This window comes from Mytilus trossulus, unplaced genomic scaffold (genome assembly GCF_036588685.1).
Source record: "Mytilus trossulus isolate FHL-02 unplaced genomic scaffold, PNRI_Mtr1.1.1.hap1 h1tg000233l__unscaffolded, whole genome shotgun sequence".
Taxonomy (NCBI): domain Eukaryota; kingdom Metazoa; phylum Mollusca; class Bivalvia; order Mytilida; family Mytilidae; genus Mytilus; species Mytilus trossulus.
In genome coordinates, this window is record NW_026963314.1 from 612861 (window position 1) to 684949 (window position 72089).

Genomic DNA, 72089 nt, shown 5'->3' on the forward strand with positions numbered 1-72089 from the left:
TGGGTCAGTACAGGGACCTTAACATCAATTCACAATCACAATAGGTCATTAAACGGACCTGACCGCCAATACACTGTCAGGATTAGTCACTACACAGACCTTAACATCAATACACGGTCTCGATAGGTCAGTATACGGACCTTAACATCCATACACAGTTTCAATATGAGTCAGAACAGGGACCTTAATTTCAATAGACCTACTCGATGTGTCGGTTTACGGACCTTAACATCAATAAAAAGATTCAATGGGTCACCAAATGCAATGAGTCAATTTACATGGGTCAGTACACGAACCTTACCATCAAATCCAGTCTCAATGGGTCAGTAAACGGACTTTACCATAGATACACTTTCACGATGGGTCAGTACTAAGACCTTTACATCAATACACCGTATTGATGGTTCAGTAAAAGGACTTTAACATCAAAAGTCAGTCTCGATGGGTCAGTACAATGATGTAAACATCAATACAAATACTCGATAGGTCTGTACACGAACCCTAACATCAATACACAGACTCGATGGGTCTGTGCACGGACTTTAACATCAACACAAAGACTCGATGGGTCAATACACGTACCTTAACATTAATAAGCAGACACGATGGGTCAGTACACGGACTTTAACATCAATACACGGACCTAAACATCGATACATAGACTCGATAATTCAGTGCAGGAACCTAAACATCAATACACAGTATCGATAGGTACATGTACCTTTACAGCAATACACAGACTCGATGGTTCAGTACACGGACCCTAACGTCAATACAAAGACTTAATGAGTCTGTACACGGACCTTTACATTAATACACGTACCCGACGGGACAGTATACGAACCTTAACATCAAAAGACAGTCTCAATGAGTCAGTACGTGGACCTTAGCATCAATACACATACTTGATGGGACTGTACACGGACCTTAACATCAATGCACAGACTCGATTGGTCAGTGCATGGACCTTAACCTCAATACACAAACTATATGCGTCAATGCAGGGACATAATCATAAATACGCAGTCTCTACTTGATCATGTTGATAGCTTGTTGTTAATCAAAGACGTAAAAACGAAAACGAGTCTTTCTAAAGTTTCTGTTTGCATCTTGATTATTCAAGTAAAAAAGTGAATTTCCTGGGTCATTATTTTGCTTAGTATAATAACACAAATGCACGAACTTACACTCAAACCAATACATGCTAAATCTGACGGTATTAATTAACCCATTTCAAACATCAAAAACTCAGTAGCAATTACAAACTGCTCAAAGTCTGCATTGACCAGCTTTTATTCTCGACCAATAAAATCGAGCACACATTTTACTCAACTTGTCTCGACATTGTCTCGACAGTACTTAACTGTACTCCACTGTACTCGACTAGGTCTCGACTTTACTTAATTAGTCTGATTCAGTACTTGACGATCCTGGATTAGTCTGAAATGATCTCGACCAGGCTCGACCAGGCTCGACCTGTCTTGATTAGTCTGGACCTTCACATTTACTCTTGACTAATGTTACTCATCCTATCTAACTGAATTAAATCAAGATCTTACAAAATTCCATTTTATTTGGTAGTTTGTTTCATAGCTGTAAAATCCAAGAATTTGGTTAATGGCGTTCATTATCACTGAACTAGTATATATTTGTTTAGGGGCCAGCTGAACGACGCCTCCGGGTGCGGGAATTTTTCGCTACATTAAAGACCTGTTGGTGACCTTCTGCTGTTGTTATTTTATTTGGTCGGGTTGTTGTCTCTTTGACACATTCCCCATTTCCATTCTCAATTTTAAAACAATATCATTAATTCAGATAGGCATCTTTAATTCTTTTTATAACTTTTTCAAATCAACTAGCATTTTCATCAAACTATGCATCTAACTCAGTAATATCATGTGCTTACTGAATTCATATTGATCAGTAGTTTTGTGTATTGATGTTTAATGCAAGAATCAAATGTATATACTAGGTAAAAAATGCTAATATTTGCCGTTCGGGCTATTTTCAGGTAGTACACGTTAATTGTTTTTATAACTTTTTCAAAGCAACTTGGATGTTGAATTAACTTTACAGCTACCTTATTAATATATTGATCTTACTGAATCACAGTTTATTATGTAGTTTGGTGTATTGCTGTCAAATTTCAGAATTAAACTAATCTAGATAAAAAAAAAAGCTAGAATTTGCAGTTCGGACAAAATTTAGATAGTTTGAGTTTGACAACAATTCACAAGAATCACTATACTTCATAATCCATGTTAATCAAATCCATGTTGATTTGAAAACGTTATAAAAAGAATTTAAGTGTTCTATCTGAATATAGTTCGATTTCAAATTCTAGCTTTTTTACCTAGATTACTGTAATCCTTAAATTTGACAGCAAAACACTAAACTACATAACGACTTGTGATTCAGTAATATCAATATATTACCAAAGTAACTGTATATATGGATGAAAATCAACGTTGATTTGAAAAAGTTATAAAAAAAATTCAAGTATTCTTTCGAAATTTTATCCTATCTTCAAATCCTAGCTTTTTTGACATATATTAATTTAAATCCTTAATTTGACAGCAAAATATTAAACTACATAAAAAACCTGGGATTCGATAAGCGCATTGTATTTCTATACTGCATAGTTTGATGGAAATCCAAGTTGATTTAAAAGTGTTAACAATAATTAAAGATCTGAATTTAATCATTTTGTTTTAAGTACAGTTGAGTGCTGTCGAGACTTGGCGAGTAAAATGTGTGCTCGACTTTACTGGTCGATCACAAAAACAGACCAATTTAGACTCTGATCAGTTTGTTGTGTGATCTTCAAGTGAAGCGTTAATTTATCGTTAATATACATGCATTAACATATAATACTGAAAAGAGTAATTGAAAAATTAAATCACTTAAAAAAATATGTTATCTACAATATTAACATGATGAACCTATGTGGCAAAAGAATAAAGTGGTTAACAAACTATAAGACCTATCATAAACTAGTATATGACTCATAGTTCATTCATAGTTAATTTATTCTAATCTAGATACAAATATAATACTGAGGTTCCAAAAACATATATTTATCGACTACTCATATGTTCTTTTGTAATTTTTCTTTCAATTTTCCATTTACCCTTGGGAATAGAAAACGTCTATGTCACAATGGTAACGTCCGATAACATTATATTCTTTTTTGGTAGACACTCGTAATTAACGAAACATGCTAAGTGTATGCCATCGTGACATTACTACTGCCATCACACATTTGTCATGATAATACCAATAGCAACGACAAATAGGCTCTATATTAAGGCAGGTAATAAGCAAAAAGATTCATTTAACAAAGAACATTTGATAGAACCGTTTTATTTCTCAATTCAGTGTTAATTAAGATTATAAGATTATTGTAAATCTTTTGTTCATTCAAAACTGATTACTGATAAATAAAAATCGTGGTTACCCTTCTATCGATAAGTTTCATGCCAAAAAATGACTTACATGTCCCCGTCTTTCCACCAACAATACGGTAAGGTCCACGTTTAATGGTCGCACATTTTCTTTAAATTTTGAAACTGATATAACTTGAAAAACAAACAGTATTATTTATTTACTCACATGAAACAAACCGGGGTGTGGTATTCAGTACGTAGGAGAAACTGGACGATATTTATCTAAACGCACTCAAGAACATCTGTATCGTTTTAAAACACCAACTAAATTCAAAAGTATCATTTACCAACACCTTAAGAAGCACAACCATCCGTTTAAATATTTAGCAGTTCAACCTTTAGAAGTAGTAAATAAGCAGCCTGGTGAATCGCATTCAAAGTTTGTACGATTACAGAAAATAATTGAAATAAATTGGATTAAAAAATTACAGACAGTTTACCCTCTAGGTCTAAATGATAATATCATGGGAATTGGTAATATATCTGGAACCAATTCCGTTAACATTTTGGATATAGTTTCTAAAACTGTTCGTAAAAACCGTTCTCACGGTCGTAGAACAAATCGCAATCAAAGAAAATTTCGGGCTAATCATACCAATATTTCGGACCTAATTTCTATTTCAAAAAACAACGGCAGACATTATCTGTTAACAAAACTCTGTTCGTTACCGATAAATAAGTTAAATAAAATTTTGGAGGATTGCAACACAATTTCATATAGCAGTCCTAAGTATGAAATTGTTCAAATTATTATGGCATATTGTTATTCTAAATTATTTCCCAAAATTGATCGCCCTGAAGATCATAAAAAACATTTTATTAAAATTAAGTATGTCAATAAAGGCTTTGATTTTGTAAATATTGCCGGTATATTTAACGACCATTCTGTTAAAGAACAAATTCCTGGTTGTTTTGACAATACTGAGCTACCTCTTATTTGTTATATTTACAAGAAATCTACCCGGAAATTTGTGTTTAATTATAGTCAATTGTGTAAAGATGTTAATATCAGTGAAAATACACCTACTTCATGTAATTGCAGTAATTCCGCATATATTTATGGACCCATTTCCCATGTTATAACAGGAGATCTTAACATCGTTCAAGACCGAGAGTTAAAACCATTCCTCAGTAAAGGACCTAAATATCGTCCCCCGTCAATTATTAATTGGAATGAGTGTCGTAATATCATCCACGACTCACTCCATACTTACTGTATGAAATGGATAAAACGGGAAAAAGCTGACAACAAATCTTTGGACTCTTTTTTTAATTCAGTAATGAAGATAGTTGATATACGTATTCAACATTTTAAAGAACATTTTACTATTAACAATAACCACAATAAACCTATTTCTCGTATCAAACATAAACTAAAAGAACTAGCCAAGGAATATGTTTTTGTCCCGGCCGATAAAGCTGCTAATAATATTATTATTGTTTGACGTAAATTTAACATTGAGGTTCTGAAAAAGGAAATCACCAATTCACCAACATTCCAACTGACTCCATTTTCAGAAAACGAAATCTGTAACAAACCTAAACTTTTAGCCACCGCTTTACAAGCAGAGCCAAATACAATGGAAGTCCCAACTATGTATTGGCTTCCAAAGCTAAACAAAACCCCTTACAAATATAGATTTATTTCGTCTTCAAGCCATTGTTCAACTACTAAATTGTCTATTCTTCTTACCAGCACACTTGGTACAATTAAAAACCTTATAATAAATTGTTCAAATAAGGCCTTCGATAATAGTGGAATAAATTACTTTTGGAGTGTCAAGAACTCGTTGGAAGTACTTGATAAATTGCATGCTCATATTGGTGATTTTGAATCTGTTCAAAGTTTTGATTTTTCTACCCTGTATACCACATTGCCTCACATTCTCATTAAGAAAAAAATTCACACACCTAATTAAATGAGCATTCAAAAAATCAGAATGTGAATATATATGTTCAAACTCTTTTAGGTCATTTTTTAGTAGCAATAAACAAAAAAAAACTATGTTAATTGGACATGCTTTGATACTATATATGCCCTTGAATTTTTACTAGATAACATTTGTGTTCGCTTTGGGGATTCCGTATATCGTCAGATTATCGGATTTACAATGGGAACTAACTGTGCACCACTTATTGCGGACCTCTTTTTGTATTGTTATGAGTTACAATTTATGACAAAAATAAGCAAAGACCCATCAAAACAACATTTGATAAACAAATTTAATAATACTTTTAGATATTTGGATGATATTTTGGCTCTCAATAATGACGACTTCAGTATGTATATTAATGAAATTTATCCTGCTGAACTTACTTTAAATAAAGCTAATACTAATAATGACCACTGCCCTTTCCTCGATCTTGATATCTATATCACTAACGGAAAGCTGAATACTAAAATTATGATAAAAGGGATGATTTTTCATTTCCTATCGTTAATTATCCGTTTTTAGATGGTGACGTTCCCTTGTCACCATGTTACGGTGTTTATATATCTCAACTTGTACGATTCGCTCGTGTTTGTAACAATGTTTTAGATTTTAACGAGAGAAATTTAGGTATTACTGAAAAATTATTACACCAGGGTTTTCGATATCACAAACTAGTCAAAACTTTTACTAAATTTTATCATCGGTATAAAGACATCATTCGTAAATATAGCTCAACATGCAGACTTTTTATACGTTCAGGTATTTCACATCCAATTTTTTATGGAAATATTCTTTATAAAGCACAAAGGTGTCAGTATTCACCTCAGAAACTTACAAAACCTTTAAATAGACTGATTAAGAAGGGATATAATTACGATACTGTTGTCAAGTCATTAAAGATTGCATATTTTGGCGTTAATATTGAGTCACTGATAAGGTCTTTGCGTCGGAACTAAAGACATTTATTCTAAAAACAGTTGTTGGCATGACACGGGTTATATTCTTCTCATATATGTTATGATGGTATGATACTAAACCCCTAACGGGAAGGATTGTGCCTGAGGTTCATATGATGAAATCATAATCTTTCAGTCAGTTTTATTGAAGTCTGGAGCTGGCATGTCAGTTAACTGCTAGTAGTATGTTGTAATTTATGTATTATTGTCATTTTGTTTATTTTCTTTGGTTACATCTTCTGACATCAGACTCGGACTTCTCTTGAACTGAATTTTAATGTGCGTATTGTTATGTGTTTATTTTTCTACATTGGTTAGAGGTATAGGGGGAGGGTTGAGATCTCACAAACATGTTTAACCCCGCCGCATTTTTGCGCCTGTCCCAAAACAGGAGCCTCTGGCCTTTGTTAGTCTTGTATTATTTTTATATTAGTTTCTTGTGTACAATTTGGAAATTAGTATGGCGTTCATTATCACTGAACTAGTATATATGTGTTTAGGGGCCAGCTGAAGGACGCCTCCGGGTGCGGGAATTTCTCGCTACATTGAAGACCTGTTGGTGACCTTCTGCTGTTGTTTTTTATTTTGGTCGGGTTGTTGTCTCTTTGACACATTCCCCATTTCCATTCTCAATTTTATATTGATTTTAAAACAAACATTGTTCGTTATGATTCTCAACGCATATGGTCATTTAAAGTTATGTCGTAAAAAGATTAAATCAGCCTTTTTCTGTATAATGTGTATGCAATGCACATCATTACATGTTAGGTATTGTATAGTTTTTACACGCATTTTTCTCTTTCACAATTTGTATAACTTGACAACAATTAGTTATTTATCAATGCACTTTCTGTCCTGGTGAATAGTAATTTTCTGACGTTAGACACGCGAATCAATGCATGTGTTCGTAGATAGATGTTTTTGTGTTCTGTTTAATTGTTCCTTTTAAAATCGTTACACGATGATGACTGCTGTACCCATAGTTTTACTATGTTTGTCTCTTTAGTTCACGCATCATTGTAAATATAACGGAATTTAATGAGACTGTCATCAAAGTGAGAGGGTTAGCGCTACAAAACCAGGTTTAATCCACCATTTTCTACATTTGAAAATGCCTCTACCAAGTCGGGAATATGACAGTTCTTGTCCATTCGTTTTTGATGTGTTTTGTTATTTGATTTTGCCATGTGATTATGGACTTTCCGATTAAAATTTTCCTCTAAGTTCAGTATTTTTGTGATTTTACCTTTTTTTCAGAAGGATTCAACGACCATACTTACACAAATAGTATATAAATGTAGCTGTAAATCAAAATCTAACAGCCATGTCTTACCGATTGTTTGGCAGATTTCCTGCCTATGATGAACGACCTTACTACAATTTTGACACGCTTTAGAATGTTAGAATGGAGAAATATGCAGTGACGGCTGATATAGAGAAAGCATTGTTGCACATAGAATTAGACGTAAATGACAGAGATGTTCCAAGATTATTTAAGTAACAGAACCCCAACAATCTGAACAGTCCATTGAAAAATGCCTACATTAGAAAATGCCTGTACCAAGTCAGGAATATGACAGTTGTTATTTATTCGTTTGATGTGTTTGGACTTTTGATTTTGCCTTTTGATTTTGGATTTTCCTTTTTGAATTTTCCTCGGAGTTCAGTGCTTTTGTGTTTTTACTTTTTGATAGCTTACAGATTTAAAGTAGTACTTTTTGCTGCAAACTGTTCAACTTTTATTTTTAGTGCTACATTGATGAAACATTTAAAATCCATCTAAAACACCCACAAAACTGCAGAGAATACAATTGATAATGTAATGAGGAATGTGTCAAAGAGACAACAACCCGACCAAAGACCAGATAACTGCCGAAACTTTTATGTAGATAACATCCTTACAAGCTTTCCTGATGAAACAACGCACCTTAAGTTTTATTAAGAATCTAGCACACTATTACACAATGTCAGTTTTAACTTAAGATCATGGAATTATAACAATTAAAGTCTACGAAATATTACAATACAGGAAACGTCAGGAGACGAGGATCAGACAGTTAAAATATCAGGAATGCGCAGGAACATATAATCTTATATTATTATGTATTATCAACTTACTTTGACAAAAACTGATGACAAATAAAGGCAACAGTAGTATACCGCTGTTCAAACTCATAAATACATTGACAAAAAACAAAATCGGGGGTAACAAACTAAAACTGAGGGAAACGCATTAAATATAAGAGGAGAACAACGACACAACACTATAATGTAACACACACAGAAATGGACCAAACATCATACAAAATCCCACGAGAATAACAAATATAACATCAAAACCAAATACATGAATTTGGGATAGACAAGTACCGTGACACGTCTTATCGCAATGTGAATTTACACTAAAAAATAAGAGAAAACCAACGACGCAACGTTAAAATGTAACACACACAGAAACGAACTATAATATAACAATGGCCATATTTCTGACTTGGTACAGGACATTTTTAAAGGGAAAAATGGTGAGTTGAACCTGGTTTTGTGGCATGCGAAACCTCCCTCTTTTATAGCCATGTGAAATATAACATTAACATGACAACTCAACACCACAGGACTACAATATAAATAAATTGGAGAACACAATTGACAAAGAAACACGAACAACAGCCAACAAAAGGCAACAAGTTGAAAATGACAAACCATTAACATAGCGAGAAGTGTTTTCGCCAGTCGTCAAGAATCTTTTGATCCGCTAGGGATAATATCAACATTTTTTACATTATATTAAACACTACTTAAGTGTGGTGCTTCCAAAATGAACAATAAACAAACTTGGTATTTAAATCATAAACATATCTATCAATGTCCTAATCTTACAAACTTAAATAAAGTATCATATTTATACTGGTTACAAACATCAAATAAAAAACGTCTGATCCAATACCATTGTGATAGTTTAAATGTGTATTGTAAATATTTTCCACCGGGATGTTCGCAAATGAAATAATCTATAGTATTTTTCTAATGTTCGGCATAACAATAAGCAATTCTTTCATCATAATAATTCTGAAATAATAAAATTTGTTTTAGTCTTGTTCGTTTTTTTTAAAGTTTTCATCTTTAAGTATCCAAACTTCCTCTAACTTCTGAATATAACAAGAATGCAGATATGAAGACAGAAGTTCAGAACCCGTATGACAAGGAGTTGAGACAAATTTATCGACAATATAATATTTTGTAGAATACACCTACATCAGTATTAAAAAAACATTGTTATGTGAAAGAGTATACGATAACAACAAGATAGATTGTCGAGTCCGTTTAATTTAAAATATGTTAAGGTGGTATGGGAGTCTAAAATAAAAATGATAGAATTTGTTCATACTTTGCCAAAATGTAGTATCGATTGATACATGTTAAAAAATATTATAAAAATGATAGGTCACCGTGCATTTTTTCAAGCTACGGGTCGTGACAAACTGACACATTTTGTATGGATTATACAGGAAAAAACACCATTTTGTGAATAGAAACTAAACGAAATGATAGAATTGTAAAATAAATTAAGAAAATATAGCTTTCACACAATGCTTTGATAATATCAAAATAAAAGATAGGGTCACCGTGCGTTTTTTTCCGGCTAAAATACAAAGTGGGAAAATTCCATGAATAATCCAACAGAAAATGCACTGTTTTAGAGTTACCTCCCCTTAAAATGACAATTTCGAAATATTTAAAAACAAAAATCTACACTTGTACATAGATTTATATTTATAAGTTATATTCTTATAAATTGGATCTTTTAAATGTAAAAACACATGAAATATCTGCATTCTTGCATCAAATTGTGCTAATTTGATAGAAAATATGGACCTTAGATTCTCTGTTTTTTACAATCCAAGATGGCGAAAGACACCCATACCACCTTAAATGCGAATATTGTAAATCTAATTGAAGAAAACGAACCGATTAATGAACTCTTCCATTTGGTGTTTATCACCTCGATTGGATAACTGAATCAAGTATTTAAGCTATATTATTACTTTCCGTCCTCATCGTAAGTGTTAAAGGCCATGCAAGCAATGTATGTCATCCGAGAAAACATATGATGATCTATTATAAAAAAAAACCTTTTAAAATTTTAACCTTGAGAAAACAAAAGACAGCATGTGAAACCAAAATATTGTATTCCAATCATCAGAATTAAACGTTGAATGAATGTACAAAACAGTTGTCTTTTCCTAATGTGTACTCTTTTATAGAGGGCAACATCCGTAAAAGAACGAAATAATAATTTACACTGAACTATAGATGTGTAACAAACAAAATATTACTTGTGTTATTGTTGTAACGTCATCTGCTGCTTTAATAATGAAAATAAATTTATAAAAAAGCTAGATATTGTAGTTAAAATCCTATTTGCAGTGGCCTAGTAAAAACACTTATATAGAACTACTGAGCCATTTACATAGAAATGTAAGTTATTAAAGGTTTGAATATCCCAAAGTGTTTATTTACAACCACATTGTTATTATTTGTTATTTATATACGGATTTTTAAATCTGTTGAATTTCAACAATTAAACAAATATATTTCTGACTATATGATATTTAAATACTTTAATTTGTTCAATTATTCAACTGATAAGTCTGAATTCTTGGGGGAATCGTGAATAAAGTAAACAAAATCAAATATATGATAATCAGTACAAAAGGAAAAAAAAAGTGTAAAGTAAGAAAGAATGTAATAAGCATGCCATACCAAACATGTGTGAATAGGGTGATGGTTCCAAAAGGGGTATGGGTGTACACGGTACTTTTTAAATAGAGCTTTGAAAAAGGAACCTACACAGCTGTATCACTTAATCGAAATAATATCTAACTTAATTTCAATGTGTTCATTTAATGATTGCTTGAAGACAAATTGCAAGCCTGATATCTACAACAAGTGTTTTGTTTAAGATAGTCTACCTAGTTTTGCTTGTTTCGGCTCGTTTTTCATTAATTTGATAATAAGAACAATCGAATATGTCAACACTGTATGCACTTAATTTGGTTCAATGTGCCTCAATAATCTTAAAAGACTGATTGATCATATTTGTATTGAGATCAAAGGTCAATAGAAAAGGTTTAAGGCTTAACTATGTAGTATTCCATCATTTTTTTTTAATTATACAGTCTACACATCCTAATAAATAGGGTACGTTTTAATGCTCTGCATATCAAGAACCATATGTTGGTCCCGATTTTAAAATGATAAAATTAAGTCTATGTTTTCATTTTGTAGCATACTTGTCTCATTTAGGTCTGCAAAAGAATATAAATGACTTTATAGTTATGTTTTTTTTCATACTTTTTTCTGAAAGAAAATTCGTTTCTAATGACGTCACAGAGAACATTCGGTAAGGGTGGGGTACAAGGTGAGGCTCTTCCCGAATTTTACAGCCGTTTATTATCTATATTTACATATCACTTAACATTCTTTCAGTAACTATTTCAATAGTAAGACAGTGTGTCAAGAAACTAAAAATGAAATTAAGAAGATCATGTCAGACTAGAAGCGGAAAGTATTTGAAATAAAACGGGGAAAAGAGACAACAACACTACTGAAGAGCCGAAAAAAATACACATAGCCACCAATTGGACTTCAAAACAGCGAGAAAGCGGGCTTCAGCTGACCCTTTAACAAAACTGTATGGGCAGACAAATTCTAAAGCATATTCACGTATAAAAAATACCGGGTAATGTAAAATAAACTAACACACAGCAGTATGTACAGTGAAACTCAATAAAAAAAGGTGTCCGATTCTGGTGTTAAAAAAGGTAACAGAATAAATAAGCAAAATATCAATGATCAACATAAATTAACAAAAGACTACTAGCAGTTACAGATATACTAGCTCCAGACCTCAATTAAACTAGTTAACGGTTCTGTCATAAGAAAATTAAGCACAATCCCTCTCATTCTGGATTACGAAACATACCAGCATAAAATTGACGAGAAGAATTTTACCCAAGTCAATAAAGGGTAGTTAAACATATTATACGTTCACATTTTAAAACAATGTGAATGTTTTAGATAGTAGACATTCACTTACAAAAAAAATATAAACTGAATATAATCGTTGCAAAACAGAAACTAATCGTTTATTACCTTAAAGACACACTGACAAAATATGTTTAATTTATAAAAAAAATCCACACTTACTGTGTAAAGGCGTCGTTCACTTCGATTTGATCAATGAATATAATATCCCCCTCAACTGTAAAACTACCGTATTCTATCTATTCGCCATTTTAAAATTTGAAGGCCAAAACACTTCACCTGTGGCAATTCAGATCACATGATCGTTAAACATGTTAGAGAGAATATTTGTAAGGTCAGCAACTAAAATAAAACCCATATCAATTACCAATTGTAAACCTTAATTGTCTCGATTTGTTGAAGTGTGTTATAAAGTATACATCATAGATTTTTTTAACCGTAAACTACAACGAACATAACATATACAAGATCATTTAAAATGAATTTTGTCTTTTTAAATTAAAATTGACAAACATCTATCCATATAGCCCAGGTGGTCGTGTGGTCTAGCGGGACGGCTGCAGTGCAGGCAATTTGGTATCACGATATCACAGTAGCATGGGTTCGAATCCCGGCGAGGGAAGAACCAAACATTTGCGAAAGCAAATTTACAGATCTAACATTGTTGGGTTGATGTTTAGACGAGTTGTATATATATATATATATATAAAATGACTGAATAAATAGTCAACGATCAATCTTACAGGGCGATGGATCATGTAATATGATTCTGTACACTACAAAATATAATATATAACAAGTCAAAAAGGGTACAACATCACCATAAAATAACTATAAAATATACAAATATTAGATATTTCGGATAACAGATATCCTTCTTCAATAATAGCACGATGTCAAATGAATCATGTCAATTCAAATTGAGACTCTATCAAAATCTTGATTTATACAATTTAAGCGAACGCTGGAACAATTTTAAAATTTCCAAACACACCGCAAAGACTACAGAAATATGCCAAAAATAAAAATAGTTATTTACGATGTGAAATGGCACAACTTAGGATTTCCAAAGGATGTTACAGTTGAGATGTAACAACTGCATTGAGGGCAGTCCTCAAACAAAACAATCAAAAATGTCCTTACCGATCCAGGATGGTATAAATTAGACAACGGTAGGGCAATTACAACGGAAACTACATATTAAAGCCTTCCAAACGAATAGCAGTCTAATAGTGATTGAAAAGAAAAAAAAAAAAAAAAAAAAAAAAAATTTGTATATTGAGCTTAAATAATTGAACGTGTGAACGTACTTATACATCATCCCGAATCAATGAAAACCTGTAATTTAAACGGTAATTTGAAAAATAATTTCGAACTGTAAAGCCAGTACAAAATCCGGCGTTGTTTGAAACAGGTGGTCACAGGAAAATGAGGGACTCGTTCTATGTTTTTTCATTTATGCCCTCTGGGGAGACTGTCCGTAACTTTCTTATCCAAAATCTTTCCCGAGCGACTCTGTCGACCTTCGACCAACACTCGTTGTGGTCTATGATCGTGATGGTAAGGTTTTTGAGATCAGCTTGTGTGTGTCCAGGTGATCTCAAATGACGACTTACGGGTAGGTCGGGCTTGCAAGTGTAGTCACTTCGATGACCATTCATGCGTTTGTTAAATGGCTGCTCTGTCTCGCCAACATACTGCATGCCACATCGACACTGAAGGAGGTATACAACATTCTGGGTTTTGCAAGTTACATTGCAATATATAGTGTACACAGACCCAGTCGAGTGGCAAGTGAATGTTTGAGTATTCAGTATTTGTTGACAAGTCAGGCAACGTCTGTTACCACATGACTTGCACCATCCTGCTTTTGAACAGCTTTTATTTGAGGAAACGTCAGCTCTAACAAATAAGTCTTTCAGACTTGCTGGTCTCCGAAAAGCTAAGACAGGAGGATTGGGAAAGATCTTGGATAATTTAGGGTGTTTGGCAATAGTTTGCCAATTGGCACGGATCAAACGTGAAAGGTTATTAAAGGCTGGGTTGTATGTAAGAACAAACGGGACTATTTTGCTGCGCCTCTTCTGTTTGTACTGTAAGAGGTCATTGCGGCTGTTATTGTTAGCGCGCGCAAACCCCTTATCTATGTCCAATTTCTTATAACCTCGTTTTGTCAAAAATCCGCGAAGTTCCTGTAACCGTTTCGTGACAGCCTCCTCAGAGGAGCAAATCCGCTTGACTCTGAGAGCTTGACTGTACGGGATACTTTTTGTACAGTGTTTTGGGTGACAGCTTTGGGGAGAAAGGTATTGATGTTTATCTGTGGGTTTACAGTAGAGGTCTGTTGATATGACACCGTCCTTTATAGATGTGGTTGTGTCTAAGAAAGATATCTTAGAGTCGGAAATTTCATACGTAAATTTAATTGAATGGTGGGCGTTGTTTGCATGTCTGATGAAATCATCCAGTTTTTGTTGAGATTCAATCCATTTCATGTCAACATCATCAATGAAACGGAACCAAGACAAAGGTTTGGATAAAGATGTTGCAATAATTTGTTTTTCTAATTTGCCCATGAAAATATTGGCGTAAGACGGTGCCATTTTCGTCCCCATCGCTGTCCCGTTAATTTGAAGGTAATGCTCACCATTAAAGGTGAAATTGTTGCATTTCAGGACCAGAGTAAGCAGCTGGACTAAACATTCAGTAGGTGGTTCTAAAATGTTGCGCGAGTCCCATATTTCCCTACAAGATTGTATGCCGTCATCATGAGGTATGTTGGTATACAATGAGGTGACATCTAAAGTGACAAGGAGGGTTTCCGGAGGAAGAGGGTTCATGGATTCCATTTTACGAAGATAATCTGTAGTGTCTTGAATGTGGGAAGGAAGATTTTCTACATGAGATCTTAAATGAAAATCGACGAATTCCGAGATTTTCTCAGTCGGATGGCCGTTTGCGGATACAATGGGTCTACCAGGGTTGTTAACCTTGTGTATTTTGGGAAGAAGATACAATCGACCAGGCTTGGCATTCTCTGGCTTTAAATAACCAATTGTATCGTCATCTATGTGACCGTCATTGTACATGGTTTGTAACGCAGTGATAATTTTGGAGCTAAACTCGGAAGTAGGGTCATAGTCTAGCTTCTTATAAAATCTCTCATCAGAGAGCTGACGCACTGCTTCCGCGATGTAGTTAGTTTTGTCCATTATCACAACGGCACTGCCCTTGTCTGCTGGTTTTATCACAATATCATCTCGGTTTCTCAGCGATTGTATGGCTTTTTTCTCGTCAGGAGAGGTGTTGTAAAATGACGAGTACTTGTTGCTAGCTAGATGAACAACATCCGATTTGATTTTGTCGATAACATCTTCCAGTGTAGCAGATTTACTAGGTTTTGGAATCCATGAACTCTTCTTTTTAAAATGCGGAATTATGATTTCTTCCTCCGAGTCAGACGTGGCTGTGTCCTCCTCATTATCCACCTCTTTATCCTTGTTACCAAAATATTCTTTGATTCTGAGGGTTCTAGCAAAGTTATCAAGGTCATCTCCCAATTTCATATCATCTATGTTATTGGGAGTAGGGCAAAAATTCAAACCCTTGGACAAGACTTTAGTTTCGTCCTCAGATAAAGAGACTGAGGATAAATTGACAACCGTGTTGTTGGGATCCATCGGAACTCGAATTTTTCTTTTAAATCTACGAGTTCGAGGTTTTTTCTTAGATTTTGTAGAGGATCTAATTAAAGGGGTGTTAATTTGCACACCATCACGTTTAAATTTGTTGATCTGTTTGACGTGGAGCTTATGTGATTCAATATGGTTGATATCACCAAGACGTACTTGAATTTCGTCAAGTTCAGGATCAGACAAATGTTCACGGGATCGGCAGTGCAAATTATCACGTAGTTTATAAATATAATTAACTTGATGAATTGCTTCTTGGCGTAAGAGATCCATCAGACGAAAAGAACTGTTGTATAAAATGTTGTTCCATCTGTGAAAAAATCTGTTCGACTTTTCTCCTGTTGTGAGTGGGGAGGCCTTTAAAATAAGTCCTTTCGGAATAATTCCTTGATTAATGTAGGTTTCTAAATTTGAAATGTGATGTTCTGTTTTGATAATTTTGATAGTAGAAGATCTTAATTTCTTAAAATAAAATTGAAAATGCATGATGGGATATGCAGTAAGAAAATCGGATCGGGTGAACACACTCGATGCAGACTACCAAAAAGGTAAAATATTAAATGACTGAATAAATAGTCAACGATCAATCTTACAGGGCGATGGATCATGTAATATGATTCTGTACACTACAAAATATAATATATAACAAGTCAAAAAGGGTACAACATCACCATAAAATAACTATAAAATATACAAATATTAGATATTTCGGATAACAGATATCCTTCTTCAATAATAGCACGATGTCAAATGAATCATGTCAATTCAAATTGAGACTCTATCAAAATCTTGATTTATACAATTTAAGCGAACGCTGGAACAATTTTAAAATTTCCAAACACACCGCAAAGACTACAGAAATATGCCAAAAATAAAAATAGTTATTTACGATGTGAAATGGCACAACTTAGGATTTCCAAAGGATGTTACAGTTGAGATGTAACAACTGCATTGAGGGCAGTCCTCAAACAAAACAATCAAAAATGTCCTTACCGATCCAGGATGGTATAAATTAGACAACGGTAGGGCAATTACAACGGAAACTACATATTAAAGCCTTCCAAACGAATAGCAGTCTAATAGTGATTGAAAAGAAAAAAAAAAAAAAAAAAAAAAAAAATTTGTATATTGAGCTTAAATAATTGAACGTGTGAACGTACTTATACATCATCCCGAATCAATGAAAACCTGTAATTTAAACGGTAATTTGAAAAATAATTTCGAACTGTAAAGCCAGTACAAAATCCGGCGTTGTTTGAAACAGGTGGTCACAGGAAAATGAGGGACTCGTTCTATGTTTTTTCATTTATGCCCTCTGGGGAGACTGTCCGTAACTTTCTTATCCAAAATCTTTCCCGAGCGACTCTGTCGACTTTCGACCAACACTCGTTGTGGTCTATGATCGTGATGGTAAGGTTTTTGAGATCAGCTTGTGTGTGTCCAGGTGATCTCAAATGACGACTTACGGGTAGGTCGGGCTTGCAAGTGTAGTCACTTCGATGACCATTCATGCGTTTGTTAAATGGCTGCTCTGTCTCGCCAACATACTGCATGCCACATCGACACTGAAGGAGGTATACAACATTCTGGGTTTTGCAAGTTACATTGCAATATATAGTGTACACAGACCCAGTCGAGTGGCAAGTGAATGTTTGAGTATTCAGTATTTGTTGACAAGTCAGGCAACGTCTGTTACCACATGACTTGCACCATCCTGCAGTTGAACAGCTTTTATTTGAGGAAACGTCAGCTCTAACAAATAAGTCTTTCAGACTTGCTGGTCTCCGAAAAGCTAAGACAGGAGGATTGGGAAAGATCTTGGATAATTTAGGGTGTTTGGCAATAGTTTGCCAATTGGCACGGATCAAACGTGAAAGGTTATTAAAGGCTGGGTTGTATGTAAGAACAAACGGGACTATTTTGCTGCGCCTCTTCTGTTTGTACTGTAAGAGGTCATTGCGGCTGTTATTGTTAGCGCGCGCAAACCCCTTATCTATGTCCAATTTCTTATAACCTCGTTTTGTCAAAAATCCGCGAAGTTCCTGTAACCGTTTCGTGACAGCCTCCTCAGAGGAGCAAATCCGCTTGACTCTGAGAGCTTGACTGTACGGGATACTTTTTGTACAGTGTTTTGGGTGACAGCTTTGGGGAGAAAGGTATTGATGTTTATCTGTGGGTTTACAGTAGAGGTCTGTTGATATGACACCGTCCTTTATAGATGTGGTTGTGTCTAAGAAAGATATCTTAGAGTCGGAAATTTCATACGTAAATTTAATTGAATGGTGGGCGTTGTTTGCATGTCTGATGAAATCATCCAGTTTTTGTTGAGATTCAATCCATTTCATGTCAACATCATCAATGAAACGGAACCAAGACAAAGGTTTGGATAAAGATGTTGCAATAATTTGTTTTTCTAATTTGCCCATGAAAATATTGGCGTAAGACGGTGCCATTTTCGTCCCCATCGCTGTCCCGTTAATTTGAAGGTAATGCTCACCATTAAAGGTGAAATTGTTGCATTTCAGGACCAGAGTAAGCAGCTGGACTAAACATTCAGTAGGTGGTTCTAAAATGTTGCGCGAGTCCCATATTTCCCTACAAGATTGTATGCCGTCATCATGAGGTATGTTGGTATACAATGAGGTGACATCTAAAGTGACAAGGAGGGTTTCCGGAGGAAGAGGGTTCATGGATTCCATTTTACGAAGATAATCTGTAAACATAGAACGAGTCCCTCATTTTCCTGTGACCACCTGTTTCAAACAACGCCGGATTTTGTACTGGCTTTACAGTTCGAAATTATTTTTAAAATTACCGTTTAAATTACAGGTTTTCATTGATTCGGGATGATGTATAAGTACGTTCAAACGTTCAATTATTTAAGCTCAATATACAAATTTTTTTTTTTTCTTTTCAATCACTATTAGACTGCTATTCGTTTGGAAGGCTTTAATATGTAGTTTCCGTTGTAATTGCCCTACCGTTGTCTAATTTATACCATCCTGGATCGGTAAGGACATTTTTGATTGTTTTGTTTGAGGACTGCCCTCAATGCAGTTGTTACATCTCAACTGTAACATCCTTTGGAAATCCTAAGTTGTGCCATTTCACATCGTAAATAACTATTTTTATTTTTGGCATATTTCTGTAGTCTTTGCGGTGTGTTTGGAAATTTTAAAATTGTTCCAGCGTTCGCTTAAATTGTATAAATCAAGATTTTGATAGAGTCTCAATTTGAATTGACATGATTCATTTGACATCGTGCTATTATTGAAGAAGGATATCTGTTATCCGAAATATCTAATATTTGTATATTTTATAGTTATTTTATGGTGATGTTGTACCCTTTTTGACTTGTTATATATATATATATATATATATATATAGGCGTAAAAAATAAATTTCACATGTGCAGATGTATATATTCATTAAATAAAATAATAAAATAAGGAAAAAGTTAACAGTTCCATTCTATCGATTTCATCCTTCCATTGGGAGTCCCAATGGAAGGATGAAATCGATAGAATGGATCTGTTAACTTTTTACTTATTTTATTATTTTATTTAATGAATATATATATATATATATATAAGTATATAGAAGAACCAGTATACATGCAGATAAGGGAATGATATTAAACATTCAAGTTTATTGTTTAATTTTACAAACTTTGACGTTGATGGAGAGTTGTCTCATTGGCCCTCATTCCATATATTTTCACAAAATGTAACAATGAAAGCGAATTATTACTCAACGTCAATTAGCTCTGATTGTTTGCACACAAGTTTGGCTAAGATTCCGTTGGTTTGAATTAGTTATAAACATTTGGGAGAAGCATGGAAGGGGATTAAAATATATTATAAAATATTGAAGCAAATTTCAGACAATCTTGTTTTAATATAATACTGTATGATTACAAATAAAACAACTCTCCATCAAATCGTATTTGAATCGCAACTAACAGTATATGTACCAGATTTTGAGAGACCATTCTTATTTTAAATGTTAACTAATCTCGAATGTGAATGCTTAAAACATATATTAGACTTGTATAAATAAGGTCCGTTTGGTATAACTGAATAATATATCATTTTCGTTTTGCGAACACAACACAAAACATATTGATTAGTGATTGAGTTACGCAGCATATGCACAAAAAAGCCATGCAACGACGAATTCAAATATTGCTACAAAAGATAGATTTTTAAAATTCAGACAAAAGGTATTTCAATATACTTAAACTTAAGTATCATGGAAAATGAGTTTTAACAAATAAAAGTATTAAACGATAAAATGCGATAGAAAGAAAGAAAAGAAGCTAACGGTACCCTTTAACTTGATTTTTTGCTATATAGATGATGTGCTCTCACTAAATAATTCAAACTTTGGTGACTATGTTGAACGCATCTATCCCATCTAATAAAGATTACAGCATATACAGTTGAGTCTGTGTCATTATACCTTTCATAACTATAAGCATGTCGAAATGTACATTATATTGTTATTTGTTTATTTCCCTGTCCTGAATGTTCTTGTATTTCTTTGTACTGTAGTCCTGTTATGTAATGTTGTCATTTTAGTGTCATATTTAAAATTGCCAAAATTATGCGAGGTTTGGTTAGCCACAAAACCAGATTCAACCCACCATTGTTTTTTTCTGAAAATCGTTTGAACAAAGTCTTGTTATCTTAAAGTTCGTTTTGATGTGCTGTATTGTCGTTTTGTTTTTTTGTTGCACTTCAGTGTTTCTGTTGTTTTCTTCTAACAGTTGATATTTTTCTATCGGGTTTAGTTTGTAACCCAAATTTGTTTTCTTTCAACCGACTTATGACTTCGAACAGCGGTAAACTACTGTTGCCTTTATTTATATCTTACATCTAGAAATTGACAATGCGGGTCGATTGAAAACAAAACTTTCCGACATGGTTTTCTTGATAGAGGGTTGCTGCTAACAAGAAGCTATAAAAAACGAGTTCTACATGGTAAAGTCAAAATCATCCCTTCGTTTATTGTAAGGACGCCATCATGAATTAGTTGACCGTTATGGAATATTCGTTTCAAAGATGCTAACAGATATGTTTGTATGTCATAACTACAATGTCGTCCACGTTTCATGAAAATGACCTACCCGATTAGACTTATTACTGGGTTTGTACATGTACTAACATGAGCAACACGACGGTTGCCACAATTGCAGTAGGGTCTGCTTATTCTTCCGGAGCACCTGATGTGAACCGTAGTTTTTGTAGGGGTTCGAGTTGCATTGTCTTTAGTCTTTTTATGTTATGTTAAATGTAAAAAAAGTTGTCTGTTTTTTTTTTAAGCCATTGCGATGTTTGCTTTTTATAGTCAATTATATCCTTATCTTGTGGACAGCTGTTATATTGGCGTTTATACCACATCTTCTTGTTATAAAGTTCTGTTTACTGAATGTGAAAAACGGGATATACCAAAGAAAAGCTGTTAATATTTTCATGTTTTATTTTTGTTCAAATATTATTGAGTTTCATGTGGTGTGTAACAGTAGGACAACCAGTAGCGCCTGAGTAAAGATTTTGGTGCTCTGTGATACGGTTCACAAGACGACGTTGTCAACACGTAATGACGGCCATTATTTTACGTTGGATTTGGCATTCCCCGCTGAAAAGTTGCATTTATGACACATTCTTGAATGCTTAAACTTTATTCTGAAAACACAAAAGGTAAAGGCTTAGTCTAGATATTTCAGTTATTTATTATCAAATAAGTCGGATTCAAAGGCAAAGAAATTATTTAAACGGCAAAAATAAAGTGTTAAATTATATCAAACATGAAAATTGAAATCCAATATATTATCATTTCCTTTTCATATACTAGTATTGAATCAACTATTTGCTGGTGAATTACATTCTGATTTCGGTCTAATTAAGGTATCCGCACTTGTCTCCGGAAATATTATACCACACAAGTTATCAACATCCGTTTTTAAACTGGTCAATGTGTTCTTCGCGATCTCCATGGAAAATATTCACGCTTTTACTTCTTGCTCAGATAATAGAACATTGTAAACCTCTAACTGCAAATAAGGACCAAAATGAATCAAATTTGAAAGCACGTATGATCACGTTTCATGCCGATTGTAAGTTCTCTAAAAAGGAGGGGGTGATTTCAAGGCCTCAAAAAATGCAAATAAGAGGCTACTGAGGCTACACGAATTTTAATGTACTAAATCAGTGGAATATAAGACACCTACCCACTTTAACTGTTGGCTATTTTACATTTTTTGGTAATGTGTCAAAGAAACAGCAACCCAACCAAAGAGCAGACAACAGTTGACGGCCACCAATTGGTCTTCATTGGAGCAAGAAACTATGTGTTTTCTTTGTAATTTATTTGGAAAAGTATTCATGTGCTGATAATAACAATGCAAAGTTTAATTTTGCTTTGATTAATTTAGTATAATTGATTAGTAATTGTATGTACATTTGCTTTATATTTAGAGGATGGAGAGAGATGTTCACTATGAACCAAAAATTTAAAACAGAGGACTTTTATGTATCAACAAAAACACATGCAGTACATGCACGTATATGATATAAATACAGCAAGAAAACAGTTATCAAATGGAATGTCAAGGACGAGTAATGTTGAAAGCAAAATTATTTTGTTAATAGAAAACAATATGACTAGAATATATTAGGGGTAAGTAATCCAAATCCCACATATATGAAACAAAACATGATAGACATTATAAATCAACACTATATTGATAAGGAAATAGACTGAACATATTTAACATTTAACAAAGAAAATTGCCAAATGGAATAAATTTGGAATGGAAGTTACAATTAATAGTTTATAGGTCAAAGATTCATACAAAGACTTTAATGTCAAATGGTATACTTAAAATAGTTTAAAGATTTTATACTATTATCTATGCTGTATAATTTCAAGATAGTATCATTTGGATTTAAAACCTAATTTCAAGAATGAAGGGTAAAGTAATTAAAAAATCATTTATAAAGATAAAAAAACAATATAAGGGAATTAACTCTTTCATGATGTGCATCATATCCATGAGAATTTCAGAAGTGTTTAAATAAACTTGACCATTTTTTTCAGATAAGAGAATGTCTTAGGCAGACCATATTTGGGTCACAGATGTCAATAACAATGGATATTATATTTGATTATCATTCATCATTACTTTTCAATTGAATCAACGAAATTTGATTTAAAAACATTTTTATTTATTTTCAGTACTCAACACATCCTGTCAGAAGAATAATTTTACTGGATGATGAAAATTTTGATACCTTGAATCAGCAATTTATATGAAATTTGTTATGAGTGATATATTCATGTACACATTTTTTTCAAAAATTGAATCACAAGGCTGAATTTGATCAAATAAGCTCACTTTTGGATATTTATCACATATCCCATACTCTTATAATCTCTTAAATTGAAAATGAAAGTGGGCAAGTGTTAAAGCGACAACAACCCAACCAAAGAGCACAAAACATGAGCAGAACCAATAGCGTGCTTAGATTGGTTTCCTTCACTTTTGCCCTATAATTGAGATTTAGTGAAATAATTTAATTATTTTATCCTTATCAATTTAGGGAGAGGGGAATTAGTATTTAACACAGCATAACTACATGAATATCCTATCACCAGTAACAAATATATGATACAACCATCCATACAACATAGCCCCTGTGACTGAAGGAGAAAATAGATGCACAACATACAAAACATATTCCATATGGGTAGCTACATTGTATCAGTTGAAATATTTCATTGATTTATTTTAAGTGAAACAGTTTGTTGTAAGAGGTTATTTACTAAAGGTACTTACTACAGTTCCCTTGCAGTTTGCCTGCTTAATACTTGATTACAGTTCTAATATGAAAATAAGAAGTTGAGGTATGATTGCCAAATACCAAATGACTAAAAGGTCAATAAATATAGATCTCTGAAAGCCTTCAACATTTAACAGAACCAATAACGTATATAATAGTAAGCTACATGTACAAAAGACACCTAAATAACATGATACAATACAACCTGAAAAGGAATATTCTGCATCTGTATGAAAAAGTGAAATATATTTAGAAATAAAAGCATATGAAGCTATGGATGGAAGTTAATAATTAGTCAATCCAGAAAAAAATCCTACTATAGATCTCCAAAGCTATGGTTCATGCGTTTTATTAAAAAAAAATGGCAACAAACTTTTACATACTTCATGCAAATAACTTACATTAAACAAAGTAACAGGTATCGTTGAATGGGCATAAAGGTAAAGCACCTAGGAAAAACAAGTACTAGAACGAACACACCAGGATTCTCTTCGAATTTCAACCACCTAGTCCTACCTAGAATAGCAAATGATCAACACCCCCTTTCCCTTATGCATAGATATATTACTATATACTGATATATATGTAATACTAATATAGTAATTATATCAATGACCTAAAAAAAAATGCAGATTTTAACTAAGTAAAGCCATGAAGAGATTAAACCTTCACTGCAAACCATACATTGAGGACCATGAGCCCCTAAAAATGACGCATGCCTCTGACAAAATTTATAGAGCCCCCCCCCCCCCCCCCCCCCCCCCTTTTTGGCTAAAAAAACCCACATAACGATAATTGTATTAATGAACGAAAGAAAAATTATGAAAGTAATCGATATGACCAAACAGATAAGTTGTTCATTTTAAAAACTCAGCGGCAGATAACAATGTACACGAAATGAATCTTGATCAACTATAAGTACGATGTCAACAAGTGACATTAAGATAAACAAAATTGCTACAATGAAGAAAATATTCCAACTTTGAATGACATTTTACGTTGATATTTTCGGCGCGGGAAATTGACAACGTTGATCTGTGTATTGAAACAACACCGATGGGGACGATTCCAGCATATTCTGTTTAAAAAAACAGTGGCACTTAAAATTTATTGATGTCTTAAAATACATTCATTTTGCTTCAATGATATATAGTTGATAATTAATTTCGAGAGATGAATAGCTATCGTGTACTTCAGAAACAAGGTTAAAGGAGGACAACGACCCCATAGTGGGGACATACAAAACAAAGATTACCGTTCTCCACTTCTACTCGAAAGAAGTGCCTAATTTTTTCATAACATCTGCATTATGTACCGAAAATTATATAATGAAAGTATAAAAAAAATCGAGGCGGAGATTTTTTAGAATCATCTAATAATTATTGCAGACCAATAGACGAAATAGAGAAATAGGCGAAAATGGCGCGTTCTTCAATTTCGAAAAAAAAAATCTATAATTTTACGATTTATTGACAGATATTGATATGTTTATAGGGGTTATATATATAATGATTCAGCTATTCTTGATAGTTGAAAGAATATTTAATTCAAAAACAATATTTTCCGATTTCTAATTCTACCGGCCATGCAAGGAAAAACCTATAACAAATTGCGACCCCTACTATAAAATGGGTACACTTTTTTTGCCCTTCTTTGTACATCCCTTATGGATTTCGATGTAAAAAACTAGGATAATTGAAGGATATGCTTATTTTGTACCCATTCTTAATATCGCTATTTAATTCTACAGTGCAGAAAATCAAAATCCGAAATTACACATACACAAAGCGATTTAAACATAGAGCGATATTCTATTCTGACAAGTTGCTAGGCTATTTTATTATCAAAGTATATACGTTGCAGACAAAACATTGTATGTTTTATACACCCAATAACTATATTGCTGTACATGTCAACCAATCGTCATAATATCTATATCGATACAGGTTACGAAGTTTTTTACAAACCCCTAATCTATATAACATCATAACACGTTATAAACATCTACCTGGGTATATAACACAGTGTACATTTATAACGAAGGCTTTTACAAATCCCTAATCTTTATAACGGCATTTCACATGGTATAAATCTACCTGCTGGATATAACAGAGTGTACATTTAGAGCAAAGACTTTTACAAATCTCTTATCTATATAACATCGTTACACGTTATAAACATCTACCTGCAGCATATAACAGAGTGTACATTTATAGCAAAGACTTTTACAAACCTCTTATCTATATAACGTCATAACACGTTATAAACATCTACAAGCAGCATGTAATACAGTGTACATTTATAACGAAGGCTTTTTCAAATCCCTGATCTATATAACGGCATTTCACGAAGTAAACATCTATTTGCGGATTATAACACAGTGTACATTAATATGATTATCTAAGGCAGAACTTGAATATGTATTGGTGTGACGACTTGATACGAATGTGATTTTAATAACAACTTTTTGACATTATTTTTATCTCTTTATTGTCTACATTCTTTGTGTGGAACATATTTATTTTCGATAAATGTTAAAGTATTCGAGGATAAGATAACAGTCCACAATCATGGAATGAAAAATCATTGAAATATCGTGTTGGTCTTATGTACCAGTATCTGATCATTATTTTGATGTTAACGACTTATACAAATGTAATCTCAAACTTGCCATGTATACATAATCCGACTAGCCATGGTTCATTTCAATACTTTCATCAACAAGTGACGATTTATTTTTTCTTCAAATAAAAAGGATATAAGTTTGTATGATAAGACAATGGAGTAATTTTGTCGGTTTATTTTTCAATTTTATAATAAGCAATACCTAGTCAGGTTACAAAAAGGAACGTTATTAAGATGATAAGCTTGAAAACTCACAAAAGGTGTTAACGATTAGAAATGAGATAATCACAAGGTTAAAATGAATTGAACAAACAGCTTCAAACCAATATCGTAAGGTTTGGTATACAAACAATTAATTCAATTAATTACATTAAAGAGGTAAGTAGTTATCAAAGCATCAGTGACGCTCATATAAAAATATTTATAAAGCCAAACAAGTACAAAATTGAAGAGCATAGAGGATCTAAAATTCCAAAAAGTTGTGCCAAATACGACTAAGGTTATCTATGCCTGGGATATAAAACTGCACCAGTTTTATTTGATGAACTAGGGTTACATAAAGGTCAAAGATCGTTTTGTAATTCTAAAGATTCTTAAAAAAAAGCTGTATATAGATATTCACTTTGTTGTGACACAAGCGTTATATGATAGTTATTACCAATATTTTAAAGAAGACTAACAATTGTTTAATAAATAATGAAAACGTGGTCTCAACAAAAATAAGCTCTTTACATTGTTCATGCCATTTTTGTTCTTTTCAAAATGTATTGTTTATAAATATTATTTCAAAAAATCTTTCAAAATACGTAGCTGATGATTTACGTTTGAAACCTTTTCACATGAAAGAAATACATATACATTTTTAAATAAAATAGTATAAGGACACATAGCTTTACACATGTCTAATCATTTACAACACCTATATTATATGAGCACTGGACAATTAATCTCTCTGTGTTTCTGTCCTAATATAATAGCTTCAAAGTTTGAGATTTTAAACAGATAAACGACTTAAACATCATATTCCGTAACTTTAAGATTTAATTCAGATATGTAACACAAAATCTTTCCTTTTGTAATTGTTAAGGTAGAAACAATACGTATTCAAGACTTGGGTATTTTCAAATTCATTAGTTAAGAAATGTACTTTATAAATCTATCCACATTTTGTGAGATATGAATTTAACGACTTTACTATTACGCTTTTAAATATGGAAAAGTTAAGGCAGAGGCGGAGGAATCAACAGATTTACTATAAAAAAAAATTAAAGAGAAACCGACAACGCTGTGTCAAAACCTCAAATAATGTAAAAAAAAGACAAACTGGTCCAGAAAACGATTCATAATAATAGAACGACTGAGCAACCAGAACACAACCAAAACATTAATTGATCTCTGGTGTTTCATTAGTATTAAAATTCGGTAACATCGGAATAGAAGAAAGAAGAACAACTTTTATCTTGCATATACAAGTAAGATCACGTCATGTTGATGCATACACAATAAACAGACACATCTGTGGTGCAAATAAAATAACAATGACAAAGATACAAAAGATTCAACCACACATTTCACAAAATAAGAGGTTATGCACCTTGTATGTTATAAGTAAACGTATTTTATTTTACGAAACTCTCTCCAATTGCAAAAGTCCTTTTTTATTATCATATATACGCGACGACAGTTTAATATTAAGTGTTCACACATTGTTGTTAATATAATGGAATGTTATGCGACTCTCATACAAGTGAGAGGTTAAGCTACCAATAAAACCAGGTGTAATCCACCATTTGGTAATTTTTTAGTTTTAAAAGTTTTTAAAGTCATAAGTACGTCTGAGTCAGTGACAACTCTACAACAGATGTATCCATCGGATCACCAGCAGTGATGGTGATACATGGCTGTGTACATAATGTATATACAACTCGTCTAAACATCAACTCCACAATGTTAGATCTGTAAATTTGCTTTCGCAAATTTTTGGTTCTTCCCTCGCCGGGATTCGAACCTATGCTACTGCGATATCGTGACACCAAATAGCCTGCACTGCAACCGTCCCGCTAGACCACACGACCACCTGGGCTTCATAAAAATGAAGCTTTCGCTGGCCATGTGTTACCTTTCAACGTCAGTTTTAATCTAGCGGCGTACAACAGTACATGATATATAAGGCATGGAGATGATATTTTTACAGGTCAGATAAATTATCTATAGTAAAGGATCCTACAAAATTAATGTAGGATACAATCACAGAAAATAATTATATTTATAAGAACGTCTGAGTCAGTGACAACTCTACAACAGATTTATCCATCGGATCACCAGCAGTGATGGTGATACATGGCTGTGTACATTATGTATATACAACTCGTCTAAACATAAACCCAACAATGTTAGACCTGTAAATTTGCTTTCACAAATTTTGTGTTCTTCCCATGTCGGGATTCGAACCCATGCTACTGCGATATCGTGACACCAAATCGCCTGCACTGCAGCCGTCCCTCTAGACCACACGACCACCTGGGCTTCATAAAAATGAAGCTTTCGCTGGCCATGTGTTACCTTTCCATGTCAGTTTTAATCTAGCGGCGTACTACAGTACATGATATATAAGGCATGGAGATGTTATTTTTACAGGTCAGCTAAATTATCTATAGTAAAGGATCCTACAAATTAATGTAAGATACAATCACAGAAAATAATTATATCTATAAGTTCGTCTGAGTCAGTGACAACTCTGCAACAGAGTTATCCATCGGATCACCAGCAGTGATGGTGATACATATATATAGAAAGGGAGCAACGATTTAAATACATGCGGGAAGGGGGCTATGATTTTTTGGTTCGACACAGACTATTTATGTATATCTATATATCTATATATTGTATAATTGTATTTTGTTTTTCAAAGCGATCAATCAAATTTTTTTTTCAAAATTTAACACTATAAGGTATGGGGAAAATCTGGATTCTCTTATTAAACAGACTATTTTTTCATCAATTTTAGAAGCAGAATATTTCTTTTGAAAAAAAACCCTTTTTTAGTGGAATGGTCATTCCCTTATCTGCTAAGTTAAACTCATACCATCAGCATTGCCAAACAAATAATTCTTTTGAAAATGTCTTCTCGACTTGACTGGACGTAATTTTAATTCGATTCAATGTAATGAACATTTAAATGACATATATTTTATAAGTGTTCATAGGTAACTAAACCAGGTGTATGGATGTAAAAAATAATAACGTGAAACCAGTGTACAGTACATTAAACTAATTGTAAACATGTTTACTGTACATGTCTTTTGGTGTGAACACGGCCTTAGTGTTTGTGCTTCATCAAGGAACCACAACACTGTGATGATGAAAATGCCAGATAAGCATATGGTTTTGAATTATTAATCTATTTAAATGTCGTGGTTTCTTCAAATTGTATCAATAACGTCGCCACATAAATTTGTTTGAACACATTTTCTATCCCCTTCTCACTTGCGTTATAAATAAACCAAAAAGGTATCGCTCCAAAACCTGGAAATGATAAGCTGCAAGATTCATAAAACATGACAAAAGTGTTTAAAAAAATATGTTTGATTGACGAAGTAGTTACAAAGATATAAGAAGATGTGGTATGAGTGCCAATGAGACAACTCTCCATCCAAGTCACAATTTGTAAGAGTAAACCATTATAGGCCCAAAGTACAGCTTCATCACGGAGCCTTGGCTCATACCGAACAGCAACTTCAAAGGGCCTTAACACGACTAATCTAAATCATTCAAACAGAAAAACCAACGGTCTTGTCTATATAGAAAACGAGAAACACTTATGAACCACTGCAACTAAAGACAACTACTGAACTTCAGATTTCTGACTTAGGACAGATACAAACAAATGCAGCAAGTTTAAACTTTTAGTATGTACCCATTATTATTCTTATCTGAAACACTAGTGTACTTTTACAACATATGAAGGCACACTATAAAAGATCAATTGAAACATGAAATGGTTTAATTCAATTAAAAGACTTATCCACACTAGTGAACAAACACTGGACGAATACATTTGATCTATGATACAATGCAAATACAAAATCAATAACAATAGGGGTGAACAAATAAAGGCAACATTAGTTTGCCGCTGTGAGATGTTAACTAATACAAAAATTTGAAAAAATAGCCGGCGTGTACAATAAAACACACAAATAAATGAAAATCATTTTGTGGTGAGGTATATTACATAAATACAATAATGGTATTTGATAGCACGCCTGTTAACCCGTGACAATTGTTTTCTTACGATTTGACATATTTACAGACTATTGTATAATTATTCTTTTCGTTGATATTTAAATACCTTGTTTGTTTGATATCCGATTTCGTCCTTTACCTCTTTTTTTTACTTTTAATATGTCAAAGAGTGAAAAGTAATATCATATTATACAGTAAACACGAATTAGTTAAATTCATGAGAATTTTAAATGTGAGAGTTTTAAAATGTGTCAGAAAGGTTATATACTAATACTTGGGTATACTCATAGGTAAACGTCAACAGCAGACATATTTAATTTTAAAGTTGATTCAGAATAAAGTTAAAGTCTTATGGTTATCTCCAACCACGGACACTCTCTGACATTGCGGACAAGAAGAAAATCCATGGCAAAAGTTTGTATAGCTGAAAAAAAATTTTGTTTATATTTTGACTCGCTATAATATCTTCCTTCTTAGTTTTAGCAAAAAACACGAAAAGGGTAAACAAAATGTCATTAATGTTGTATGGGTGTCTTTCGCAATCTTGGATTGTAAATACCAGAGAACCTATGGTCGATATTTTCAATCAACATGATAAAGTTAGAACAATTTGATGAAGGAATGTAAATAACTAATGTGAATTTCATTTAACAAAAATGTTTAACAGACTGTAACTCATAAATATTTATATTTAGTAAAAGCGAAGACTATTGTTGCTTGCTTTTTGATGTTTTTAAATTGGCATTTAAAGGGCAGGTTACTCTGAAATAGTGAATTTTCTGAAGGAATCTTCATGAACTGCAATTTTGTATTTGAGTGTAAAACGTATGGTTATCCATATTTTCTTTTAATATTCTTAATATTTCAGTTTACAATTCAATCATTTAGTTTAGCTTCTAATCACATTTAAATGTGTTTTACTGTATAATCCATACACAATGTGTCATTTTGTCACAACCTGTAGCTTGAGAAAATGTTCGGTAACATTGTTATTATATCTTAGAACATAAATGTGTATATCAATACATAATACGTTTACTCAAATTTTAATTTACACTCACATACTCTCTTAAAAGGGGAATCACATCGTAAAAGTGACTATCTATCTTTAAAAGTTTTAAAAAAAAACAGACACTCAACATTGGTAAAAATCGTCATTAAAGAGCGATTACTCCAACAAGGAGAATGAATTTAAAATTTTGGTCAATAGATTTAATTGAAGATCTCATTTTGTTTGGCTGTATCAATTTATGATAATTTTTCAGATGCAAAAAAAAATAAAAATAAAACTAAGATTCCAATAACATGGTGTAAATATACTATTGGAAAGAAGCCCATCGTCCGATTAAAAATGAGAAACAAAATTGCACCTATGTAAATAGTAGTAGTATACCGGTGTTTAAAAATCCTAACCCGGTTTGCAAAAACACGTCAACTATAGGAGGAAAACAAAGTAACAATATGAACATTGAGGTTCAACCAAAAAAAAATGCCAACATACATAGAAACAAATGTTTTGATAACAAATGCAACTCATGTCAAAACAAAAGACCTAACAGGTTGCAATTATTTTCAATCAGTATTTGCTCGTAATTGCCCATTTCTGGAAGATTTAACCAGACTAGATGATAATTGGTACATAAGATATATGAGATTATTAAAATATCAAAGTGTAGTGTTCGCTTTACATATTATAGTTTTATAACTTACCTGATCTCCTTATAGTACGGTGACCAGACCCAATATTTTTTATATTCAATCGTCAAACATACTATATGGCTATATCATATATCATTAGATTCGGAAAAATGAGTACTTTTATAATATCGATGTCGTCAAAAAGAAATGTAGTAACAGTTTTGCATGAAATAAGGTCAGAGATCAAATTCTGTGTTTTCCTTTTTTTCCTCCATACTTTTAAAATTTGAAGATATATACACCAGTTAAGGTTAAATTTCAGATACGGACATGTTTTCAAATCAATTAACAATAAATTATCTCGAAAATATAAAAAAAATGAATTAGGAAATCGATTTATTCTTGTAATTGGCGTTTTTCAAACACTTGATCTATTCAACACAATTTCTGTTAAAGTTAAAGTAGTTACCTTGCCGGATGACATTCAACCTCAACAATAACAGATAAATATAATTATTTTACCTGAAGAAGCCTTCTATAATGAAGGCGTATTTTGCCTAAGCTCATTCAAATAATTTATTAAAACCAAAAAGCACTCAATACCTCGAAAACAGTTACAATTCAAAAATCTAATCAAAGAGATCCACACAAGAGAATTATACCAGGAGTATCTTCTGGTTCATCTACCAAGGAACATGATTTAAAGTTTCTACATAATGCTGACCCTTTACAGTAGCAAAGCTCCGGACATTTATTTTTTGTTGTGAACATCACCTGACTTTTTTACATGGAGATTTTCCCTTCAATGAAAACACAAGATCCTGCAGGAAATCTGCTGACATATGCCCTTTAAAATACACGGGGTGTAATGAATCATATAACTTTCACCAACCGTATTGTAAAATTGACGGAATAAAGTTTTAGCGTATGTAATGCGGTCCAAATTTTTAGTTTGAAACGAAGTACGTGAAACATGCTGTTTCACTGCCGCCTCACAGGGAGGTGACCCGAATAAACTCACATCTTTACTGGTGGCAAGTTTTAAAGAGAGTTTTCTGATCATAAAACTTTGAAATAAACGTTCATGCCAAAGCAGGGGGTTTATCTTTGTCAATATTACCGAAACTCTAAAAACCACTGAAACAGTCGTGCATGTCCTTCAAAGTCTTGTAAACAGTGTGTTTACCTACTCCAAACAGAGACAGAGTTGTGTCTCATCCGGTAACTGCATGTACAGCAGTTAATAGTGGGAAAACAGACATATAGTTAGTGAATAGGTGAAAATATCCGTCCATCCTGTACACTGCTAATGTTCCCCATCTGCAATCACAACTCGCTTGAATGTGTCATATATTTAAAGTAGTGAACACACAGACCAATCACATTTGTATAAGATGTCCGTATGATTGTTCTTCCGCTCTTTCCCATTTCTCTAAGCTTCGTGTCAAAGATTAAGGCAGTGAGTATCTACCTAGGTCTCCTATTAAGTTTTTAACAAGTTACGACAGCCATTAACAGTGTTAGTTTAAATACATTTGACAATTTCACATCAGTTGGAATCATAGGGGATATTTCAAAGTTTTGCAGTCAGGAATACTTCTACCCTCAATAATCTGATACACTTTTGTGGAAGCTTAATAGCAATACATTGAACAAATGTCATACCATCTCTAATGTAAGTTGAGAGAGATGGTACAAAGGTACCGATCTATATTTAAGGTATGTTTTTGTGGTCATGTGTTCAAACGTTTTTAGTTTTGACTTTGATATTGGACTATAAAAACTCCTTGCCTGGATCTAAAGAAAGAGCAATAGTGATACAATGTTTAGACATGTTCAAGCCTTCATCTACAGCTGTGAGCAAAGAAATCGAATATCTCTTGTACAGTTGGGTGCAGACCAAGCATTACATGTAGACGGGCCGAAAAAGTCAACGCGGCGTTTACTCGCGTGCACTTCATGTAAACGCCGCGTTAACTGTGCGTTAACTCCGAAATTGCAGTAGACATTAAAAGTAAACGGGCGTTTACTTTCGCGTTTACCTCCGCGTTAACGCAAAAACGGCGCGTCTTCTAATTTTGTTAAGAGTAAACGGGCGTTTACTTTTCCGTTTACCTCCGCGTTAACGTGGGAAAATGCGCGTCTTCTATTTTCCTAATAAGTAAACGCGCGTTTACTGTTTGTAGTAAACGCCCGTTAACGCAGATTGTCATCGTAACCTGGATACACTGACCTAAAATATGAAATGATAAGGAACATCAAAATTAATTGACCAACCGGTCATTTCTGCTTGACATATTGACGATTAAAGTTATTTTAAAATGTCACACATTTGTATTTAATTGAACAATAATTATAGTAAATTTCTTGTTCTTCGCAAATAATAGTTTTCTCATCTTAGACAGACTGACTCGTAAAACAAAATTATTTGATATCATTAACCAAAACTGACAATATTTACCTCTTAACAAGTTATCTGATTCTATATAGAAGTAATTCAGTTATATTTTCATGCTATAATTGACCAAATAATACAATTGACAGCAATTTTTGTACCAGCCTGACGGACATAACCTCTTTTTATTTAAAATATTGAAAAGTAAACAAAATTCAGTAGTTTTCATACATCAGACTTACTCGTAATATATAATTATTTGTTCGCAACAACCAAAACTGACCATATAAGCAATTTCTTATGTAAATCTATAGAGCCAGCATAGTAAATGAGTTATATTTTCATGTAAGGATTGAATGTATAATAAAATAATTAGCAATTTTTGAATATTATGAATAAATAATTTTGTTCGCATCAATTGAGAGGGCCAGCATGTCCTTTTTTATTCAAAATATTGAATTATAAACAAAATTCAGTAGTTTTCATACCTCAGACTGACTCATATAATAAAATTATTTGTCCGCAACAATCAAAACTGACCATATAAGCATTTAATTATGTTAATCTATATAGCTGCATAGTACAAATGAGTTATATTTTCATGTAATGATTAATTGTATAATAAAAAAGGTAGCAATATTTGAATATTGTGAATAAAAAATTTTGTTCGCATCAATTTATGGTGCCAGCATGTCCCTTTTTTATTCAAAATATTGAATCGTAAACAAAATTCAGTAGTTTTCATACCTCAGACTGACTCATATAATAAAATTATTTGTTCGCAACAAGCAAACTGACCATATAAGCATTCTATTATGTAAATCTATATAGCTGCATAGTAAATGAGTTATATTTTCATGTAAGGATTGATAGTATAATGAAAAAGGTAGCAATATTTGAATATTATGATTAAAAAATTTTGTTCGCATCAATTTAGGTTGCCAGCATGTCCCTTTTTTATTCAAAATATTGAATCGTAAACCAAATTCAGTAGTTTTCATACCTCAGACTGGCTCATATAATAAAATTATTTGTCCGCAACAATCAAAATTGACCATATAAGCATTCTAGTATTTAAATCTATATAGCTGCATAGTAAATGAGTTATATTTTCATGTAATGATTGATTGTATAATAAAATAGGTAGCAATATTTGAATTTTATGAATAAATAATTTTGTTCGCATCAATTGAGAGGGCCAGCATGTCCTTTTTTTATTCAAAATATTGAATCGTAAACAAAATTCAGTAGTTTTCATACCTCAGACTGACTCATATAATAAAATTATTTGTCCCCAACAACCAAAACTGACCATATAAGCATTTTAATATGTAAATCTATATAGCCTCATAGTAAATGAGATATATTTTCATGTAAGGATTGATTGTATAATAAAATAATTAGCAATTTTTGAATATTATGACTAACAATTTTGTTCGCATCAATTTATGGTGCCAGCATGTCCCTTTTTTTTCTTCAAAATATTGAATTGTAAACAAAATTCAGTAGTTTTCATACCTCAGACTGACTCATATAATAAAATTATTTGTTCGCAACAACCAAACTGACCATATAAGCATTCTATTATGTAAATCTATATAGCTGCATAGTAAATGAGTTATATTTTTATGTAAGGATTGATTGTACAATGAAAAAGGTAGCAATATTTGAATATTATGACTAAAAAGTTTTACTTGCATCCATTTAGAATGTTAGCATGTCTTTTTTTTATTCAATATATTGAATCGTAAACAAATTTCAGTATTTTTTATACCTCAGACTGACTCATATTATAAGATTATTTGTCTGCAACAACCAAAACTGACCATATAAGCATTTTAATATGTAAATCTATATAGCCTTATAGTAAATGAGTTATATTTTCATGTAAGGAATGATTGTATAATAAAATAATTAGCAATTTTTGAATATTATGACTAACAATTTTGTTCGCATCAATTTATGGTGCCAGCATGTCCCTTTTTTATTCAAAATATTGAATTGTAAACCAAATTCAGTAGTTTTCATACCTCAGACTGACTCATATAATAAAATTATTTGTTCGCAACAACCAAACTGACCATATAAGCATTCTATTATGTAAACCTATATAGCTGCATAGTAAATGAGTTATATTTTCATGTAAGGATTGATTGTATAATGAAAAAGGTAGCAATATTTGAATATTATGACTAAAAAGTTTTACTCGCATCAATTTAGAGTGCCAGCATGTCCTTTTTTTATTCAAAATATTAAATTGTAAACAAATTTCAATAGTTTTCATATCTCAGACTGACTCATATAATAAAATTATTTGTCCGCAACAACCAAAACTGACTATATAAGCATTTAATTATGTAAATCTATATAGCCCCATAATAAATGAGTTATATTTTCAGGTAAGGATTGATTTTATAATGAAAAAGGTAGCAATATTTGAATATTATGACCAAAATTTTTTACTTGCATCCATTTAGAATGTTAGCATGTCTTTTTTTTATTCAATATATTGAATCGTAAACAAATTTCAGTATTTTTAATACCTCAGACTGACTCATATAATAAAATATTTATCCGCAACAACCAAAACTGACCACATAAGCATTTTATTATGTAAATCTATATAGCTGCATAGTAAATGAGTTATATTTTCATGTCAGGATTGATTGTATAATGAAAAAGGTATCAATATTTGAGTATTATGACTAACATATTTTGTTCGCATCAATTTAGGTTGCCAGCATGTCGCTTTTTTATTCAAAATATTGAATCGTAAACCAAATTCAGTAGTTTTCATACCTTAGACTGACTCATATAATAAAATTATTTGTTCGCAACAAGCAAACTGACCATATAAGCATTCTAGTATTTAAATCTATATAGCAGCATAGTAAATGAGTTATATTTTCATGTAATGATTGATTGTACAATGAAAAAGGTAGCAATATTTGAATATTATGAATAACAAATTTTGTTCCCATCAATTGAGAGGGCCAGCATTTCCTTTTTTTATTCAAAATATTGAATCGTAAACAAAATTCAGTAGTTTTCATACCTCAGACTGACTCATATAATAAAATTATTTGTCCGCAACAACCAAAACTCACCATATAAGCATTTTAATATGTAAATCTATATAGCCTCATAGTAAATGAGTTATATTTTCATGTAAGGAATGATTGTATAATAAAATAATTAGCAATTTTTGAATATTATGACTAACAATTTTGTTCGCATCAATTTATGGTGCCAGCATGTCCCTTTTTTTTCTTCAAAATATTGAATTGTAAACAAAATTCAGTAGTTTTCATACCTCAGACTGCCCCTGTGAAAAAGAATCCCAGATAATGGATTTATCCTAGGTAATCCCAGGATTGTCCCAGGACGTCCCAGCCTTACTTTGTGGGTGAACCTGGGAAAAGCTGGGATATTCATTTTATATGGGACAACCTAGGATTCCCACAAATTATATGAGCTGGAAAAAGCTGGGATATCTAAGGACATCCTGGGATTATTGGAAATTTGTGACAAGAGCTGGGACAGATAAGAATAGCACAAGTCCCAGAAATACTTAGTTGTTTTTTTTCAATTTGCAGAACTCTGGGATTAAGCAAGGACTTTCTAGGATTTGTAAAGACAAAAGTAAAAATGTTAGAGTTCAAACTTTTTATGTCTGAGAAATTTTTTGTTAAAAAAGATACAAATTGTGAACATGTGCATGAACATTATCTTTATACACAGTAATTTTAGAAATGTTAAATAATTAAACTTGATTTGTGAAAATTAATTTTCTAGCAAATTGTTCAGTGAAAATTATGAATTTTAAGTACATTATCATTCAATCCATTCAGGAACTTTGTCCATATAAATTTGGTAGTCTGGCAATGCAAGGATATTTTGTGTTTCCATCAAGATAAAGCAGTTTTTCATGGATATTTTCAACTAATATAACACAGTTTTTGGCATTCAGATCTTCAGGGTTCACAGTAATTAAATGACTAATAGACCTATGAACCAATGCCATTTCTTCCTTTAGTGTAATGTATTTCACAATTGCCGCACATTTGTTACTCTTACGGTGCAATACAAAATATTGAATAGATGCTATCTGGGAAGAATTGTCAGAAGTGCATGTATTAATATTATTTATCAACACTACATGGCCAATTCTCTTGGTCATTCTACTATAGATTTTGGAGAATATAACTTGGTCATTTTTTACTATGCGTCCAACTTTTGAAATTGTTCCTAAACTACTATCATCATCTGGCTGTGGTAAATTCAATACTTGTCTGAGTTGTCTTAAAATATCTGCTTCAAGAATTTCTGTCTTCATTCCCCCTGCAATTTTACAATTTTCTGCAACATGTTTTATTTTTAATGCTCTTCTTGTGTTCATTGCTTCTACGACAAAATTTCTTAATTCTGAGTTGGCCATTTTAGAACAATCAACAGTGAGTCGTTTTCTTGCCTGCATAGACCACAAAATTTGGGAACAAACATCTCCTGTACCATGTGCAGATTCCAAAATTGTACCATTCATATCTTCAAATGCGAAGCATGACCATGCCCAGAGTGGTCCCAATTTTCTGACATACGATGTAAGATGTCGGCAAGTATTGTGCAGATTTATTGTACAATTATTTACTCCATATAAGTTGCCAAACTGTGCATAATATAAGTTCAAAATATGTTCTGCATGATTTAACTGCACTGCAGTGATCTTGTCACTTAATAATATATATATTCCCTCCACAAGGAGGCAATGATGATTGAAGTATTCAGACACCATGATATCAATCAAACACGGTACAGAATAAAAAAGTAACCACATCTGGAGTTCGGATGCTTTCAAATGATGCATATTATTTTCAATTTTCCTTGGAAGTCTTGTAATGTCGTCAGTAGGCTTCATCTTCTTAAGTTTTTTGTCAATTTGTTTTATGGCCCTTCCAATGAAGTAAGGTTTACCAGCATGTGATGATGAAAACCAAAGTTTCATCAACATTTTGGTTACACCAAGTAAAACTCCATACATGTAGTCTGGAACCAGTCCCCAGACCATATCGAACCATTCTAGCCCATGCAATGACGATACCCCTTTAACTCCCATCTCAGGCTTATTTGTCTGAAGCGCAGCTAGTCCACAAGCTAGGATTTCTATAAAAAAAATTAACTGAACATGCATTATCATTTCAACAACAAACAAAGACAATTGTCAATCATGTCAGTTATTTTATATGTTTCATGTTTTTATAATCATTGATACATGTGATATTTTTAATCAAACGCTTTCAATATTTCTTATTTCAGAAAATGAAAATATCCATGTTCATGGTTGTATGTTAAATACTGTGTGTAAAAGATTACACATGTACACCAGGTGCATGTTTTTTTGCTCTGTGTTGAAGATTTTATGACAGCCTACATCACTGCTTATTCATTTATTCATCATGATCATTACTTGTTCTATTGGGAGTAGTTGTCTCATTGGCAATCATACATAAATATATCTACCACATTATCTTGTTTTTACATTTTTTATAATTATCATTTTACATGCATGACATGCAGACATGTATATTCTTAATTACCTGCTGAATTTCTGACTTTATACAAATCAGTATCATTACGGTGTGGATAAACTCTGGTATGACCACGTCCTTGCTTCACCACTTCACCAGGATCTTCACATGTAATACAGCTGTTTTTTCCATTGTGTTGGGTCATTTCAGTCAAGTACGCTTTTGCTTGCAAATCCATTGTACTTGCCAATAGAAGACCTCTGGTAAGAACTGTCTTACCATCTACAGATATGGATACCCCATTGTCTTTTAGGTCTATCATGTGTTCAATAAAGGGCTGCAGAAATGTCCTGAAGACCGGTTTACCTTTGGACTGCCAAATACCCCATATTATCATGTTTCTCCTGGAGAATCTTAAAACTGGTGGTAATTCGTTGATAACAAGATAGATTGGCCATATTGAAACACCGGATAATTTGAATAATGGAACACCATCGGTGTTGAAAAGCAAAGTGAAATTATCCTTTCCATTCATAAACTGACCAGGCTTACATAAATTTCTGTACATTTCTCCTGTAACTATATCAGTCACATCAGTTGTTGCTTTATAGTCAGCACGGTATTTTACTATACTTGACCATATGCCCTCCCTTTGTAATATATCCTTTATTTGTTGTTTCACTGGTAGACAGGTAAAGTATGTTTTCTTTCTTTTCAGTTGCTGCTTGTTAATTGGCCCTTTATACCTTATGCCATTACATCCTGCTATTGCACATTGAAAAATGTCTTCTTCAGTATACAGTGTATAACATTTGTCACAGAATTCATATATCTGTGTCTCAGTTGAACCAATACAGGCTTTTAATTTATTAGGATCTTTGACTTTGTTTTCAGGGTTAAAAATGTTAAGGATTTTAACTACATCACGAGATCCACTCTCTCCTAAATGGTATCTTAACAGCAGGGATAGTAATGCCATGTCTTTTTCTTCATCATGGGTCAGTTTTGTCTGTGATTCTGAATTAGCGATTTCTGGCTGATCGAAACTTGAGTCATCACTTAATATGTTGTCCTCAGTATCAGTATCTAATTCAGAAGATGAAGATATATCTGATTCAAAATCTGTATCAATATCACTATCAGAGTCTCTAGAAATAGATGTTGCAGATGAATCACAATCAGATAATTCAGCAGCAGCTGCCTCACATTCCCATGCCCCTGGAAAAGATTGCATTGTCTTATCATATACATTTTGTACATGTATTTCTGCAGAATTGCTGTTCAAGACCTCATGTTCATTTAAAACAGATATGCTTTCTAACATACCATTTTCAAGTTTGTTCTGGGAAGATGTGCATTCATTATATGAAACAGTATGTGCAAGTTCTTCTTCATGTATTGACGATGAATGATAACTTTCTAAATTTGATAAAGATGAAGATTCAGCAGTTTCTGATCTTGTTTCAAATGTTGTGGATTCTTCTTGGCATTCTAGATCTAACTGTCCTGATACTGTTATAGACTGGGTACATGTTTCTTGGTCAAATTTTCTTTTTCGAAACGCTGTTGTCCTAGGAATTGGTACTGCAGAATTGCTTACGTAAAGTTTGTACTTCTTCGCTTCATGGTCAGCTAGAATATAGAAAAAAAATTGGATGTCTTAATAGTTATTCAATGAAAAATATGTTTATCATATCAGTGTTTATTTTCATTACAGTCGAATGCAAATAATAAATATACTGTTGATAATTAATTTTGAAATTAATGCAATGTTTTAAAACAGACCATTCCATTTAATTTCTGAACAGAAGTGGGGATAAAACACTACATGTACCTTGTCAAAGACCCCTTAAGAAATTAAATGCTCAAGCAATTTCAATCCCCCAGATGCTCATGATGTTTGACTAGGAACCCATCAGAAATCCTTAAAGAAAATATCCCTCTAAAAAAAACAAATATGTAGCTCTCACATAGATTATGATCCAACACTTGAAAAATGTTACAAAATGTATGCCCCAGAAAAAAATTCCCCCCTTTTTTCAGATACTAAATGGAATGTGAATGGTCAATGATTTTCAACAAACACTATCTTTATAAACTTGTATTTGAAGCTTAAAGAAGATCGAGAGAAAATAGTAAAAACTACACTATAATAATTTAGAGACGGTAAATAATTGTGAATGTCCGGCATCATGTGTGGTATCATGTTACATTTTTACTGGTGCCTTTTTAACTTTCAAATGCATACAATTTACACAATGACGTCCTAGTTCTGAACAAGACAATTTCTAAACTTACGTTTTATGCCATGTATTTTTTCTCTATGGGATATCAATCTCTGTTTTCTACTCAACAGTTTGCCACAAATTTCGCACTCTTCGACTTCATTAATTGTTATTGTTTTCTTCCATTAAGAAAATTCTAGAGCGCTTCCGAAAATCACGATAAAGCATGATAATTCTAGAGAGTTTCCGAAAATCACGGTAAAGCTAAAACCGAAAAGGCAAATAACAAACCTTAATTATTATTTGTTCTTCGTGCTTTTGTGATGTTGTTTATTCCCATTTTCTAATAAACGATTAAAAACGATGATAATCCCTACCACATACGTATCACGTTTTAAAACACATCGAAAGCGCGTTAATATTATCGGTATTTACTCGTCGGTGTTTAGATGCATCTCTAGTTCGTTCGGGAACTACAGAAAGTAACTTGACACCTAGCGCTATTTTCAAATAACTTGAACGACTACAGTTACAGCCACGATTACAAAGAAACAGAAATGCAAGCCCAGAATAAATTTGCTGTGATGTTATGGCCGACTGACAGTGGTAAAATGTCAGTACATAGTCTGGGGAAAATTAAAGAGCCTCTTAAGCCATGGAATGACTTTAAACTCGGCGACAAAGGAAAGGCATCATATCCCGGGTACAAAGAGTTGTGGGATTTTGAAATTTTAGCCATTGGTGGTAAGAACGCACGATACTTCCCTAATGCATGTATGAAAACAAAGGATGTTATGCATGTCGTCCTGATTAGAAATGCATGGAACAACAATGGAAGATATTGTTAGGTATATCAAGAACAAGAAGAACATATGAATCTTGTAAGTAAGATATAATGGTCATGATTCAAATTAAAACAATCCTCATAAATATATTTTAAGACATTATATATTATTGTTTATGAAATAAAAGACATCTATACAAATGAACAATTTAATGATGGAAAAACAATGACATTTACACATAGATACCAAAAAAACAAGGCAGTGTCTGTGCGTACCCGCATGCAGGTACGAATAGTCAAATTGCCGATCTAGGCTGCGCGTACCCACATCCGGTTTATAATGCCCCACCTAGTAAATGAAGAAGAGGACCATTATGTTTTCTGGTCTGTGTGTCTGTTCGTCAGTCAAATAGCTCCCTTAAACATGTTAAAGAACATTTTATAGTTACAAGTCCTGTACAATGTAGTTTTATCAGTTTGAACTAATTACTTTTTTTAGAATGCAGGAAGTCCATGGACAAAAAGCTTACAGAGCTTATTGAAAAAAAGCAAGCTAATGCTGATACTGGTTTGGACAATACGGTCAATGCCAATAGAATTGATAGACCTGCCTTGGCAGAGACCACACCTGGACATACACCCAACAGAAAAAGAAAACAAACAACAAATGTGGGAGTAAAGCAAACAAGAACAAAAAAAAGAAAGATACATGTGGTAAAACTGTCAAAAAATCTAAAGGTAAGTGTAAGTCTTGACTTGTCATGATTAAACCACTGAAATCTCTTCATATACTGTAATTCATAACTAAAAAAGCTCTTCCATACATATTTATCGGAACCACAGATGAATTATCACGTTGTAATTGGTTAAAACGCTGTCACATGGTTACCCCCTATGAGACCGTATGGGGTAAGTAAGTTTCATATGCGGTTCATGACACGTTACTGGCGACATCATCGAAGTATCAATGTTGTTGTGTTTCATTGTTTATTTTTCAACAAAACGCCGCAAAAAAAGTCAAGCGTCCGATAAATTCGTTATACGGTAAACTACTGACCCCCCTACGAATCCATAGAGGGTGAATAAAATTCATAGGTGACTCAGCCTCCGGCATCACCCCCTATGGATCTGTATGGGGCCAGTAGCGAACCATATAACTTATAATATATTACAAGCAATTCTATATGTTAATACATTACATGGTATTTTTTGGTTAATTAACCCTATTATTCACCAGCAAATAACCTTTTGATTTTCTTGTTTAACTAGTGCCAACCGAATGATATTTCCTATAAAGGGTCCTTTTCAGGGCAATTAATATTTTACTAAAAGTCTCTACCTTTGTTGTGCATACAAGAAATTCTAATATACAAATGTATTTTCAAACATCAACTTTCTCTGTGCCGTCAGTGAAATAACTTTCTCATGTTGACAATTTTGGATAATCACCTTTTCTACGGTCCATTTTTTTAAATATGATATCTTACCAAATATATATTATACATGTATGTTGTAATTTCAGTAGACTCTCAGTGTGTTAAATTGTACCGGAGTTAAAATATAAACTATGAGTTCTAGAAAATATATGTGCTATAGCATTATGGATTGGACATAACAATGGTCCGTTCACAATTCTGTTTTTCAACAGAAATAAAAACAAGAATAATTTTCTGAATATCTGCAAAAAAGTTGGTCACACATAAAATGTACTAAACACAATTAAGCAAAAAAGTTGGGATGCAATACATGTATATGCAGCACTATTTACTTTTTGCAGATTGTTTTTCAGATCTGTATATTTTCTTTCACATTATTTTCAGGTGCCGAAAACCACGACAGTGATGATGAGGAAAATGATGGAAATTCACCTGCTGTCACAAGAGAAGCTATAAAAACAGCAGTTGATTCACTTCTTAGAAGTCGGAATGAAAAAAATCATATCACCACACCACCACTTGTTGCAGCCAAACCTCAACAGACCTCATATGAGGATGATTCCCAGAGAGTTCAACAACAATCTTATGAAAATCAGTCACATGTACCACATCCTCAGATATCGCAACAACATCCGTCGCACCAACCTGTTCAACAACCAGTCTCTATTCATAAGGAGCTACACTTACCAGTAACTCCACAACTTTCACAACAAAATGAGTCATGTGTACCACATCCTCAGATATCGCAACAACATCTGTCTCACCAACTTGTTCAGCAACCAATCTCTAATCACAAGGAGCTACACTTACCAGTAACTCCACAACTTCCACAACAAAATGAGTCATGTGTACCAGTCACTCAACTGTCTCAGCAAAATAAATGGCATGATATACCTCTTCATCAACAAATGTCTCAGCAAAATCCATCAATGCAAATACCACTTCATCAATTATCCCCTCAACAAAGTCAGTCATCTTTACCAGTTCCTAAACAACTTTTTCAACAAAATCAGTCGCAACAATTATATCCTTATAATTCAAACATGTTTAACCAGCCAAGTACATCAAATGGACAGAACTCCTTTCCATACATGAGTATGCTCATGAACAACAATGACCATCAATTTCAGCAGGACATACAAGTACCACCAATTAGACAAAGCCTAGAGACTGCATATAATTGGCCAATCTCCAGCCATACCAGTTCCTTCTGTGAAAGTGGGACTTCTTTTGAACCCTTGATAGAACAGGTCATAAGTGATGATGAGAAGGAAGATACTGGTGATCAAAGTCAATGTCACAAATGCTGTGACCAACTTAAATATTTAAAAAAAGAAATAAAAGAACTGAAAAAGGACGTTGAAAAACTAAAAAAGAAGTCTAAGGTGAGTGCAAAACATATTTGGCATGAAGGTTTATCCTCTGCTATTCTGTATTGAAACTTTACAATAACACTGTACAGGCTACAAATAATTCAATTTATAATTTAAAGTATTTTTTCAGATTAATTGAAGTACAAATACTTATTAGCATAATTATATAAATGAATAAAATCCTTCAGTTGAGTGTTTTTCCTATAAATTGTTTGAAGGATGGGGCTTGACTGAAATAATGGGGATCATGACATTTGAAGGGGGAGGGATAATGAAGAGTCATTGGGTACTAACTTTATTTAAGGAAAGGGCCTGACGTTAATGTATATGGACACCACCATGCATAAATCAAGAACTTGAGGGAAACACCGACCTCTTAACCTTTAAAACATAATCAAAATTGAAAAAAAGACACAGTAAAATGTCAGTTCCCCCTTAATAATCTCCCTATTAAAGAAAACTCAATTTTGGTATGATAAATTAATTTTCAATTATTTATTTCAGAAAAACCTATCTTCTGACCTTAAAGATGCAGATATAGATAACAACCATCAAGAGAACAATATGGTTAATGGATATACAAAGGTATTATCATTTTTTTTCTCTGTCATTTATGTTTTGTGGTAAAAGATTAAATTTTCCCTTGCATATTTTTGCATAAGTATAACAAGTTCATTTTACAAAAAACAATAAATGCATTGAAATTCATGATACTTGCACAAGAATAACTTTCCAAAAAATTATTTTGATATATTTTCCAAAATATTTATTCAGCCCTTTCAAATATTATTGTGAATTATTGTTAATCATGCACTACTAAAGCATTCCATTTTCATAAGTAATGTTTAGGTTTGATTTTTCCTTTAAATTTGTAACTGATCTGAAACCAGTATGTAAATCTTCAGAAATATGTCAAGTGATAAACAAATTATTGCTTATTATATCTCTTATTTACCATTGATAAGTCATAAAATAATAAAACTAAAATATCAAAATAAAACAACAGCAATACAGATATTTATTACACATTGGGATAAAGATTTCAGCTCAGTGTACGCTAATGTACATTTGTACTTGTTGTGAAAAACAGTGTGCTTAACATCTGGTACAGATGTCACAATCAGAAGGCATTTAATGATAAATGATCCCTATATGTTGCTTTGGCCAGCATAGGTGACATTACTAAATCAAGATATTAAATAATGAAGACTTTTTTCCCTTGGATTTCCAGGATGAAATTGAAATAACAGTCAGATCCAGATCTGATGTGACACAGGCTGTTAAGGCAACAATGCCAATGGTTTTCAATGAAGATGAATTGAGGAGTTGCAGCCTATTAGGCCAAAAAAAAATTACAAAAACAGATGACCCAAGACCTGGCCTTGATGAAACCAAAAGAAGTTTCTTAGAAGGTAAGTTATTGATGTAGTGTAAAGGGTTGATGCATTTATATAACGGTACAGGTATAAAAAATCAATCCATAGACTATGCAGGACTAAATGTAGTAAGCCACCTAACGGTACAGGTATAAAAAATCAATCCATAGACTATTCAGGACTAAATGTAGTAAGCCACCAAAATAGATGGGTTAACAGCATAATTTGGTCAGACACAAGTATGATTATTTGGGATTTGATGAAATGACTCAAAATACAGAGAATGCAGTCTAAAAAAATTATTAAATAAATATTTGACCTAAGATTGAATGACATGATATTTTAACTAGTAATAAAAAAAGAACAATAACTTTTTTCAACAACTGTAAATAATGTTATCTTTTTACTGCTATATACATGATATATGAATCCTGGAACAAAAAATGTGCAAAAAAATGAGATTTGTTTTAGTTGTTATTGTAATATTACACTCGCTTTATATTTTCAGATTTAATAGCCAAGGCCTATACTGTGGCAATAAAGGAAGTAAGAGGGAAAATGAGGGACAGGCTCAAGATGTTTGCCAGGAAATAGGACAGGAGATTTTTTCTATCTTACATGTCTTAACATAATTGTGACAAAAATTAACATTGACATTGACATTTTCATTATCCGTCATTGTTGTCAGTATTTCATAATGGAATTATACATATCAATGAGTTTTTTTATGATATTTTATTCAATTTGTTTTGTTTACAATCAAATCATATCTATTCTACTTAATAAACTTTCAGCAATCATGAGTGTTTTTTTGCAAACTATGTTGTCTAGTGTATTCAATAGTTTTTATACATGTAAATATATATTATTTTTACAATTATAATTGGTTGAAATATATAAAAATATAATTGGTTGAAATATATAAAAATATAATTGGTTGAAATATATAACATTTTAATGATTCAGAAGATTTTGCAGAAAAAATTAGCCTGAGAAAGACTGTCACTGCTTTATAAGGAAGATTTACCCCAAATGATCATCAGATTTTCTGGGAAAAGCTGGGACTGGTATAGGACAGATCTGGGAATTTAAAGAATTTAGCTGGGACTTATATAGGATTATCATGGACATCCTGGGACTGAGGCTAAGTGATGTGGGATAAAGCTGGGATTGATATGATATAAAGCTGGGATTAATATTTGGGACAACCTGGGACTATAACTGAATTAGAAAAAACCCAGCTTTCAAAAAAGTCTCAGGATAACCTGGGATAATCCTTGTTCCAATACCGTCCCACATAATCCTAGATTAAAAACCTAGGATTATCCTAGGATAAACTGGGATCTTTTTCCAGCTTTATCCAAGGATTATCCTAGGAATTCCCATATTTTTTTCACAGGGGAGACTCATATAATAAAATTATTTGTTCGCAACAACCAAACTGACCATATAAGCATTCTATTATGTAAATCTATATAGCTGCATAGTAAATGAGTTATATTTTCATGTAAGGATTGATTGTACAATGAAAAAGGTAGCAATATTTGAATATTATGACTAAAAAGTTTTACTTGCATCCATTTAGAATGTTAGCATGTCTTTTTTTTATTCAATATATTGAATCGTAAACAAATTTCAGTATTTTTTATACCTCAGACTGACTCATATTATAAAATTATTTGTCTGCAACAACCAAAACTGACCATATAAGCATTTTAATATGTAAATCTATATAGCCTTATCAGTCAGGGGCGTTACTTAAACAAGTTATTTTTTTTTAATTACTTATATAAGTAATTTTCTATTTTAAAAATAATAAAATAACTTAATAGAGTTATTTTAATTTTCAATAGAAACATAGACTAAATGTAGTTTTCATGATTTTAAACAACATTTTATATCATTAAATAAAGAATTTATCAGATTTAAAAGGAGTATAGAGATAAAGGGTTACTTTGAAAATAATGACAAAAATATTACTTGAATAAGTTATTTTAAACATTTTTGACAAAAATAGCAATTACACTTATCTAAGGCACATATGTAATTGATTTAGGTTACAAATTATAAATAAATTCAGGTCTTAATTAATTCACAAGTATCTATCTATTTATATCAGTCTACCTTCAAGATTTTAGAGGAAAATGATAATTTAATAGTCCCAAGAGACCAATCTTTGACCCAGAAGCGTCGGTATGAAAGAGAAGTGCGTCGGAAAGTTAATTAGTGTTTCTGAAGAATTAGTTCTTATATATCAAGGGAAAAATAACCAGATAACTGTGAAAATTATGTAAAGCTAGTAAAATCTGTATTCTTGGACACCTATAAACATAATATTCAGAAAAATAACTTATATAAGTTATATTTAAATTAGCCTCGTTTTCAACATTACTTGTATAGGTAATTTTAATAGTTACTTGTTTAAGTAATGCCCCTGACTGCTTATAGTAAATGAGTTATATTTTCATGTAAGGAATGATTGTATAATAAAATAATTAGCAATTTTTGAATATTATGACTAACAATTTTGTTCGCATCAATTTATGGTGCCAGCATGTCCCTTTTTTATTCAAAATATTGAATTGTAAACCAAATTCAGTAGTTTTCATACCTCAGACTGACTCATATGATAAAATTATTTGTTCGCAACAACCAAACTGACCATATAAGCATTCTATTATGTAAACCTATATAGCTGCATAGTAAATGAGTTATATTTTCATGTAAGGATTGATTGTATAATGAAAAAGGTAGCAATATTTGAATATTATGACTAAAAAGTTTTACTCGCATCAATTTAGAGTGCCAGCATGTCCTTTTTTATTCAAAATATTGAATTGTAAACAAATTTCAATAGTTTTCATATCTCAGACTGACTCATATAATAAAATTATTTGTCCGCAACAACCAAAACTGACTATATAAGCATTTAATTATGTAAATCTATATAGCCCCATAATAAATGAGTTATATTTTCAGGTAAGGATTGATTTTATAATAAAAAAGGTAGCAATATTTGAATATTATGACCAAAATTTTTTACTTGCATCCATTTAGAATGTTAGCATGTCTTTTTTTTATTCAATATATTGAATCGTAAACAAATTTCAGTATTTTTAATACTTCAGACTGACTCATATAATAAAATATTTATCCGCAACAACCAAAACTGACCACATAAGCATTTTATTATGTAAATCTATATAGCTGCATAGTAAATGAGTTATATTTTCATGTCAGGATTGATTGTATAATGAAAAAGGTATCAATATTTGAGTATTATGACTAACATATTTTGTTCGCATCAATTTAGGGTGCCAGCATGTCGCTTTTTTATTCAAAATATTGAATCGTAAACCAAATTCAGTAGTTTTCATACCTTAGACTGACTCATATAATAAAATTATTTGTTCGCAACAAGCAAACTGACCATATAAGCATTCTAGTATTTAAATCTATATAGCAGCATAGTAAATGAGTTATATTTTCATGTAAGGATTGATTGTACAATGAAAAAGGTAGCAATATTTGAATATTATGAATAAAAAATTTTGTTCCCATCAATTGAGAGGGCCAGCATTTCCTTTTTTTATTCAAAATATTGAATCGTAAACAAAATTCAGTAGTTTTCATACCTCAGACTGACTCATATAATAAAATTATTTGTCCGCAACAACCAAAACTCACCATATAAGCATTTTAATATGTAAATCTATATAGCCTCATAGTAAATGAGTTATATTTTCATGTAAGGAATGATTGTATAATAAAATAATTAGCAATTTTTGAATATTATGACTAACAATTTTGTTCGCATCAATTTATGGTGCCAACATTTCCTTTTTTTATTCAAAATATTGAATCGTAAACCAAATTCAGTAGTTTTCATACCTCAGACTGACTCATATAATAAAATTATTTGTTCGCAACAACCGAACTGACCATATAAGCATTCTATTATGTAAATCTATATAGCTGCATAGTAAATGAGTTATATTTTCATGTAAGGATTGATGAAAAAGGTAGCAATATTTGAATATTATGACTAAAAAATTTTACTCGCATCAATTCAGAGTGCCAGCATGTACTTTTTTTATTCAAAATATTGAATCGTAAACAAATTTCAATAGTTTTCATATCTCAGACTGACTCATATAATAACATTATTTGTTCGCAACAACCAAAACTGACTATATAACCATTTAATTATGTAAATCTATATAGTTGCATTATAAATGAGTTATATTTTCATGTAAGGATTGATTGTATCAATAAAAAGGTAGCAATATTGGAACAGTATGAATACAAATTTTTACTCGCATCCATTTATAATGTTAGCATGTCTTTTTTTATTCAATATATTGAATCGTAAACACATTTCAGTAGTTTTTATACGAATGACTCGTATTATTAAATTATTTGTACAATACAATTTAATACAGAACATAATAGCACTCTATATAGATGAACAGTAAATGAGTTATATATCCATGTAAAGGCTAGCAATATTTGAACATTTAAATTGACGGGATGGTACAAATGTACACACTTATGTTTCACTTTATAAATTATATCCCTGTACAATTTACGTTTGATCATTTGTCAACACAGAATCTTAAAGATCACAGGAAACGATTTTTAATTTTTGTTTTTATTTATTAGATATAAACTTCTTATTTGTTTTATTCGAAAAAAATCAGAATTATTGTCAAAATCCGTATTTATATCCATAAAACCCCCTCCGAAAGTTCTGTCAGTATCGGTTGTGTTCATGACTTACTTCCCATGTTAATCCAAGACAAACGAGGTGAATTTCGATTAAAAATCTTGTATTAAATGCACCGATCTATAGTTAGGAATTCGAAGAGAAATTAAAAATAGGGAAAGAAACAAGTTGAACGTAAACCATTATGTTTATATCCCATCATATACAAATATTTCTGCGATGTCTCGGATAACCTTTCTTCCGTATCGATATTTGTACATGTAACTTTTGAAAAGAAAATATAGAAAATCTGCTAATCAGTAGATATAATGGACTTAATGTAACTGATCATGCTGATTGTGTGTTATTTGATAAAATAAATATTCGAATTAAAAGAGTTTTTTAATTGTTCTGGTTTAAAACACATATACGTAAAATATAAAGAATAAAAGTTCGTTTTAAATTTATGAAATAAATGTACAAATGAACTTGAAGTTTATTTCTAAATTTAGCCAATCAGTTAACGCGAAAAGTAAACGCGCGTTTACTTTCAAGTGCACATAAAAATACACTTTTAGAATTTCTCGCTACATTGGAGACCTGTTGGTGACCTTCTGCTGTTGTGTTTTTTTATTTTGGTCGGGTTGTTGTCTCTTTGACACATTCCCCATTTCCATTCTCAATTTTAATTTTACTTTTAAAATTTGTAGTAAACGCACGTTTACTTTGAAGTGCACGTAAAAATAAATTTAACGAATTCTGAAGTAAACGCCCGTTTACTACTGACTAAACGGACACAGAGTAAACGCCCGTTTACTCGAGTAGACATTAGAAATTTCCATTTCGACCGCGTTAACGTAATTATAGTAAACGGGCGTTTACTTGTAAACGGGAAATTTGAAGTTAACTAACGAAATATGTGCACGCGGCGTTAACTTGCGTTTACTTTATGTAATGCTTGGTCTGCACCCAACTGTAGCATGCATTCTAGAAGAGATAGTAATAAGACATGGAGAAGATGTCAAACGGATCAGTCATGGATCATTCAACTAGTTCACAATGGCAATAACATGTTTTTCATCTCTTTTCATTGCTGTTGGTTTTGCAGCAATTCAAGCCCTTTTTAGCGTTACAATGTAGACCTCAAAACTTTTCTAAGTTGATTTTTCGTTCAAGTCAACTAACGTACTTCAAAGTCCATTTTACTAAAATTGCACCGTACGATTTTTTGACGACAAGTCATATTGTTAACTTTAACCTTTGAACTACCAATACTGTGATTTATAGCCATATAGTCCGAATGACAATTAAACTCCTTAAGTAAGCGATTTTTCCTTACTCGGTCACCGTACTATTAGTGATGGTTTTCAAAACATTTTTTTTCGCATTTGAATTTGTTTTTCTTCACTATAAAATGTTGTCTTCATCAAAATTATTCTATGACGATCATCGGACGTAGTTCAGTAAGTTTAAATGGATTTCCAATTTTAAGGGGCGGTGTGTTATAAGTGATTAATTTCATCTTCACGTTTTATGTGGATTTCAGTTTGTTATCCATTCGTTTGATATGTTTGAGCTTTTGATTTTATCATTTGATAAGAAATTTTCATTTTAGAATTTTCCTTGGAGTGCAGTATTTTTTTAAATATATAACAACAGAAACATGTATCAGTGTATCCATATGATCAGCTTCTTTTAATACAAGTATGTTCGTGGAACTGTACAAATGTCAATCAAGAAGAATTGTTAACTCCCCCAGTTAGGAGAGCGGTGTTATATGTATATTTCAATGAAGACAAAACGAACTTGGTTTTATGAAGTCTGAATAGAAGTAGATATGAATGTATTTGTTATACTACACAGTTTTCAATGTCACATATTCTTATTTCAACATGTTTTACTTTTTCCTGATACATATCTATCTAATTCACTTTCATGTATTTCAGAAGCGTCGTTAATCAAACATATATATGTGTTTAAAAAAAACACGTTTGCGTTAAAAGACAAAGAAAAATAGGATTTCCAAAAAGATTTTGTATACTAAAGCAATTAAAAAAACATAGCGGCAATTTTAGTCACAAGTCACATTAGTACAAAATTTCAAATTGTGCATCTTTAAATAGCCAACAGGACACAGATTTAAATAAATGCTGAACAATTGTTAATTTGCACACTATTTCCTTTTTGAAGAAGAATCAGTAGTCTCATATAAAGATAACCATGGTTATGAAAAGTACCGTAAATTACCGCAAGCAGTATACGTAACACTGAATCAGCTTCAATCGAGAATGTGAAAGACTATTTTCTATCAAACGGTTTTTTGATTTGGAAATTTGTACAAAGCAATGACATCGGGGTATTACCGCAGACTGATGAGCTTCACTTAAGCTCAAGTTTCACAGCATGTTTTGTTTCTTTCAAGGAAAAAGAAGTACATGGAGTTATAGGTATTTAAAGTAAGTTAGTTCATTGTTTATCGGTAGCTGTATACATTTACTATAAGCTAGTTTTTGTCGGTAATACAATGCAATTACGATAAGTTAATGTGTGTTGGTAATATAACGTATTGTGAATTCGATTTTAAAATTTATTCACAGTTGTATGCATCTGCTGTTTCTTCATTGCAACTTCATTCTTAACTTCAACGGGACAAACACTCTTTTTATTATGGATTTGGTATGTTACAGTTACACTTTATTGTTACCAATAAGATGCCATATATGATATATCTGTTTAAAAAACGATCAATGGTCTTTGTACCAAAGTAGCTTTTAATCAATATTTTAGGATTGAATAAATAGTTCGAATAGACTTTTTGGCTTTAAAAGAGAAGCACATGATACCAAAGGGACATTCAGACTCAAACAAGTCCAATATCTATATTCAAATCCTGTTAGTTGATAATCGTTTTTTTCGTGTCTTTGGTTGAACTTTTGTTATCCAATATTGCCTTTAAAAAGTAAAAACACAAAAATATTGATAATTGTTCTAGCGGGTAATTATGAATCCACAATAACTGTAATAATCAATAAAGCATATTAAACAAAAAATCCATTCACCTATCACCACACCGCATATTTAAAAGAACTGTCTGAGATTAACCTAAATTTTTGCAGTATTTTTTATTCTTAGATTTAGCAAGAATGTGGTTAATTGATATGAATATCTGAAAGACATCCACAAAAGGTTTCCAAAGATGAGAATACCTTTGCGACACCTGCTTTTATTTGTAACACAACTGATCTTTGACTATGACTTTTCATATATTATTGCATTAAATCTAAACTAATATTGTTCAAATTATACAGATCAAAATCGAAATAAGATATCAAATATGCGTGCATAGACCTAAAAGAATAGTTTATAAAGTATTTTTTTTCTCCTTGAATAGTTTTTGGTAATAATATGTTTAAAACTTAAATAATTGTGACATGACAGTATTATAATTTTACACATACTGATCTCATGTTGGAGACAAGAATATGAGTTCTGACACTTTTATAGGGTTAACCCCACAGACAAGTGCCAATGTCTAATATTTCATTGGTTATATATCCATTTAAGATAACACAAGACGTGAAAAACATATATATTCAGTTTCGTACTCATTTGACGTTGACTGATTTAATGATAGATAAAAGTAAACCTGATATGGGTATGTACGTATTACAGATGTTCATAACAATCTCAAATAGGAGAGCAAAAAGTTACCTGATATCGATTCAAAAAGACAATCCCTTCAATGAACACGACAGCCTGAAATATGATGTTCATCTCTGCTGTAACACAAATAGCAATGTCACACTATTTAAATAGGTTTAAATTGTGTCTTTAAAATTATAAACATTTACGTTTGACAATTTCAACAATTTTGCTACATAAAGGTACTTTTTTCTAAAAAAAAAAAAGGAAATATTAATTGTCTGTATATAAAATCATACATCATACACAGTTCACACACTATTATTATGGTTGGTTCAATCTGTATTGCGCCAATAACAAAAACATTCATATATCTATCATGTCCGCCAAAAACAACAATCTTCAGTTATTGTGGATTCATAATTATTCTTTGGATACTAACTTTCGCAGATGTCGGGGTTACTTGCAAACCACACATTCCAAAGAACAACAGATTATAAACATCAAAATCAAATATCCACGAAATTACAAGCATTCCTCTATCGAAAAGTGGTACCCACGAACAAAAAAAATCCATAGTATCTTCATAACGCCCGTACGAACAACTGCCATTTATTTATCATACCCGTTAGAACAATTATCAATATTATATATCAAGTTCGTTAAAACATGTCCGTTAGAAGGTTCCTCAATTATATGTGAGGCGTCCGTTAGAACAATCTTGAATTAAACATCACGTACATGAGATCGATCTTGTATTATACAACTCATACATGAAATCAATCTTCAAGTATACATCACGTACATGAGATCAATCTTCAAGTAAACACCACGTACATTAGAACAATCATCAATTGTATATCACGTCCATTAGAACAATTTTCATCACCACTGCCATTTTCTCGATTTTGATATATATATATCCTTAATGGGAAGCTTTATACAAATAGAGATGATAATAGAGATGATTTTTCATTTCCTATCGTAAATTATCCACTTTTAGAAGGTGACTTTTATTTGTCACCATCTAATGGTGTTAATATATCCCAACTTGTACGATTCGCTAATGTATGTAACAACCTATTAGATTTTAGCAAGAGAAAATTATGTATTACTGAACAGTTATCACAACAGGGTATTCGATATTTCAAACTAGTTAAAACATTTATTAAATTTTATCATCGGTACAAAGACATCATTCGTAGATATAACTCAACATGCAGACATCTTAAACGTTCAGGTATTTCCCATCCATCCTTTTATGGTAATATTCTTGACAAAGCACAAAAATTACAGTAATCACTTCAAAAGCCAATAAAACCTTTAAAAATACTTATTTAGAAGGGATATTGTTACAATATTATTATCATGTCATTACAGATTGCATATCTTGGCTTTAGTACTGATTATAGATATGGTATTTGCATCGGAATTAAACACATTTATTGTAAAAAGGTTGTTGGCATGACACGGATTATGTTCTTCTTATTAATTTGTACATGTTGTATATGGGAGGGTGGAGAACTCAACAGACATATTTAATCCCACCGCATTTTTGTGCCTGTACCAAGTTAGGAGCCTTTGGCTTTGTTGCATTTGTATGATTTTAATTTTAGTTTCTTGGGTATAATTAAGAGTTTAGTATGACATCCAGGGTTTCCGCTGTAATAATTGTGGCGATATAAATGCGTCATTTTCGAAAGAATTTGGCGAAAGAAATATATATAACGATTGATTTTCCTCCATCTTGTTTATATACTTTTTTTCGAGTTTCTCGGACTTTACCCGATCAGACAATACTCGGAATTCACCTTAACCTTATCAAGATTTGGACAGAAAATCAATAATCAGCTGATTGCATGTTATAGCTATCGACAACAAAGGACTAATAATAAAGGTGTTGATTGAATTGTTTGACAAAATGATATGGTTAAATGGCTTCCGCTAAATGTCACATACAGAAGTTATTTACCACTTTGCGATGCACGAGTTTGAAGCAAACTTTTGACGTCTCTTTTCCGTTTAAAGATAGTTTAGAAAAAAAGCTGTTGTTGTTGTGACGAAAAATGTTCAAAAGCAAGAAAAATCTCCGATTTAAAACTTGAATTATCCTTTGACTTTAATATAGGTAATTGATGATCAAGAAAAGAAAACTGTCGTTATGAAGAAATCTATCCAAAAGGTTGGGAACAAACCCTCGAATGAGAGTAACCCGTCAATGTAACGACTACACATGAAATGAGGGATCAATTCCATGTGATAAAAGCTTGTTTTGTTGTACAAACCACTTCTTAGTACAAAAGGACACATCCGTATTTTTCTTTCAAAGAAACTTTCCCTACGAACTATGCTGGTATTATATGACAAAATGTCCATTAATTTTGTCATATTCCTGGACTTACAAATGTATATCCTCTTCATTATTAAAAGTATAGTAGGCCTCTCATTTAAAAAAGTTTTTTAAAATACAATGAATATTTTTTCCTTTTAAGTTAAATTAAAATCTGTTGTTTTATAGTAAATGTTTAGTGTTTATTCATTAAAATGCAGACTTTAAAATAAGTTTGAGAGAATAATCAAAGACACAATGTGGCAAAATCATCTTATTTAAGCGAAGGGGGTGTAGAAAAAAGGTAAATTTTAAATTTTAAACGAAAAATGTATTTATGTTACTTTGCGAAAAAAAAAAAAAGTGGCGAATAATATATTGTTTTGGCGAAAGAGGTGGCGAACAAAAATAATTGAAACCCTGATGACATCCATTATCACTGAACTAGTATACATTTTTGTTTATGGGCCAGCCGAATGACTCCTCCGGTTACGAGAGTTTCTCGCTGCATTGCATACCCATTGGTGGACTTCGGTTGTTGTCTGCTCTATGGTCGGGTTGTTGTCTCTGCCACATTCCTCATTTCCATTCACAGATTAAATGAATCATATATCACGTCCGTTAAGAACAATATTCAATTATATATCACCTCAGTGAGAACAGTATTCAACTATATATCACGTCCTTTAGAACACTTTTCAGTTAAATATCACATCGTTAGAACAATCATTAGTGATGTATCAAGTCCATTAAAACATTCTTCAATCATATATTACGTCCATTTGAACAATCACCAATTATATATTACGTCCAGTTAGGACACTCGTCAATTATATATCACGTCCGTGAGAACACTCGTCATTTATATATTTTGTGTACACATAAAAAGGTACCAGGATATCTACCTACTACACAGCTACTTTTTCATAGGTACTTTTTCTGTACTAAAATTATGTAGTACTGGAAATTTACTTTTAATATTCAGTACTATTTTGTTACTTTAAAATTATTGTAATATTTAGGTACCTGTATTTTACAGTACTTTATTTGTACTTGAAATATGGGTACTACAGATTTTTGGTTACTACCGTTACATTTTCTGCATTTTTAAAAGTTTTTCTATTTCAAATCCCTTAAATTTTAAACATGGAATGTTATGATCACTATTGGTATTATTTTTGTACCAACATATTTAGTACAAATGAAGTACTGTAAAATACAAGTACCTAAATATTACAACAATTTTAAAGTAATTTTAAAGTAAAGAAATAGTACTTAATATTAAAAGTAAATTTCCAGTACTATATATTTTTAGTACAGAAATAGTACCTATGAAAAAGTAGCTGTGTAGCAGGTATGAAAATATATGTTATAATCATGTATATTCATACACTTTACTATTATTAAGTTTTAAATGTTTATGTTTAATTAATATGCATATTTTTATGTAAATTTTGAAATACGAAAGACAGTATTTTAGCATTTCACATTAATTGTCTGCCATTTGAACACATATAATTGTTTTAAATTTAGACCTATATGTACATGTTCCAGCATTTTAATTTTCGTAAAATTGAGAATGGTTACAGCGATGGTGTAAAAGAGACAACATCCAACCTAAGAACAGGAATAAACATACAAATGAACCAAAATAAAAAAAAAACATTCACTATTAACAAAGTCTAGAGGTTCCTGTCTTGGGACAGGTGCATGCATGCAGCGGGGTTAAACAAGTATTTTGAGATCAAAAGCCTATCCAATGTAATATGAAAAAAAGGCTAGAGGTTCCTGACTTGGGACAGGTGCATGCATGCAGCTGGATTAAACAAGTACTGTGAGATCAAAAGCCTTGCCAATGTGATATAAAAAAAAAGGCTAGAGGTTCCTGACTAGGGACAAGTGCATGCATGCAGCGGGATTAAACAAGTATTGTGAGAACAAAAGCCTAGCCAATGTGATATTAAAAAAAGGCTAGAGGTTCCTGAATTGGGACAAGTGCATGCATGCAGCTGGATTAAAGAAGTATTGTCAACTCTCAAGCCTAGCCAATGTGATATAAACATACACGACTAAATATGGCTAGAGGTTCCTGACTTTGGACAGGTGCATGAATACAGTGGGATTAAACAAGTAGTGTGAGATCTTACGCCTAACCAATGTGATATAAACATACACGACTAACAAAGGCAAGATGTTCCTAACTTGGGACAGGTGCATGTATGCAGTGGACTAAAACAAGTATTGTGAGATATCAAGCCTAACCAATGTAATATAAACATACACGACTAACAAAGGCTAGAGGTTCATAACTTGAGACAGGTACATGAATGCAGAGGGATTAAACAAGTATTACGAGTTCCCAAGTCGAGCCTAAGTAATATATAAACATACACGACTAACAAATGCTAGGGGTTCCTGACTTGCGACAGGTGCAAAAATCAGTGGGATTTAACAAGCATTGTGAGATCTCAAGCCTAGCCATTGTGATATAAACAAACACATAGCAATAAACACAGTTAATGTATTTGACCTGAGAGCCAGATTTTCATTACCAAAACAATTGTTATCTTCAGAACGTGAACCTGGGACTTCTGTGCTATAAGGCATATTGTAAACTGACCAGGCTTAAAACTTCCCTAGCTTAACATCTTACCACTGAATAACTATCTACTAATGAAGAGAAGCACACATATTTGTCTGAAAGTATATATAATTGTTTTGACACATAAGAGTAATTAAAATTGATAATTGCTGTAGGATTAGATTAAAATATAGAATTGAAATTGGATCTTAACTATTGGATATCATTTGATATATTTTCCAAGAACACATACACAAAGCAGCTATTCCGATTGACAACTTAGAGAGGGTACTTAGATTCCAGTGTAATGTCACAGTCAGGAGACCTGATAAAATTGATTTTACACAACCCCTGGGGACACCTGAAAGGTCAAGTGAGCTTTTCTCATCACTTGGCGTCCGTCGTCTTCCTTAGTCCATAAACTTTTGACTTTTACAAAAATCTTCTCCTCTGAAACTACGGAGCCAAATTTAACCAATGTGGACACCAATCATCCTTCGGGTATCTAGTTTAAAAAAATCTGTCCGGTGACCTAATCAATCAACCAAGATGACCACCATGGCTAAAAATAGAACATAGGGATAACATGTATATTTGGCTATTATCTTTGAAACCAGAGCACTTAGAGCAAATCTGACAAAGGGTAAAAATGTTGATCAGGTCAAGATCTATCTGCCGTGAAATTTTCAGATGAATGGGACAACCTGTTGTTGGATTGCTGCCCCTGAATTAGTAATTTTAAGGACATTTTGCAGTTGTTGGTTATTATCCTGAATACTATTATAGATAGAGACAAACTGTAAACAGCAATAATGTTCAGCAAAAAAAAAAAGATCTACAAATAAGTCATGATGACAAATATTGTCAGTCGATCCCTTAAGGAGTTATTGCCCTATATAATCAATTCATAACCACTTTTCGTCATTTTTTGATATATGTACAAACATATCTTCTTTTCTGAAACTACTGGAACAAATATAACCAAACTTGGCCACAATCACTATTGTGGTATCAAGTTTATAAAATATGTCCAAAGACCCCACCTAGCAAACAAAATGGTCGACATAGCTAAAATTAGAACATAGTGGAAAAATACAGTTTTTGGCATACATCTTTGAAACTTTGGCATGTAGGGCAAATCTTACAAGATATAAATGTTCATCAAAGTAAGATCTATCCGCTCACAAATTTTCAGATGAATCAAACAATCCGTTGTTGGGTTGCTGCCCTCAAATTGGTAATTTTAAGGAAACTTTGAATTTTTTGGTTATTGTCTTGAATACTATTATAGATACAGATGAACTGTAAACAGCAATAAGCTTTAGAAAAGGAAGATCTACAAATAAGTTAACAGGTCAAATTGTCAGTTGACCCCTAAGAGAGTTATTGCACTTTAAAACTAAAATTAACAACTTTTCTTCATTTTTTGAAATCTTGTTCAAAATCTTCTTCTCTGAAATTATTGGGCCAAATTTAACCAAACCTTGGCCAAAATTATAACTAGGGTATAGATAGAGGTCTAGTTTTAAGAAAATGTGTCCAACGACCCCGCCTGCCAACCAAGATGGCCAACATGGCTAAAAATAGAACAATGGGGTAAAATGCAGGTTTTGGCTTATATCTCTGAAACTTAAGCATTTAGAGCAAATCTTACATGGGGTAAAAATGTTCATCAGATGTCTGAGCAATCTGACAACATATTGTTTGGGTTGCTGCCCCTGAGTTAGTAATTCAACAAACATTTTGCAGTTTTTTGTGATTATCTTAGATGTTATAATATCTAATAATATCCAATATTTAATACTATTAATTAAAATGTTAACCTTATTTTACACCACTTCCAAAGCATCAGTAAATACAGGTGAGCGACACAGGCTCTTGAGAACCTCTAGTTTGTAACCTTCACCACCCACATAAATAAAAATCAGTTAGAAGAACACTCCTAAATGCATTTTGGTATTACAAATACAACCACCAACATATTGTTATGACAAGATGTTTTCTTGAAAAAAATAAAAAAAGCAATATGTGAACCCACGACTGCTGACTGGTCACCAACATTTATGTAGGTAACCGTACAGCCTGCAAAAAAATCAAAGCCTATACTACATAGTCAGCTATTAAAGGCCTTGACATCACACATGCAAAACAATTCAAAAGAGAAAAAAAACCTGAACAAATTAATGTACCCAAAAAAGAACGAAAAAAACAAACAAGTTACACAGCAACAAACAACAAGCATTGACTGACAGACAGATACATACAGAATGGGACATGGATATATATTTAATAAATATTGGTTACTTTATATCATTGTCAATATTTTGCCAATGAAACAACTATATTACCAGACCAAATGAATAATATCTTACAAAAAATTAAGACCACTTTATTCAAATAAGATTTATAATATGTTGGCAATAAGTTGCCTTTCCACCAAAAACCAAATGTAGGTATGCTTGCGAAACAATAAATCATGTTCTGGATGATTTTATTGCAGATTTGTAAATCCAATGATTTGTATAAAATTGATGGGACTGTATCAGAGACGTAGATTACTACTTTTATAAAGGATCCAAAACTTCCAAAACGTTTTGAGACTTTAATTCTGAATTCCGGCAGGGAGATATAGAGTGGCACATAGACAAATCGAAAACTTACCAATATATAAGAGTGAACCCCTTAGGGCTCACACAAAAAAAATGCCTTCCCTGGGGGAGACATATTATTTACTGGAAGAGCCCTAAGCAGTGTGAAAATCCTTCAGAGTGTACACAAATAAAACCCAAATATTGAAATCTAAAATAAGGGGAGAAAAAGGGAAATTATATTTAAAAATACTACATTGATATACTAAGGATTTTTTCAATTAGAAATCAAAAAAACATTTCCTTCCCCCATATGATATGGTACAGGTAATTCTTACATTTGAAGGTCAATGTTTACAAAAAAACAACAGCAAAGCCACAAGGGCATGATTAATCTAGTAGGCAGATAAATACATGAACATGTTCACATCAGGGATTTTTTTAAAGGTAGTTTGGGAAAAAAAAAAAAAAACTTAAATTAGTACAGATTTTTATTTTTTAAGGATTGGTATATAACTGGTATTCTATGATTCTTTGCTTATTTTTCTCACAGGACAATACTGAATGATTATTTTAAGAAGGATAAAGACATGTAATGGACGATGGCTCCTAAGCCGACCATATCAGTAAACATGTATAATTTAGACTTTCCCTTCGACACAAATTGTCAGGAACGTGAAGACTGGATACAAACTTATAAATATGTAATCAATGAAGCCGAACCGGTAAGTATGTATATACTTAAATGAAACAAATAGCCGAGCAACAAATATAACCAATAGACATTAAAGGGGAACTTGCCAGTCCTTAACAACAGATAGTTTTCTTTGCAGTTTTTCAATGTTCAACTTGGCCCTGGTTTGGAAAAGTATATTATAAAACAGAAACATTAAGCTTTTATGTTTATATGATATAATTCAATGCAATTAATATTCACACATTTAATAAACCATCACCATAACATTTTCCTAATAACAGAAAAAAACAAGCTTTATATAATTATATAATATAATGAAATTTTACTTGTACCAACAACTTTTATAAACCATTGATTAAAAAAAATCCTGGTAACAATAAACATAAAGATACATGTATGTTTGGATTTTTGACACAAGAATTAAGAGAAGACATAAAACCACTAACATTGTAATATAAGGTTCCTAAGACAATATCTATCAGGCACATAGGTCATGGGTTTTTTAAGTTATTTGTTTGTTAGATCTTAATCCTGCCCAGTTGTGGATCTAGAAATTTTAATAAGTGGAGGGGGCCTACTGACAGACAAAGATGCTCAATTCATGCCTCAGTGATCCCTTATTAAATAAACAACCTTTTCCCCCTAAAGGGGGACTACGAGTTTGCTCCTAGGACAACCCTAAATCTGCCTTCAATCTTCATTATTGGATTTACAAAACAATGTTAAATCAAGTATAATAAATATCTGCACAGGAAAGTGCAATACAGGATGTTGCACATCATTCCACAAGTGTATATAATGTTTAAACCATTTTGAATAATACATTGTATTGATAGATTATACAATATAAAGAAAACAATCTAAAGGTAAGGAGATATGGTGTGATTTCAAATAAGATAATTATTCAAATAGTCCTAATGACTAAGTTGTATGCAACAATACTGCCTTCAACAATAAGTAAAACTCATACAAGGTTTTAAGCCTCTTTATGAGACATTTTTCTAGAAACAAGAAAACTACTGTAACTGGATTGATACTAAAATATTAAACGAACAGCAAATATAGCAGAGAGCTAAATAGAGCCAACTGACTTTGTGTCCCAGACCTCAAACCTTTTGTTGTCTGGGGGAAGTTAAAGGCATGTATTATATCTAGCACATGTCTGACAGGATTGCTTCTCTTAGTACAGGTAGTAGACACTTAGCCAACAGTAAACTGTTGAGCTAGGACATACGTATGTAGCTTTGTCAGTTAGAGCGTTGACTTTCTAACACAGTAATTTTACTTTTTGTTATAAGAATTATGTTCTCCGGTTACATATGTAAATTATAAACTAGACATCTTGGAAAAGATCTGACCGTGCAGCAGAGCATGACAGCTAATAGAAAAAGGCATTGATTGGCTCAGACGTCACGTTAAATCTCGTGGTTATCGAGTACACGAAGTCCACTTTCCTGGTGATCTGAATCCAGTACATATAGGTTGTACATATTTGAATTGGTTTTATATATATCTTGTCCCATAAGCTGCTGATAGGTGGTTTTTAATTTTCGTTGAAAAAAATCCATTTCTTTTATTTGAACACTTGTCAAGTTTATTGCATACGCTGTGGGTTAGAAGTCACCATTTTGTGTTTTCTCTATAAAAATAAAGATAAAAGGAGATGTTCCAGTGTATGAATATGAGACAGCAAACCAAATACAACATAAAGACATGAAAAACTGTGTGCAACATAAAGCTTTCAACCTGAGATATAAGCTGCGTCAGATAGAAATAGACCTTAAGCAAGTGCATGTATACTAATATATCTATAAGACTTGAGTGCATGTATACTGATATATCTATAATAATTTTAGTACATGTATACTGATATATCTATAAGACTTTGAGTGCATGTATACTGATATATCTATAAGACTTTGAGTACATGTATACTGATATATCTATAAGACTTTGAGTACATGTTTACTGATATATCTATAAAACTCTGAGTACATGTATACTGATATATCTATAAGACTTTGAGTACATGTTTACTGATATATCTATAAGACTTTGAGTGCATGTATACTGATATATCTATAAGACTTTGAGTACATGTATACTGATATATCTATAAGACTTTGAGTACATGTTAACTGATATATCTATAAGACTTTGAGTACATGTATACTGATATATCTATAAGACTTTGAGTACATGTTTACTGATATATCTATAAGACTTTGAGTACATGTATACTGATATATCTATAAGACTTTGAGTACATGTATACTGATATATCTATAAGACTTTGAGTACATGTAAACTGATATATTTATAAGCCTTTGAGTGCATGTATACTGATATATCTATAATAATTTGAGTACATGTATACTGATATATCTATAAGACTTTGAGTGCATGTACACTGATATATCTATAAGACTTTGAGTACATGTATACTGATATATCTATAAGACTTTGAGTACATGTAAACTGATATATCTATAAGCCTTTGAGTGCATGTAAACTTATATATCTCTAAGACTTTGAGTACATGTATACTGATATAACTATAAGACTTTGAGTGCATGTATACTGATATATCTATAATAATTTGAGTACATGTATACTGATATATCTATAATAATTTGAGTACATGTATACTGATACATCTATAAGACTTTGAGTGCATGTATACTGATATATCTATAAGACTTGAGTGCATGTATACTGATATATCTATAAGACTTTGAGTGCATGTATACTGATATATCTATAAGACTTTGAGTGCATGTAAACTGATATATCTATAATAATTTGAGTACATGTATACTGATATATCTATAAGACTTGAGTGCATGTATACTGATATATCTATAAGACTTTGAGTGCATGTATACTGATATATCTATAAGACTTTGAGTGCATGTATACTGATATAACTATAAGACTTTGAGTGCATGTATACTGATATATCTATAATAATTTGAGTACATGTATACTGATATATCTATAAGAATTTGAGTACATGTATACTGATATATCTATAAGACTTTGAGTACATGTATACTGATATATCTATAAAACTTTGAGTGCATGTATACTGATATATCTATAAGAATTTGAGTACATGTATACTGATATATATATAAGACTTTGAGTGCATGTATACTGATATATCTATAAGACTTTGAGTTCATGTATACTGATATATCTCTAAGACTTTGAGTACATGTATACTGATATATCTCTAAGACTTTGAGTACATGTATACTGATATATCTATAAGACTTGAGTGCATGTATACTGATATATCTATAATAATTTGAATGCATGTATACTGATATATCTATAAGACTTTGAGTGCATGTATACTGATATATCTATAAGACTTTGAGTGCATGTATACTGATATATCTATAAGACTTTGAGTACATGTATACTGATATATCTATAATAATTTGAGTACATGTATACTGATATATCTATAAGACTTTGAGTGCATGTATACTGATATATCTATAAGACTTTGAGTACATGTATACTGATATATCTATAAGACTTTGAGTACATGTATACTGATATATCTATAAGACTTTGAGTGCATGTATACTGATATATCTATAAGACTTTGAGTGCATGTATACTGATATATCTATAAGACTTTGAGTGCATATATACTGATATATCTATAAGACTTTCAGTGCATGTATACTGATATATCTATAAGACTTTGAGTACATGTATACTGATATATCTATAAGACTTTGAGTGCATGTATACTGATATATCTATAAGACTTTCAGTGCATGTATACTGATATATCTATAAGACATTCAGTGCATGTATACTGATATATCTATAAGACTTTCAGTGCATGTATACTGATATATCTATAAGACTTTCAGTGCATGTATACTGATATATCTATAAGACTTGCGTGCATGCATACTGATTTATCTATAAGACTTGAGTGCATGTATACTGATATATCTATAGGACTTTGAGTGCATGTATACTGATATATCTATAAGACTTTGAGTGCATGTATACTGATATATCTATAAGACTTTGGGTGCATGTATACTGATATATCTATACGACTTTGATTGATTTTGAAACATTTTAGTTGATTTTGGAACAATCAAATACACAACAAGAGATGCATTTTGTAGAGGTCTTATAACAGTTTAATTTTCAACCCAAAATAGGTTATCAGATGTTGTGATACTGATTTGCCGTAAGTCAATCCGAAGCAGCCCATATGTTTCTTAACAGTATATGAAGCATTAATCATCCCAAGGCCAGAAAGTATCAAAATACAAATCTCAAAATAAGAGAAAACATGAATAGAAGTCATAAGGCAGTCACAATGACAGACATATATGGCGATTAACCCCAGTTTTAGTAGTCTCAACCTTTCTATATTGATCACTGGATTGACAATTTAAGTAGATTAAAGAACTATTTTTACAATGTCCAAATTATTGACAAACCCAACTTTGTTTTTGATTGCTTAAAGGAGTTATTACCCTTTATTCAACATTGTTTGTTTTTTTGGCTATCATCATGACGAAACAATTTTAGATGAAAATTCACTTTCTGGAAAAAAAAGTGTTGTCCTATAATTGATTACTCGTTTTTTAGTATGTGGCATATTCAGTGTTAATCACATTTTTGATGTTATTTCTTCATACACAGAACAAATGTTACAGGCATTTCTTATAATTTAATTCTTAATTTCATTTTAAACTGGGGTTAATTATGAAAAAACGCTTATGCATCACGGTCACATGAAAAAAATATGTCTATGAGCTGATAAACAAAACAACGTCAGCTAATCAGGAGAAGCGTTACATTTTACAGTAAATAACAAATTCTGACACCACCAACAAATGATAAAATGGCATTCATTTGGGGTCCCATGTATGATTTTATTGAACTTGTCCTCAGCCTTATTAAATACTTCATAGTTGATTGATTCAGGATACACATTGTCAAAGTCTATAAGTTTGTTATTAAGGGCCGGCAACGAAGTTGTCAGTGCCATATAGTTTTACCCTTGTCCGAAATTCCGTCATCCCGCAACAAACCATTATACGGAGGTTTTTCTTCTAAAAGCCTTCAGATATTGCGCTGATGTTTGGTATGTGAGCTAACCATGAGTTACAGAACAAGTGTAAGTTTCGTTCGGCTCTGCTAATTTTTGCCAATTAAGGGTTTACAACTTTGAAAACTGTTGAAAATCACAGTTATACAGACTTTTTTCTGTACGCCTCCAGATTTTTACCTGATTTTTGATATGTGAGACAACCGTCATGTTTGTGTCCACGTGTGTTATTAAAATTGCAGATTTTTTAACATTTTGAGATGGGGTCCTTCAAGTCGCTTTGACACATCTAGTTTTATTCTTATTTTCAAAATTGAATAGATGCATCACTGGTTCCATTAGTACCACCTACCAATGAAAGGAAAGGAATCCTCGTCAACCCTCCCGATCGACCAATCACACAGGAAGACAAAGACAGAATATTCACAGGTTCATCTTGAGAAGGGAGTGTCTATAAGTTAACCTGCGACATAAGGAACTAATCAATGCTCTATTAATCACTACTATGATTTTTGACTTTTTCACAGATATTCAAAATCATAGTTTTTTGTCATGTGGTGGCACTACAAATTTTCCCACTTACCACAACTTTTATTTTCCTTATTCTAATACATATACATTCTTTAGTTTAAAAAGTTTTTTAATATCTTATAAAATCCTTGTTTTCATGCCACCTTAATTTTGCCTAATTTATGGGCATAATGTTTGTAGATCTGTGCCTCCGTCCGTCTGTTCGTCCTCTGTCCAACTTCAGGTTAAAGTTTTTAGTCAAGTAGAATTCCAATCAACTTGAACTTAGTACACATAGATAAAGGAAGATATGTTCCCTATTGTGTGATCTTTCTTATTTTAATACCAATTTAGAGTTTTTACCCTAAATATTTTCACGTTACACTGAACAAAGAAAATGATAGTGCAAGTAGGGCAAATGTGTAATGTGGACACAATCTTGTTTGTTATTCTTTTCAAGGTTTTGAATGAATTATCGTTATTTCTTATGTTTTACTGTTACACCAATGTTCAAGGTTAGGGGTGTGGTGTTGGGATTTGGCTGACATGTTTAACTTTATTTTAATTCTGTATGTATGTGCCTGTACCAAGTCAGGAGCGTATAATTCTATGGTTGTTTTTTTTTGTGCAAACTATTTTTTTCGCCTTCGGCGAAGAACAATCTTTTTTTTAAGGGACAAACCGAAAACATTTTTTTTATTTCAATTTTAGCATTACATATAGTGTCAGCTGAGGGTGAAACAAACAATTTTTTTTTCTCAGGGTCCAAAACAAATTATTTTTTTCACCAAAACCTGGAAACAAACTTTTTTTTCCAAAAAAAAATCATTGCCCCCCCCCCCCCCTCCCCGAAAATCAAATGGTTGCTGCCTAATGCCATTTATACCACATTTTCTTTTTTTATATTCAAATACTTTCAAAGAAGTTTGTACCGTCTGACAAAGCAGTCAACAATGTGAAAGTCGTATCATGGCTGTAAATACTATATTGACATTCTTAATAAAATTAAGAGAGGAAATGGGAACTGTGTTAAAGATACAACAACTCAACCAAAGAGCAGAAGGTCACCTGTAGGTCTTCAACACTGTCAGAAAGACCCACATCTAGAGTCAGGTTTTAGCTAGCTTGAATAAAAAAAAATACTAGTTCATTTATATTGGATGTCACAATTACCTCCAAACATATAAATTAACTTAAACTGATTAAAAACATACAAGACTTCCAAACAACTGAGACAGTTTTGACTTTTCAACTCTTTACACTACACTTCAACGCAATCTTATCAAACAAAAGTCTTTTTATTGAGTTTAATGGTCGTTTGGTTCATTGGAAACCAATCACTTAACCATTTGATAAAGGACTTTCTAATTTGAACTTTCCTGGAATTCTGTATTTGCTTATTTGACTTTTTATGAGACCACACAGCACGTGCTCCATCTCTTTCAAGAACGTTAAAACTAGTTTAGAAGTGAATTATTTTATTGTAGATCAGCTAGCATATTTAAGTCCCCGCTTAGTTTAGAGTCGCCCTATAGTGATCAGTCCGTCCGTAAAAAAAATGTGTCCCCTTTATATCTAGAAAATCGTGATAATTTGATACTTTAATTATAATCGACATGTTTATTAACCAACAGCAGAAGGTGCATCATAATGTCGAAAGGTCACAATTCAAGATCAAAAACTTGTTTCAATTGACAATCCCATGTTTTATGGTTAAAATCGTGTCTGCTCTATATCTTGAGACCTGTTATGATTTCAATGTATATACTTGGAATGTATATTAACCAACACAAGCGGGTGTGTCAATGTGTATGTAATATGTAATATGGAACGTCAACACTGTATTATTATGCCCATTTTTCATTATATGTTGTGCATTTACCTTTATATGATGTGCATTTACTTTTATATGATGTGCATTTACATTAATATGATTTGCATTTACCTTTATATGATGGGCACTTGTCATCATATGATGTGCAAACACCTTTATATGATGTGCAAATATCCTTATATGATGTGCAAACATCATCATATGATGTGCAAACATACTTATATGATGCGCATATATACTTATATGATGTGCAAATATACTTATATGATGTGCAAATGTACTTATATGATGTGCAAACATTCTTATATGATGTGAAAATATACTTATATTATGTTGAAAGATCCTTATATGATGTGCAAATATACTTATACGCTGTGCAAATATACTTATATGCTGTGCAAATATACTTATATGATGTGCAAATATACTTATATGATGTGTACATATTATTGTATGATGTGCAGTTTCCCTTATATTATGTGCAAACATCTTTATATGATGTGTTTGTGTCATTATATTATGTGCTTGTAATCTTATATTATGTAGTTTTATTTACCTCAGTGTATGATGTG

The 72089-nt window shown here is 32.1% G+C and overlaps 2 protein-coding genes across 2 annotated transcripts; one reads left to right on the top strand and one right to left on the bottom strand.

Moving 5' to 3' along the window:
• Nucleotides 1-38529: 38529 nt before the first annotated feature.
• On the bottom strand, nt 38530-40873 carry LOC134701205 (uncharacterized). The gene is made up of 2 exons (XM_063562342.1): nt 40412-40873; nt 38530-39977 (listed from the first exon to the last, which is right to left on the bottom strand). Exons 1-2 carry the CDS (start codon nt 40737-40739, stop codon nt 38665-38667), a joined length of 1641 nt encoding a protein of 546 aa, XP_063418412.1. The 5' UTR covers nt 40740-40873; the 3' UTR covers nt 38530-38664.
• A 2510-nt stretch (nt 40874-43383) lies between these two features.
• On the top strand, nt 43384-46226 carry LOC134701156 (bromodomain-containing protein DDB_G0280777-like). The gene is made up of 3 exons (XM_063562299.1): nt 43384-43415; nt 43971-44089; nt 45172-46226. Exons 1-3 carry the CDS (start codon nt 43384-43386, stop codon nt 46224-46226), a joined length of 1206 nt encoding a protein of 401 aa, XP_063418369.1.
• The last annotated feature ends 25863 nt before the right edge of the window (nt 46227-72089 follow it).

Excerpts from the sequence above, each read along its gene's own strand:
- LOC134701205 (XM_063562342.1), bottom strand. The coding sequence starts at position 40,739 with ATGATAATATGGGGTATTTGGCAGTCCAAAGGTAAACCGGTCTTCAGG. Across the intron at positions 39,978-40,411 it reads TAAAGTCAGAAATTCAGCAG|AAATCCTAGCTTGTGGACTA; the intron begins GTAATTAAGAAT and ends TTTTTTTTATAG.
- LOC134701156 (XM_063562299.1), top strand. The coding sequence starts at position 43,384 with ATGCATGGAACAACAATGGAAGATATTGTTAG. Across the intron at positions 43,416-43,970 it reads ACAATGGAAGATATTGTTAG|AGACCACACCTGGACATACA; the intron begins GTATATCAAGAA and ends CTGCCTTGGCAG. Across the intron at positions 44,090-45,171 it reads AACTGTCAAAAAATCTAAAG|GTGCCGAAAACCACGACAGT; the intron begins GTAAGTGTAAGT and ends CATTATTTTCAG.